The 72,089-nt window shown below is 38.5% G+C and overlaps 2 protein-coding genes across 2 annotated transcripts; one reads left to right on the top strand and one right to left on the bottom strand.

Moving 5' to 3' along the window:
* Window positions 1-38,997: 38,997 nt before the first annotated feature.
* On the top strand, window positions 38,998-64,179 carry SLC6A14 (solute carrier family 6 member 14). The gene is made up of 14 exons (XM_072817862.1): window positions 38,998-39,422; window positions 40,446-40,611; window positions 43,834-43,965; window positions 45,487-45,648; window positions 46,756-46,894; window positions 48,025-48,157; window positions 50,064-50,204; window positions 55,318-55,546; window positions 57,177-57,302; window positions 58,454-58,572; window positions 59,285-59,384; window positions 59,633-59,742; window positions 61,921-62,088; window positions 63,484-64,179. The coding sequence occupies exons 1-14, from the start codon at window positions 39,375-39,377 to the stop codon at window positions 63,628-63,630; spliced, it is 1,920 nt and encodes a 639-aa protein (XP_072673963.1). The 5' UTR covers window positions 38,998-39,374; the 3' UTR covers window positions 63,631-64,179.
* A 2,298-nt stretch (window positions 64,180-66,477) lies between these two features.
* Window positions 66,478-68,079, bottom strand: CT83 (cancer/testis antigen 83). The gene is made up of 2 exons (XM_072817864.1): window positions 67,862-68,079; window positions 66,478-66,803 (listed from the first exon to the last, which is right to left on the bottom strand). Exons 1-2 carry the CDS (start codon window positions 67,928-67,930, stop codon window positions 66,525-66,527), a joined length of 348 nt encoding a protein of 115 aa, XP_072673965.1. The 5' UTR covers window positions 67,931-68,079; the 3' UTR covers window positions 66,478-66,524.
* Between the last annotated feature and the right edge of the window lie 4,010 nt (window positions 68,080-72,089).

The raw sequence follows: 72,089 nt of genomic DNA, 5'->3' as shown, positions 1-72,089 counted from the left end.
ATTTTTTTCCTCCCCCCTGATAATTCATGTACATCTGAGCAGGTCAGTGGGCCTGGTGAAACATGCCCACCAAGGAGCTTATTTGAAAGGAACTCTGGGATAGGGTGGACCTTATTTATTTTATTTTCTAAACCACTTTATTGATGCAAGACTGATACCGAAAAAGTTGTAGATACTTAATGGATACGACTTGATGAGTATATATACACTAGTCAGACTCTCACCACAGTCCATGACATAAAGATGCCTCCAAATGCACTTAACAGGAAAAGAAACATGAGACACACTTGCTTGGTTAAAAGACCAGTGGGCCAGAGGTGGAGAGGAGAGAGTTTTCCAAACTCAGTATGTGCCCTGTACTGAGGTGGTTTTCTGGCCCAGCCCCTCTGGACTCCTGTCTGGGACTTGGCCTGAGAGGCAGCAATGGCATTGTTGTAAAATCTAAGAGGGCTGTTTTCATCCCAGGCTCTTAGGCCAATGAAAATGCTCCGAGTCAGCTGGTACAAGTGGCTCCTGAAGAGATGGACGACCAGGCCTTCGGCTTCAGCAACAGGAGCTGTGCCCTAGTTGTGGATATCAGTACCTTGTAAAGTGGCCCATGGCAGGCTCTGTGCAGATCTGGATAAAAACTGGAACTGGAAGTGGTGCCTCTATCAGCCATCATATCGGTGACCCCTTTGCTGAACATTGGCAGCATAGCTGTGGCTTTTGAGTGTTGGTGGTAATGGGGTACCTGGTCAAGAAGAGTTACTGCAAGTAAGGAGAAAGAAGGGAAGGGGAATTGTGAATGCCACAGGCTAACTGAAGAACATATGGGAAATACTCTCTGTGGAGTCCCAGATATGTTTGGAAGCTGTCAGAAGGGGATTGGGGGTTGCCATTTCTACAGAATGGGCAGAAGCAGAACCATGCTTTGTGACTATTATTTTAGTGCCATCATTGCCCCTAAGAGTAACTTGAAGAACGCAGGGGTCAGGAACAATGATATGGGTGATGATAATATAGGAGGGGCTATAGTTTTCTTTTTTTTTTTTTTTAAAGAAATTTAATTTTTTTTTTATGATAGTCACACAGAGAGAGAGAGAGAGAGAGGCAGAGACACAGGCAGAGGGAGAAGCAGGCTCCATGCACCGGGAGCCCGACGTGGGATTCGATCCCGGGTCTCCAGGATCGCGCCCTGGGTCAAAGGCAGGCGCCAAACCGCTGCGCCACCCAGGGATCCCGCTATAGTTTTCTAAATGCATCAACAAAATAGAAAGAACTGCCATACGTGCAAATGTTCACCATGCATTTAGCTCCCAGGTCCCAAATGAAGTAGATAAGTGTACCCAATGTAATATTAAAGATTGCGTAAACACAGTGTTACAGGAACTTGGGTAGCCACATGGGAATGTTTAATCATGTATATAATTCCTCTGATAATTGTCTTGAGAAACAGTTTATAAGACACATAAGAATATCAGTTTCATTTTAAGAACGTGGTTTAGGGGGCGCCTGGGTGGCTCAGAGGTTGAGTGTCTGACTTTGGCTTGGGTTGTGATCCCGGGGTCCTGGGATTGAGTCCCACATCAGGCTCCCCACAGGAAGCCTGCTTCTCCCTCTGCCTGTGTCTCTGCCTCCTCTGTGGGTCTCTCATGAATAAATAAACAGAATCTTAACAAAGAAGACCATGATTAGGTTTGGCCCCAGATGGTATTACCCTCTTGTTTAGCCACCTTTTGAATATATTTTGGGCTTCGATAAGGCACAATCAATAGCTAATAACTTTTGCTGTTGCCCAAACTTAATTCTGCCCTTGAAGAATTAATAAATTAGAAATATACATCATAAGCTCTGAGGGCCTTTCTCGAAAAGGGGGCTCTAGGGAAGTAATTTGGAAAGTATAATTACTATATAAGAACATCTTCTTGGGATGCCTGCGTGGCTCAGTGGTTGAGCATCTGCCTTCGGCTCGGGTGGTGATCCCGAGGTTCTGGGATTGACTTCTGCATCAGGCTCCCTGCATGAAGCCTGCTTCTCCCTCTGCCTATGTCTCTGTCTCTCTGTGTTTCTCATGAATAGATAGATAAAATCTTTTTTTAAAAAAATCTTTTTATTTGTTGTTAAAAGGAACTTAGGCCAATTGCTTTGTTATAGCTCATTTTTTTTTGCTCATACTTTTTTCAAAGATAACATCTGTTTATTAATTTGCTTACTAAATATCTATTGAGTATTTACTTTGTGTCAACTAGTAATCAAATAGTCTGACAGATAAATTTAAAATTGCAACTGTAATAACCCCTGGAGAAAGAGCTCCATAAACACTTTAAGCACATATTCTTACCTGGGAGGTCAAGAAGGTCTACCTAAGGAAAGTCATATTTTTTAATTTATTTATTCATGAGAGACACAGGGAGAGAGAGAGGGCGGGGGAGCCTGATGTGGGACTCAATCCCGAGAATCCAGGACCACGCCCTGGGCAGAAGGCAGGCACTAAACTGCTGAGCCATCCAGGGATCCCCCAGGGAAGTCATATTTGAACCAAGAATTGAGAGATGAATATAATTTAACTAGGTGACGGAGGATGACACTGAGTGAGCAGAGGGAAGAGCATATGCAAAGGCCCTCTGGTGAGAGGGAGCATAGTGTATTTGAGAATCTGAAAGAAAGTCAATATGGCAGAAAGCACATTCATGTTTTCATTATCTGAAGTCATTCTTTCTCATAAGGTAGGATAGGATAATAGGAAATTTTAGAACTCACAGAAAAGCTTTTAGTTTAGGAACCAGAATTCATTGTGATCTTTTCTCCAACCCCACATTCACTACTTCCTACCTACTGAATAAATTAAATTGGCATATTTCCTATTCTCATCATGGTCTACAATCACTTTAATCCTATTTACCCAGTCTGTCATTCTGATTGGTTTTATTCTATCTCTCTCCTCAGCTGGACCCCATGGGGAACCATTTCAACAGTACTTTGCTAATCCCTATAATTTTTTTATTTTTTTATCCTCTTGGGTTTGTGCTCTCACTCAAGAATTCCAAGTTTAGGGGCACCTGGATGGCTCAGTTGTTTAAGCATCTGCCTTTGGCTCAGGTCATGATCCCAGGGTCCTGGGACCCAGCCCCAGGTTGGACTCCCTGCTTAACTGGGAGTTTGCCTCTCCCTCTGCCCCTCCCCCCTACCATACTCTTGCTCTCTGTCTCTCTTTCTCTAATAAATAAATTATTTAAAAAAAGAATTCCAAGTTTATTGAAATAAAGGCCATGCTAATGTGGTTTAATGAAAATTCATGCTGCCCTCAGCTAAGTCCTTAATTCCATTGTCTGTTCTTTAAATAACATTTTATTAGTAACCTAATCTTTTTTTAAATAAGTTCTCTGCTCCTTTTTCCCCCTCCTTCCCTCTTTTTCTTTCTTCTCCTCCTCCTTCTTCTTCTTATTTGATTTTAATAATGTGTGGATTGATGGCACTAATAGTATCCCATAATCCATGAAAGCTTTCTTTACCATTTGTTATTCCTTCTTTTTGCTACTCTGAGTAGACCTATCTTCTAGTTCACAAATTCTTTCTTCTGCTTGGTTGAATCAGTTTAAGTTTTTTGTTAAGATTTCATTTATTTATTTGCAAGACAGAGAGCATGAGAGAGACAAGCAGGAGGAGGGGTAGAGGGACAGGGAGAAGCAGACTCCTCCCTAAGCAGGGAGCCTGATGTGGGGCTTTATCTCTAGACCCTGGAATCATGGCCTGAATGGAAGGCAGATGCTTAACCAACTGAACCACCCAGGCACCAACTCTGTTTAAGTTTTATTGAATTTTTCACTTTGATCATTGTAGTCTTCAACTCCAGGATATAGGTTTATTTATTTTTTTTAATGGTTTCTATTTCTTTTTTTTTTGAACTCGATTTGTTCATGCATTGTTTTCTTAATTTTATTTAGTTGTTTGTGTTTTTGTAGTTCACTGAATTTCTTTAAGATTTTTCTGAATTTAAAAAAAAAAAAAAAGATTTTTCTGAATTTTTTTGTAAGACAGTTTATAGATTTCCATTTCTTTAGGGTCAGTCATTAGAAGTGTATTACTGTGTGTGTGTGTGTGTGTGTGTGTGGTATCACGTTTCCTGGATTATGGTCTTTGTGGACTTAATTTGGTGTCTGTGAATTGGAGGATGTAAGCACCTCTTCCCATCTTTACAGACTGGCTTTGGCAAGCAAAGGTTTTTACCATTTAGCCAGTCCAATGATTCTGGGTGGGTAGTCTGGTGGTGTCCATAAGTAGGCTTATTCTTGAAGTCCTTGGGCAGCCTGGTGCTGGGCCAGGTTTCTGAGACACCCCCCCGCCCCGCCATCCCTGGAGCCTGGGTTCATGGGTATTGAGAGGATGAGACCATTAAGATTCACCTAGGGCTGCAGGGTCTGACCAGTGCTGGGATGTACTGGGAGCCAGGGTTTACTGGAGCCTGCCAGGAGTTGCTGGAGGTGATGAGAGTTGGCTGATGTTGGTGTAGGCCAAAAGTATTTGCTCACAGGAGCCCACTGAGAGCATGGTGCCACACATGTCAGCCTGCACGGGGTGGGTTAGAACCCTGAGGCCACCAGAGGTGCCTGGGGCTGTGGGAGCCAGCAGGTGCTGGAGTGGATTAAAGGCCTGGGCACATGGGAGCTTTCTAGGAGCCTGGAGCTGAGGAAGCTGCTTGGAGCTGCAGAGGCCAACTGGGTCCCCTGAGTTGCTTGGGACTGTTGGTGCTGGCTGACAGCCAGGTGTGCTGGAGCCTGAGTACAGGGGACCTCTGAGAGCCTGGAGCTGTTGAAACCACCTTGAGCCATGGGAGTTGCCTGGGGCCCCTGGAGCTGGAGGCACCCAGGGATCTGGAATTATGGGAGCCTGCCAAGAATCTGGGACCACAGGAACTGCCTAGGGCCATGGGAACCAACTGGAGCCTTTGGAGCTAAAAGACACTGGGTTGAGACAGGGGCTTGTGTTCCCAGGAGGAGCCATCCTAGAGCTCTGACATACAAAGTGCCTGGAGGAGCCAACCAGCCATGAGAGGTGCCTGGAAACTGGAAGGGTGGAGATAGGAGCCTGGGTTCCCAGGAATCTCTCGGGAGCTTTCTGTAGAAGCTGCCTGAGGCCATGGTAGGTTCCTGGGGCCACTGGAGTAGGCAGGCACCAGGGTGAGCTTGCTGGGGTCCTGGTATCAAATGAGCTGCCCACAGCCTCTAGAGTCCACAAGCACCAGAGTAAGATGGGGACCTGAATTCCTGGGATCCTGCAGGGATCCATGCTGTGTAAGTCTCCTGGGGCCATGGGAAGTACCTGGGGCCACCAGAGCAGGTAGGCACAGAGTGAACCAGGGTCTGGGTTCACAGGAACCCACAAGAAACTTGGTTCCAAGGACATCATTTGGGGTTGCAGGAGCCACCTGGGGGTGTTGGACCCTGCAGGTGACAGTGTGAGGAGGGCCCTTAGTAGGATCCTGCAAGGAGTCATCTAGAGCTTTGGGAGTCAGTATGGTGCTGGGTAAGTTGACTCTAGGGTCTACAGTGACATCAGGCACTTGCTTTATTCCCCTCCAATGGAGAAGGTAGCTCCCATGCTGGGCTGCCCAGATGTGAGGGAGGGGTACTGGTGCCATGGGTTCCTGGGAGCCTTCTGGGAGTTTGTTGTCACAGGAGCCACCCAGGGCTGCTGGAGTCATCAGATGCCAGGATAAGACAGAGGCCTATGTTCCTGGGAGCCTGCAGGGAGCTCTACTGTGGCAGCTGCTTGGAGCCATGGGAGGTGCTTGGGGCTGCTGGAGCCGGCAGGTATCAGGGTGAGCGGGTTTTTTCATTCGTGTGAACCTGCTGTGAACCTGGTGTCATGGGAGCTGCCTGGGGCAGCTGGAGCTGGCAGGCGCCTGAGTAAAACTTCCTATGCTGACATTTTGCTGATGTCACTCCACCACAGCATTGTTTCTAATGGTGCAGCATCTAAGATCGTGCAGCTAATAAGGGGCAGAGTCAGGATTGGAACCCAGACATTTTGCCACTGATGGAATGTGCTCTTTTCATTAAACGTTCACTTCTCTGTTCTGCAGATTCAAAGACATGCCTTGGAAACTTCCATGACCAGATGAAAGAAAAGATTCAGGGCATTCCAGTAACAGAGGGGAAGGCTAGGGTGTCTATGAAGGCTGATTTTGAATGTTGCATACCCCTCAACTACTTCTAGTCTTAATTCTATTCCCACCCATTCTAATGAAGCAACTTTGTCAGTGACTTCCTAATTTCAAATTCAACAGGCTAATCTAGTTATAAGTGTCTTTGCAGCATTTTAGATCATGAACCCTCTCCCGTGGCTTTCATATCATCACACTCTTCCAGTTATAGCTCTTTATTTGATGGTATCTATTGTGAGCTCTGAAGAGGGCATTCCTGAGGACTTCGTCTCTGTTCCTTTCCTCTTCTTTCCATACACTTTCACAATCAACCAACATCACTACTTGAGTGATTCTGGCATCCAGGTCTCTATGCTGGATCTCTCTTAAACCCTAGCTCCAAGTCTTTCATTATCTAGTAGATGTTCCTACCTAGATATACCACAGACAGCACAAACACAAACAAGTAAAAACAAGGCAAAACAAACTTGTTTTTCTTTCCTTCTTTTATCTGAAAGGAACCTTTCCTTCTATGGGCTTCCATCTTTTGATCCATAATCATCCTTAAATTTTCTTTCCCTCTTTTGTTGCCTGTCCTGTATGGCTAAAATAATTCTGGCATTTAAAATATTACTGCCTTCTATTAGAACACAAGTCTGAGCAGGGCAGGGCATACCTGTCTTTTTCTCTAATCTATTCCTAGAGATTAACAGATTAAGGTTTGATAAATACATGTTGATTCCCTGGATAAATGGATGTATTCATCCATCTAAACTATTCATCCATTTCTCTTTATTAATTTGTTTTTAAAGATTTATTTATTTATTTTAGAGAGAGAGAGAGAGCATACGTGAGCAGGGGGAGAGTCAGAGGGAGAGAGAGAATTTCAAGAGGACTTCCCACAGAGCATAGAGCCCAAGGTGAATCCTGATCCCATGATCCTGAGACCATGACCTGAGCTGAAATCAAGACCCAGCTGCTTAGCGGACTGTGCCACTCAGGTGTGCTCATCCATCTCTCTTTAAACAGATGAATAACTGTGGGACCCAGGAAATCTAACAAAAATCCCCTACCCCTGGACAAGCAGAGCAGGACTAACTCCATTTTGTGCTACACCCGCCATCTCATGTAAAACCCCCCACACGACCTGCCTTTTGTTTAAGGCACTCTCTCACTCTAGTTTAGCTATTAAGCACACCCTTATCAGAAACTAGCACACATAGGAATGCGGGACCTCTGACCTTTAACCACCAAGGAATGAAAACCCCTCTTTTGCCCACCAAACCTGCGTGCCAATTCTAACCAGAATAATAGGCTAGTTCAAATGGTCACTATAGGGTTAATCGTAATTCAATTGGCCACCTGCGTGTGGACTGACATGACTGTGCAACTTTCTACATATGTTACAATCTCATTGGCCACAGACCCCTATAACACTACTATGCTTCTTAGTCTCGGGGTCCAAGTCCCTGTTCCTCTGCATCGGGTATACTTGGAGCCAAGCTCGAGCTTGTGATTAAACCCTCATGTGATTACATCGGTGTCGGCTCCTTGGTGGTTTCTCGGATTTGCAATCTTGGGCACAACATAACCGCTGACCAAATGGCTGAAGAAATGTATCTGCCCCCTCTTCCTTTCCCAAAGCCACCACATCAGCTCCTCCTCACATTGCTTGTTGCCTGGATCTTTGGGCCTACCTTCTATGTCATCTCCCCACCTCTAGGCTTCCTCTCCAGAGGACACAGATGTGAGATGAATGTTCTTAATGCACAGCTCTGATTTTTTCCCCTCTTGTTCAAAACCTTTCTTGTATCTGTATCCTCACATAAGTAAACAAAAACTCCTTAGTATGTGTTCCAATACATTCACAGTTTGTCTATTTTTACATCATCTAGGATCTCAGCTCCTGGTTCTCACATTCGACTTCATATAAGAACTGTCTGGGGGAGCTGATAATAATACTGATGCTTGGGGGCACATTGCAAACCAATTAAATCAGGATCTCGGGGTTGGCACTGGCATACGTATGTGTAAAAGTTCCCCAGGTGATTCTAATGTGCAACTGGGATTGAAAGCCTCGCTAAGCTAATTGCACTTTTTTGTTTTGTTTTGTTTTCTAAATTTGAGTCACATATCTTGTTTCTCATACTAACCTTTTCCTAAAAGGTATATTTAACATATGCTTAATGAAATTTTAAGTATCAGTTTTATGCATTTTGAAAATTCTAGACATCCCAATAGCTACTACCCAAAATAAAAACGCTTTTATCATCCTACAAAGTTCTTTTGTGCCCTTTTCTAATTAATTTTTCTCCCTCCAGAAACCACATTTTGATTTCTAACTACAGTTTTGCTTGTTCTTGGATTTAATATAATTACAACCATACGGTATGTACTACGATTTATCTGGTTTCTTTCTTTTCAAAATTGTCTGTTAGATTTATGTATGTTATTTTATATGTAGTGATTGGTTCTTTTATTGCTGAGTAGTATTCCATTGTATACCACAGTTTATTCATTCCTTGATTAATGGACATTGGATTGCTTTGATATATTTACCATTTGAATCCCTTCCAGTCATTCAAGGCCCAGTTCAGATTCTAACTTTGTCATGAAAAATTCCCTCATTCTTTCATTACAAGTGATCTCTATTTTCACTGCACTGCCATAGCATTTTGTGCTGCCTTAAACAGTGCAGAATACATGAGTCAGAGCTGGGGTTAAAACATGTCTGTATCACAAACTAGTTGATCTTGGGTAACTCAGCATATTTGTTTTCTATTGCTGTAGTAACGAATTGCCACTGCTTTTTTAGAAAATGATTTTGTTTATTTATTCATGAGAGACAGAGAGAGAAGCTGAGACGAAGGCAGAGGGAGAAGCAGGCTCCCTGTGGGGAGCCTGATGCGGGACTTGATCCTGGGATCATGACCTGAGCCAAAGGCAGATGCTCAACCACTGAGCCACCCAGGTGCCCCTGCCACTAATTTGATGGCTCAACATAAATTTATTCTTTTATAGTTCTGGAAGGCAGAAGTCTGTGGCATGAGGGTCACTGGGCTAAGATCAAGGTGCTGGTGGTGCTTTGTTCCTTTCTATAGATGCTGGGGAAGAATCTGTTCCCTTGCCTTTCCAGTTTCTAGAGGATGCCCATAGTCCTTGGCTTGGGCCCCCCTTCCTCCATCTCCAAAACCAGCAATGGCAAGTTGAGTCCTTTTCCTGTTATACTGCTTTGACCTTTTTATTCTACCTCTCTCTTCTACTTTCAAGGACCCTCTTAATTACACAGAGATAGTCCAGGATAATATATATAATCCAGTTAGCACCCACAATTCCTTCTGTCCTCCTTAAGACTTCTTTGCCATGTAACATAACATATTCACAGGAACCAGGGATTAGGTTGTGGACATCTTTGGGAGGGAGGCATTATTTTGCCCACCACACTTCATTAACTCCTGTGTTTCAGTTTCTTCACATATAAAATGAGAAGTGATGTACCTCGGTGGTTCAGTCAGTTAAGCGTCCAGCTCTTGATTTTGGCTCAGGTCATGACTTCAGGGTCTGGGGATTGAATCCTGCCTGTGGCTCTGTGCAGAGCTCGGAGAATGCTTGTCCCTCTCCCTCTGCTCCTCCCTGCACTCTCTCTCTCTCTCTCAAATAAATAAAATCTTAAGAAAAAAAGAAAATGAGAATAATTCTACCTATTTCATAGGATTGGATTAAGGATTAAGCTAAATGAGCTCATATATCTAAATTACCTAGCATAGTTTCTAGAAAAACTAGACAGTATCATTCATTCAACAAATACCGATCTTCTACTTGGTGCTAGGCACCATTGTTGGTGCTGGCCATATAGTGAAAAATTGAAACAGACCAAGTATCTACTTGATGTTGTTAGCATTCTAATTGGAGGGTACAAGGAAGAAACAATTAAACAAGCAAAAGGATAGAATTTCATAAGATCATAAGTATTGTGGATCATAAGTACTCTGTGAAGCAGAGTACAGAGACAATGAGTGAAGGATATTATTTTCTATCATGTGGTTATAGATAGCCTTTCTGGAGGGTGCTAGTTGAGCGAAGTCCTGAAGGAGGTAAGGGAGTGAGCCACAGAAATATCCAAGGATGAATATGACAGGCAGAAGAAACAGCAAGTACAAAGACCCAGAAATGGAGTGGACCATCCCAGTGGGCTGGACTGTGGTAAGGTAGGAAAGGAGATCAAAATGATAATATAAACTTTGATGATTTTTAAATTTTCTGCTCTTTTTCAGCTCTTTGTAGGAGGCATGAGTCTTGCACCATCCTACATGCCTCTCAACTTTGCGTGATGGCCAACACATGGTAGCTGCTCAAGGCAACTTTGTTATGTTAACTGATCTTTGTAATACTTACGATCTATGTGATATTTAAATAAATCACTTGATGCCCATATCCCTTTATTAACCTAAATCATCTTTAGTCATCCATTATAAAATGAAAACGTTCTTCCACCCTACTCTATCATCGCTGTTTTCCATTTTGGTGAAAGGTTTTGCATAGGAAAAACTAACTCGTCCATCCTTTTCTAAATGGCGAGAGATCATCTCAGGATGATTGAGTACATTTAAATTTCTTGCCAAAGAGCAGCTTTGGGCAATGTTATTTGCTTAACCTTTCTACAGAGGCTCTGGTGAGAAGAGAATATCAATCAGTTTTTTTCTATCCTCAGAGTTACATGTGTCAGACCTTTACATTATCTCACTAGTTATCTTGTTCTCTGAGGTGGCCCAGTAAGCCAGGAGGATTTCAGAAATCCAGACAGGTTTGGAAGTGCAAGAAATTTTAAATTCACACCAACCTTGTTAGAGTTTTGCTGTAGCTAGAGTTGCTAGGTGAAATACAAGATACCCAGTTAAACTTGAATTTTATATAAACAAAGAATAATTTTTAGTATAAGTATATACCAAACTTGAACATATTTATTTTAGTTTATTTTTTAAAAGATTTTATTTATTTATTCATGAGAGACACACAGAGAGAGGCAGAGACATAGGCAGAGGGAGAGGCAGGCTCCCCGCAGGGAGCCTGATGCAGCACTCAATCCCAGGACTCCAGGATCATGACCTGAGCCAAAGGCAGGCACCCCATATTGAACATATTTATACAAAGAAAAATCTATCTAGGGATCCCTGGGTGGCGCAGCGGTTTGGTGCCTGCCTTTGGCCCAGGGCGTGATCCTGGAGACCCGGGATCGAATCCCACGTCGGGCTCCCAGTGTATGGAGCCTGCTTCTCCCTCTGCCTGTGTCTCTGCCTCTCTCTCTCTCTCTGTGTGACTATCATAAATAAAAAAAAATTTAGAAAAATCTATCTAGAATTTTATCTGAATATATCTGAAATGATCTATTTAGCAGAAATTCTAACTTAACTGGGCGTTCTGCATTTTTATGTGCTGAAACTGGCAACCCTATCTGTAACCTGAAGTCCTAAGAAGCCTCCTTAATTTATCTGTTACTACTTCAGTTCCCATCTTGAAAGAGTTGCCAACATTCGCTGTTTCCATTCCTTCTAGTCCCATCCTCTTTGAAACCAATTCTCACCAGGCTTTTGTTGTCACCATGAACTGAAATTATTCTTGTCAATATTCCCAGTAACCTGCACAGTCTAAATCCAATTATCATTTCTCAGCCTTCATCTCACTTGATCATCAGCAGCATTTGCTCAGTTGATTACTCCCTCCTCTTTGGAACACTACATTACCTTGGCTTCTAGGATGCCACTCTTTTCTCCTATTTCATTTTCTTTATTGGTGTTTCCCCATCTACCTTACCTCTCAGCACTGAAGGGACATGATACCTCTCAATGGCTTGGTCCTCCTCTTCTGCCTCCTCTGTTCTCCCTTTCCTGAGGATCTCATCACATGTTTTTTTTTTTTTTTCATCACATGTTATAGCTTGGAATCTCATTCATCTGTTGACAGCTCCTGGATTCATCACTATGCCAGACTTTTCCACATAACTCCAACCTCAACTATCCAGTGGCCAACTCAAGGAGTCCAACTTACATGTACAACAGACATCGCAAAAGTCAATGCATCAAAGACTCCCCTGGCTCAGCTCCTCCTACAGTTTCTCAATGAATAGCAGCTTTATCTTTCTAGTTATTGAGCTCTGACCCATTCCTTTCACTCACATTTCATATCTAATCTATTGGAAATCATATAGACTCTTTTCTTTAAAATATATCCAGAATCTGACCACCTCTCATTGCCTTCACTGCCACCTCCTCCCTCTTCCCTGCTCTACCATCCCTTGGCTGAATTATTATAATAAGACTATTCTTACATATTTTTTAATTGGAGTTCAATTTGCCAACATATAGCATAACACCCAGTGCTCATCCCATCAAGTGCCCCCCTCAGTGCCTGTCACCCAGTCACCCCCACCCCCCCACCTCCCTTTCCATAACCCCTTGTTCGTTTCCCAGAGTTAGGAGTCTCTCATGTTCTGTCTCCCTTTCTGATATTTCCCACTCATTTTTATAGGACTATTCTTAACTGATCTCTTCCACTATAGTCTGTTATGCATACAGCTTCCAGAGTGATCTTTTTAAAACATTAAGTCAGGCCACACCACTTCTCGTAACCCTCTAGTAGCTTCCCATCCCACTTGAGGTAAAAGACAAAACCTTTACGGTGTTTTACACTGCCTTACAAGCTTTGCCCCACTTCTGACTTCATTCCTTTTTTTATTGCATCTCGTCTATCCCTTCCTTGCACACTTTGCCTGGCCATGCTGGTCTCTATGCTGCTCTCTGAAGGCTGCTGGAACTGTTCTGTTTTGGGACTATGAGTTAGGTGCCTGTTACAATGGTTTAGAGAAAAGTTCCATAAGGACAATCTGGAACAATTCCAAGGTACTGAGGGTGTCAGGAGTAAGTGTAGGGGGCTATGCATGCATTGACTCAGTGGTAGACCCCATGGTACCTAATACTCAAATCAAACATTCTGTAATTGTGTGACAAGAGCTCTTTTTCTCCCCAGGAACATATTGCTAACAAAAAAGAGACAACTTGCTTCAAAGTAGAGCAGGAAAGCATAGAGGATCCCTAATGGAACTCTGGATGTGCGTTTGTGTGCGTAGATGTTGCCTTAGTTCTCCTGTCAAAATAGCTACTTTAAGTCCCTACTGCCCAGAAAGGAGTGAATCAGCCTCTCTTTGGCCTTGATTAACTTTGGATTCATACTCAGGCCTCTCCTTATCTCTCCATGATACTAAAGCACCACAGAGACACTCCAAAGTTCCTAGGGAAGCAGGACCACCTTCAGAGAATACTAAGGACATTTTCCATAAAAACGGTTTTGCCAGCCCCTTGTCTAAAAATGGCTCTTCAAGAAAGTGGCTGCACAGATGCGTTCTATTTTGAGTTTTGACAAGGCCTTGACACTGTTTTGTTGCATTCAAGCCATATTAAGATGGAAGCCAGTTGTTACAATGCATAGAACTGGTGCTCTCAGTTATTTACAAATTTCCCTGCCTATTTCTATAAAGCAAATATTGGGGGTTTATTCTCTGCCAACAGCAATATACTAAAGGTAGAAATATATAAATTGGGATTCCTACTGACTGCCAAAGAAGGGGCCTTGAGAATCCAATGCTTTGTTTGGGGCTATAGTGTGCCTGTTTCTTCCTTCCTGCGGGATGCAGCATAAAATCCTCAATGCATTTGAGGTATTACAGAAGGAAGACATAGAGATGCTTGTGCATTGGCCAGGATTTCAGCAGGAAATGGGACATACACTCAACTTGGATTTGTAATAAAATTTATTTTTAAAAAATATTTTATTTATGTATTCATAAGAGAGAGAGAGAGAGAGAATGGCAGAGGGAGAAGCAGGCTCCATGCAGGGAGCCCAACATGGGACTCGATCCTGGGTCTCCAGGATCAGGCCCTGGGCTAAAGGTGGCACTAAACCCCTGAGCCACCTGGGTTACCCTGGAATGAAGAGACTATTCAGAGAGGTGTGAGCAAGTTTAAGGGAAACCAAGGAGAAATGATGAGATACTTAGAGACTAGCAGCAGGGGGAAGCTCTCATCCTTAGGCCAAGGAGAGCTGGATCTGTGGATGGGGATGGGGAGTGATACATAACAGCTAGGGCTACAAATATGAACGTGGCCACCGCTGGTGCGACCCCAAGAGGCAGAGAAGGGATTTTAATGGGTTTGGGAAGGTGGAGCTGAAGGAGCATAATCAACACATTTGTAAATTGCTTCTTTGGTTTTTCCTACCCCAGGCAGCCTTGCAATGAGAAGTATGTATGAGTTAACATTGTAGCCAGGCTTAATTGGTGATGTGAAAGTTCACCAAATGTCTTTCTTACAGTTCTGAACGCAGGAGTCTTTAAGTCCAAGCTACTTTGCTGCTGAGTATGAGTAAATTTTGTCTCTTTGGTTAGGTTTCCCAGAAAGCACGTCCACTGTGTGCTTGTACCCCAAAGCCGGACTATCCAAGTCAAGTCAGGCGTGTGTGTGTGTGTGTGTGTGTGTGTGTGTGTGTGTGTGTGTTTATTGAGATATAAAACCCTCAGATTTTTATGGATCTCACAACAGCTCTTCTTTTCCCTTCAACAGAAAGTAGTTAAGCCTTACACCTGTCAGAATGGCTAAAATTAACCTCTCAGAGTGCAGGGTGTGGGGCAAGGATATGGAGGAGGGGGAGTCCTTGTGCACTGTTGATGGGAGTGCAGACTGGTGCAACCACTCTGGAGCTCCCGCAGAAAGTTAAAAAGGGAATGCTGTATGGTCCAGAAGTTGCACTGCTGGGTACTTACCCAAAGAGTGCAAAAATACGAATTCAGGGGGATACATGCACCCCAATGTTTATGACAGCATTGTCTACAGTGGTCAGATTGAAGAGGCAGCCCAGGTGTCCACAGAATGATGAAGGGATGGAGAAGACATGGTGTATATATTCAGTGAAATATCGCTTGGCCATGGAAAGGAATGAGATCTTGCCATTTGCTGAGACTTGTATGGAGCTGGGGAGTTTTTTGCTGGGTGAAGTGGGTCAGTCAGAGGGAGACAGGGGCCATGTGATTTCATTCATGTGTGGAACTTAGAACAGGAGAGCAGGGGAAAGAAAAGAGACAGGGAGGCAGGCCAATAAATAGACTCTTGACTGTAGAGAGCAGACTCACCATTGCAAGAGGAAGGGTGGGTGAGGGGATGGGTGGGATAGGTGGTGGGGATTAGGGAGGGCACCTGCTCTGATGAACACTGGGTGTTGTATGGATGTATTGAATCACTATATTGTATGCCTGAAACTCGTATTACACTATATGCTAACTGACCGGAATTTAAATAAAAACTAAAAAAAAAAAAAAAAAAAAAAGAACTGTGCAAACAGCAGTAAATTGGTTGGATGACCTTGAAACAAATCATCTTCCCTCTCTGTAACTAGATTTCGTCCACTGGTCTTCAAGTTCTCTTAGAACTTAGTTCTAAGAATGTTTTCTAACCTTTTTGACTTTGAGAAGAGTAATTTCCAGCATCAATGGTACTTCTGCAGTTTTCCTATATCCTGGACTGCTCTTTTCTCTGTAGCAAAAATAAGTAAAAAGGATGGGGGAAGATGTTTATAACATCTTTTTCCTTTCCTTCAATCATCAATCTAACATTTTGATAAGTCAGCATTTATTAAGAAATTTAAAAATTATAAATATACAAATGTTGGTGCTATACAAGATTAGTGAATTAGCAGAAGGCCAACTTTATTGTGCGTTTTTTTTTTTTTCCTTAAACTGGCTGCCTATTTTACAGGAGTATTGATTTGGATTTTTTGATAGAGGTGGGAATGGTTTCATCCTATAGGACTGGATGTCATGAATATTACTTGAAAATAGGTTTTACTTGTGCTTTTATAAGATTACTGTTCTTCTGTAAATTGGATTTACATAATGATCTTTATTGAAAGGTACACTGAAACATGAGCACTGAGTTTAAATAGTTGAAAAAGACTGCCACATAAATAAGATTTACACTAATTCTTATAGCACCAAAGGACAAAACCAGGACCAGGAATGGAAGCACAAACAGCTGAGTACACTGGACATTGTCCTATAGACTTACGGTTGCTATTAAGGGTAAAGTATCTCTGGCATAAGCGCCAGTACGTTTAAATAACCAACAAATGCATTATACCCCAAGCACTTTCTGCTCATTTTATGCCACCACCCTCAGATCAAAAGGTGTAGACTGAGAGTGTGACTCAATTGTTTCATAACTAAGAAATATCTACTCTGATCCTAATTAGTCATCTCTAAAGTAGGACTTTAGCTTGGCTTTTTAACCTTGCATGACAAGATACGAAGTCATATGGAGAAGGTATTTACAGGGACATATTGGTGACCATGCAAATAAATGATGTCATTAATAATATAGATCCTTTTTACTCTGGCAGTTTTCAAGGATGAGAAGTTCTATTTGTTTATGTGTATTAAAGTTAAATAGAAGATCTTGATGTAGGAAAAGCCTTTTTTTTTTTTTTTTTGAGCCTCCTCAAAAAACAGACAAACAAAAAAACAAAAACAAAAACTAGAAAATCCGGTCTCTATTCTTTCTTTTTCTTTCTTTCTTTCTTCTTTTTTTAACAGCCTCTTAACTACAGAGAAACTAAAGGAACTGTCATTCACTGAATGTCAGCTCTATAAAAATGCAGTAGTATGAGCTGCTCATTTTATCCTCTTAACAAGCCTCTAATGTTAATATATTCTTATTTTATTGGTGAAGAAAATCAGGGTTACAGTAAGGACTAGTTTGCCTAAGATTACATAGCTGTTAATTGGAATATGAATCCAGTGTTTCTAATTTCATTTGCCTTGCTCTTGTGATGATCAATTTCGGTTTTCCTGAAACTACATTTGATTGTTTCATAAAGTATTTTCCCAGGTTATTTTTAATTGTAGCACTGCAGAATTTAGATTTTTCACTTCTGAAATCCTATGTCCGTTGAGTAGATATCAATCTTCAGCCAGAGCCAGTAGGAGCAAACTCAAGATAATATTGGGGAGCTTCTGCTACCCAGGAAACCTTTGGAAAGCAACCAGGAAATCTGAATTCTGATTCTCGGCAGTTGATACTGCTGAGCTCAAGTGAACTCAACTACTGCTGAGTTCAAGTGAAACCAAAAAGACAATGTTACTTAGTACGTTGGGAAACAGATACAAATTAAATATGTATGCACAAGGTTGTTCAGTGCAAGGCTGTTTATGATGGCAAAATTTTGAAAACAACTCACATGACAGTGCATCAATATGGGAATGAATTCACTCATTAAAATTGATAAAATTGACCCATATTTATTGACGTGGTTAGATATTCACAACATGTTACATTTCATATAATGGAAAATCCTACCATACTATCAAATAAAATGCAGTGCTATATTAAAAAAGATAATATATCACAAATAGGTTAGGTTTTGTCTCAGAAATGTGAGTGTAATTCACATTAATAGACTCAAGGAGAAATTCATATTTCATTTCACTAGATGCAGGAAAATACATTTGATAGAATCCATTCAAAATAAAAAAAAAATAAAACTTGGGGCACCTGGGTGGCTCAGTCAGTGAAACAGTTGCCTTCAGCTCAGGTCATGATCCTGGGGTTCAGCCCCTATGTGAGGCTCCCTCCTCAGCAGGGAGTCTGCTTCTCTCTTTCTCTCCCTCTGCCCCTCCCCCTGCTTGTGCTCTCTCTCTTTCAAATAAATAAATAAATAAATAAATAAATAAATAAATAATCCTTTAAAAAACACTTGTAGCAAACTAGGAAGAGAGGAGAACTTGTTTACTCTGATAAGAAGTATATATCAAAAGCTTACAGGAAACATGTCTAAGGATAAAATGTGAAACACTCGCCCCCTCAATACACACCAAGATTGGGGATGAGACAAAAATACCCATTTATTATTGCACCAGAGATCTTAGCCAGTGCAAGAGGACAAGGAAAAAACTGAGGATTAGAAAGGACAAAACTGACAACAAAACAATAGTAGAGGCTTTATTTTTTATAAAGATTTTATTTATTTATTCACGACAGACACAGAGAGAGAGGCAGAGACATAGGCAGAGGGAGAAGCAGGTCCCCTGCGGGGAACCTGATGTGGGACTTGATCCCAGGACCCCGGCATCACTACCTGAGCCAAAGGCAGAGACCCTCTACCACTGAGCCACTCAGGTGCCCCCAAAATATCAGTTTTTATAATTGATCTCTGTAAGTTCCACAGTAGTCTCAAGTATAACTGCAGCAGGCATTTTTGTGGAAATTGATATGCTTATTTAATTTATTTATTTTTAAATATTTTATTTGTTTATTTATTTGAGAAAGAGGGAGAGAGAATAAGCAGGGGGAAGGACAGAGGGAGAAGCAGACTTCTTGCTGAGCTGGGAACCTGACACAGAGCACTCAAACTCAGGACCCTGAGATCATAACCTGAGTCAAAGGCAGTTTCTTAACCCACTGAGGCCCCTAGGCATCCTGACATGCTTATTTTAAAGTTATTATGGAAATGGCAAGGGTCAAGAAAAATCAAGAGAATAAGAGTAAAGATAGGACATCCATGCCTGATAATAAGACTTACAATAAAGTTACAATGATAAATATAGCATGATATTGGCACAAAATGAGAGAAAGAGAACAATGCGGCAGAACAGAGAGTTCAGAAATCAACCTACACATATGTGATTATTTGGTTTCCCTGTAGTGAGCCATGGAAAGATTACTTTTTCAATAAATTGTCCTGGATTCATGGTCTATTGGGTAGCAAGTAGAAAAAAAGGAAATTTCCCCTCCATATTACACCACACACCCATCAATTACAGATGGACTACAGATCTAAATGTGACTGTAGATCTAAATGTGAAAGCATTATCATTATGAAGCTTCCAGAAAAACATGCAGGAGGATATCTTACTGACTTTGGGAAGGATTTTGTAAATAGAACACAAAAACACGATTATTACAAGACAATGTTGTAAAATTGGATATTAAGGTAAGAACTCATATTATTCAAAGCATCATTAAGAGAGTGGAAAAAACAAGCTGCGGATCAGGAGAAGATGTTTACAATACACATAATTAACCAAGTCGGTGTAACCAGAATGTCTAAAGAATTCCCACTCATCAATAAAGATAGGTAACCCAATAGGCCAAAAGGGTTAAACAGATTGAGATATAAAGGCATATCCACTTGAGTGGCTGAGATGAAAAAGGTAGATAATAACAAGTTTTGGCAAGGATGTCAAGCAACCGTGGTGCCTATGAGCTGCTGGTGGGATTGCAAACTTACACAAGCACTTTTTGGAAAATGATATGACATGCTGTACTAAAGCTATCATAGCCTATAATTCAGCAATTCTGCTTTTAATTAGGTACAAGAAAAACGTGAACCTAAATATACCAACGACATGTACAAGAATATTCTTAGCAGTGGTCCTCATTATCGCCAAGAATTGGAAACATCCCAATGTTCATCAAGTATAGAATGAATAAATACCTTGTTGTACGTTCACACAATGGACTTCTGTACACTAATAAGGGGGAGTGATTACTGCCATATGCAACCACTTGTATGAATCCTATAAATATAATGAGACACAAAGGAAGCTAGATACACAAACAAATGCATAGCTACAATTCCATTTATACAAAGTTCAGAAACATACAAGTGGTCGGACGGTGGAAAGAAGTCAGGACAGTGTTTTCCTTTTGGCTTGGACAGTGTGGCTGGAAGGAAGCACAAAGCAAAGGGAAGCCAGTAATATCTTATTTCTTGACCCAAGGGATGATTACATGGGGCATGTTCACTTTGTGAAAAATTGTCCAACTATATACTTAGAATTTGCTCATTTCTTCATAAATATGTTGTGCATATATACAGTACTTCTTTTATAGGGACATAGATATGTATATACCTCTTCACATGTAAGATATTAGGTAAGGAAAAACATTTGTTAATATATCGAGTGATCCTTTGTTTAAAATACACATCTCCATAGGAAAATGTTTGAAATTATTTATGTGCCAAGACACTACATTTTTGGTGGGTGGGATCATGGATAATTTGGATTTTATGCTTTGGACTTGTATTTCTTGGATGTGGGAGTAATGTGGAAAGAAACATATGGGCATTGTGAAGGCTTAGTCCAAATCTGGAGTAAACCAAAGAGATCTATACTATGCCTTGAAGTTGAACAGATTTAAGTCAGGCTGACAGGAGAGGCAAATGCTGGAGAACTATCTCAGATTCTCCTTAATTGTATCATTACATCAGTCAGCAAGAGCTGCTGGATTTCAAGGTGTGCACAGGAGCCCACGGTCGATGGCTCAGTGTAGATATACTCTGCCAGTACAGCACTTTCTTGAAGCACTCATGTACTTGGCTGAGTTAATATTGATGCTGAAACATAAGGATGATGTAGGGAGGCTAGGACAGAACTGGAATATTTTTCCCATTTTTCTCATGCCCCTCAAGGGATCTTACTTAGACTTGGTGCCATGAAGAAAGAGAACTTTTGACTACTCAATCTCTATGCATATGGGACTCAATGTCCTTCTTTATTTACCTTTTGGCTGTATAACTGCCCACTCTGTAGTTGAACTTTCAATATTAAATTCGTTGGGATTTAGGGGGGAGGTACACGAACTTGGACTTCCAGGTTTTCAGTTCAGTTGGTGGGTTTTTCTTAGTGATACAGAAAAGGTCAAAGTTTGAGCCTCATCATTGTATGTTTTGTCACAAGCCAATTCAATCACACATGAACCAAACAGGTCTAACATGATTTTATTGGCCAAAATCCAGCCAGCCTCTGCTTCCCTGTCTCTTACTTTATAAGTTTTGAATAATCCTTGTAGTGGTTCCAGAGTGGCTGGAACTTTCTCGTTCCGGGTGCATGGGTGCATATGAATTTCAGGTCCTGTGGGCAGCTACAGTGGTTCCTAGCCTAGTTTTTTATAACCATGCATGGATTTAAAATTCAGGAACTCGCTTTCCTGTTCCAAGTAAGAAAGCTAAATTCCATTTAGATGGGAAGATTATTATTAGAAAGATTGTTCAGGTGAGTTTTTATGGATTAGCTCGTAAAATAGATATAGTACCACTTTTTTTTTTTGATGTTTCCCAAATCAAAACATCAAGGTGGAAAAAAACTAGCCAGACAACTTTCCAAGAGGTTTTCTTTGTTGTTTTCATAAAGGGAGTTACCTTTTTGAGGTGCTTTTCTTTTTTTGCCCTGATGAGCACTTTATTTACATTCTATGTTTGAATCATCACAACAACCCAGCAAAACAAGTACTATGGTATTGTCCCCATTTCACAAATGAGGAAACAGAGATAGAATGTTTAAGAAACGTGTCCAAAGTCACTCAGCCAGTAAGTGGCAGGACTGGAATTCACATAAAAATCCGTTTTATTACACACACTAAATTTTTAACCGTGACAATGTATTTCCCATAAATATATGCTATCGCATTGTGCAAATAATACCTTACTTGATTCTTCTTTAGAACGATCCGGTAGAGGAGAGGCTAATATTGCATATATACTGCTTCTGCCCAACTCAAAGATTTTCCTCCCAAAAGCCATTTCTCTCTTCTTTACCCCAGCCTCAAGCTTCAAGTGGAAACTAGAATGGCAACCTCACTACAAAGAAGTTATGAACCCTTTGCTGAGAGCAGTAGTTCTCAACTGTGGGACATTTTGCCCATGACTGTCCACCCCCGGGCACATTTGCCAGTGCCTAAAGACATTTTGGATGGTCACGAGGTGGGTGGGGGCTTGCTTCTGGCATCTGCTAAGTAGAGGCGAGGGATGCTGCTGAACATCCTATGATGAACAGGAATCCCTCCCAGCAAAAGAGAATCATGTGGCCCCAAATGTCAACAGTGTTACTGTTGAGAAACTGGCTTGGAGAGATAATCACAAATCGCCTTACAAGGGCTTGTTGCATGAGCTTATCTGGGACGATACCGGTTCTGTGACTCGGCTGCTATCTTGTAAATTCCAAGAGCTTGAATGTACTTGAAGATGGCTCCTGTGGACAAAAAGAATGGTCTCAAAAGACTGTTTCCCAAACGATTTATAGGACTCTCATGCAAGTGGTTAATAATTTATTCAAATAAACAAGAAGCAAACCCTTGAAAAGCAAGCCACTCCTAATTTTAAGGGAAGAGGAGGGAGGGAGATGCTCTGAGAGCAGTTGATTCATACATTAGATTAGTGGTGACCTCATTTTTAGTAACTTAATCCTTGACATACAGAGAGTCAAATTCTATCCGCAGATATTTATGTGGAACTCTTAGACGTCAGCAAGGGTTACTTTAAGGGTGTCTGAGGATAAAGATCCTCTCCTAGTAGTGTAAAATAAGGAAGTGAACATTTACATACAGATAGATTAATAGATAACATTAAAATTGGAGCCACTGGCTTTAAGTCATTTCATCTTACAGTGACTTTAATGTCATGCCCCTGACCTGGTTGTGCTGTGCTGTGAGGTGGCTGTATTTAGAATGCTAGCATGCTCTGCCATCGCTTATCGATTCATCCTCAGAATATTCCTATGGTAGTAATGGTTCATGGTAGAAGGTTTTTGCTACCAAATGCAGAAGGTTTTGTTACCAAATGCAGTATCGATATTCGGGGGAGGAGGAAGGTTATTGAGCGTTTCAACGGACCCTCTCAGAATTTTGCGTGGTGAAGTGGAGAGAGCTCCAGCCATGGTGTCAGACAGACCTGGGTCTCATCTGTGACTCTGCCATTTCCTAGTGGTCGGAGGAGAGTTAGCTTCTCTAAGCCTCAGTTTTCTTATCAGCAAAACTGAGTGTCACTTAAGAGCCTCGTGACGATTAAACGAGATTATGCATGGGTGACGAGAAGCACACACTCCCTGGCACATGTTATTACTCAAAAAAATGTTAGTCTTCTCCCATATAACTTTTACAGTAACTGACTAAAGTGAATAGAACTTAACACACAAAATATTAGGTAAAATTGTAAAATGTAAATTTTACATTTATTTGGTGGACTTCTTGGCCATCTGAAATCACAGTGGCAGCTGGTAAAGATTTTCACGTGGACATTGCTCGTTCCTGCAATTTTTACTACATTCTGGTGAGAGTTCAGAGATACGTGGAGTTTACAGACAAATGTCATTAAGGAATATAAGATACCGAAACCACTAATTGGACTTCATGGCCATATCAAAAAGTCCTAAAGATCCATGGAGATCGACAGAGACTTTTTCTGTTTCTGGGTAATAAATTGCAGTAAACGTGGGATGCAAATAAATAAGTAAAATCCTTGCATATCTGGGCCTGGCTATACTACATAAACTATAAACTATATAAAGTATAAACTATACTGAAAATACTGGCCCAAAGTTTTCGAGTACCAAGAATTATCAAGGTTCTCTGATATACTTTCTGGGAGTAATGTGAATTGGCACAATTTTTTTTTTTAATTTTTATTTATTTATGATAGTCACAGAGAGAGAGAGAGAGAGAGAGAGAGAGAGAGAGAGAGAGGCAGAGACATAGGCAGAGGGAGAAGCAGGCTCCATGCACCGAGAGCCCGATGTGGGATTCGATCCCGGGTCTCCAGGATCGCGCCCTGGGCCAAAGGCAGGCGCTAAACCGCTGCGCCACCCAGGGATCCCTGAATTGGCACAATTTTAGATGATAATTTGGAAATATGTCTTAAAGCTTAAAACAATCATTCCTTCTGATTTCTATTCACACTTCTAGGAATCTATCCTGAGGAAATAATCATTAACAATTTATAGATACAGGTGCTTATCTAAATATCATTTATAGCAGTGAAAACTTGAAAAATTATAAGTCACCAAGAATAGGTCAAATAAATTGCCATACCCAGGTGACAGGATGCCATGGAGCAATTTTAAGAGATGTTAACATAAAAAATTCTCAAAATATATTACGTGCAAAAAATGGGATTAAAACCTTTTTTATAACATCAAAATGATTTTATTTTGTTTATACATAAATATATACATTCACCTATATATATATATAAAGCAAATGAGAGAGCAATAGTGGTTGTAACTGGATGGAGATATTATGGATAATTTTTGCTTTACTTTATACTTCTGTCGTGATTTTTTAAACAAAAAATATTACTTTTATAATCAATAGGTAAAATAAATACTATATTCTATACAATTTTGAAGTACTTAAAGAAGGTATAGTTTTACCTCAGCCCTGAGGGGTTGGCCTATTGGTCTGTCAGGGAAGAAGAGGGCCAAATGTGTGAGCTGTCCAGCCTTGGAGAAAAATCTAGAGCAACAGCCTCTTTAAGGGCCTAATTAACAAGTAAGCTGTGTCTCGCTAATTTAAATAATAAGCCTGTGTACATACGATTTACCTAATCTATGTATAGTTTATACTCTGAAATTGACATGCTCTGTAAGTAGTTTTGCGCTTCAACTGGCTGACTGAGCATGTGTGAGCAGTAGACATGGTGCAGAGGATGAAGCCAAAGGAGAAGGAAAGAGAAAAGACTGTGGGCCATAGGGCATGGAGTTCAGAAGAGAACCACCCTCCCTGCTGCTACCCAGGCATTACCTTTGATGATGTCAGCAGAAAGTTAGCCAGCAGGGAACTGCCTATTTGAGGTTAGTAGCCTTATTTCCTAATACTCATAATTACTACGAAGTTGACAGGAAGTATAGTAAACATTGTCAAAACCTCTATTTCCTTTGTTTTTAAAAACTCTTAGGCCAACTTTAAGAAAAAGAAGCTGAAGTATGGAGGTTCAGACTAGAATTCAAAGAGACTCCCAGGCTTAGAGCTACATATACCACTCTCTCTCCTCCCTGTTACATCAGAAAGCAGAGAACCATCTGAATTGAATTGTGGTTTTTGTTTTAACAAAATTTCTGGTGTTATTTGCATGGATGGTTACACTGGGGCAAGAAGATGAGGGGAAGGGAGGAGTTTGCAGGATTGCTCTGGGAATGGATTTAGGGTACCCATGCATAGTCCCTAAATACCTACTGGTATGTTCCTAAGTTGCATTGAATTTATTGTTACTTCTGTTTCTCTGTCCCTTTTCATCTTTTGGCCTCTGCATTAGGTACGAGAAGATAAAATCAAAGATAGAGTATGAAATAAACTCAGAGTGTAGTTTTTCTTTGATTATAAAAAATACACATGATAATTTGGAATATAAATTATTAATAATCTCACTGCCTAGAGAAATCTCCCTCTAATATTTTAGTATAATTTTTTCCAGACTTTTCCCAATCTATTTGTGTATATGTTTACATTTTATATGTCATTATTTTATAACAGAAATTTTCTTGGTTGAATAATATACAACTTACTTTAACATTCACAAATGTTGAGTTATTCAGAGTGTTATTAGTTTTTCTCAATTATGCTAAATTTTTTATTTACATCTTCGTTTCCTTAGGCTCCACTGCTAGAATTAAGAAATACCAGGTCAGAGGATATGAACATTCTTCAAATTATTGATATATGCTGCCACATTGCTTTTCAGAAGTTTACACAAGTGTACAGTCCTATCAATTATGCAAGTGAATGTGAATCTGGATTTGCAAACCACAAGCAATAGCACAAATGTTATCATAAACTCTACTCTGATGGCAGCCAAAGAGAGAAAAATGAACACTACTTCGGTCATCCTTCAGCCTTTTTTCCTGGGCTGGGACTGCTGGTTTGCTCTTACTTGCTTTGAAGTAGCCTTGGTTAGAATAAGAAGAGAGCGGGATGATGAAGCCTAGATACAAGATTAGTCTTGAAGTAATTCTAAAGGCACTTGGGAAAATGCTCAAGTGGTTCTGTTCTTGATGATAACTCTGAAGGCTCTCTCTTACCTACCAGATAGAATCCAGATTCAAGGACCTCTATGCTCAGGTTCAGCAAGCAACAAATACTTATTGGGTCCGTTGTGCTCCAGGCCTCCTTCAGAGCACTGGGGATGCACCGCAAAATAAAGACAAGGTCCCTCCATGAATTTCACAGTCTGAATTGAGCCAACTATTTCTTCTACTCTCCCTCCCCAACACAAAATCTGTTTTTTTCCCAACACAAAATCTATTGCTCTAGTCATACTTGTATCTGAGCTGCTGTATACTCATCCTTGCCTGATTATAGTTATCTTGCCCCATAAGCACTAGTCCTTACAATCAAGGCTTATCCTAAGTCCCCTGTGAAACTCTCCCCAGCTATTCCTCTCATTCGAGCACTTGAATCTGTATTCACAATTGATTCTTCATTGTCTTCCTTGACTCCTTAATTCCCTCCCTGAGGACTGCACTGCGAGCTCAGCGTAGCTTCCCCACCGCACCTAGTGTGGTGTATGCACCAAATAACCCCTTCTTTACCAGAACTTTGGGTTCTCGTCAAGGGGATGCAATTCGGAATAAGGCTGCTCTGCCTTGGATCCACCCTGCCCCAGGAGATTTCATTACAGAGGTCCTAAGGATCTCCATGTCAGTCTAGCTGCAAATATAAAGCAGAGTCCCTGAGGACAGTGTTAGTGTGGGGCTCCAGCATGTGGCATGGGCCTGCGAATTGGGGAACCAGAGTTTGTTCCTTTGAAAACACATCTTGAGGGAGTCATATACTTCTTGTGTTTTAGATTCTTTTGTAAAATGGAGACAGTGATATATCTGTTACCCATTTTATCGTCTTGTTAGAAGAATATACAAGAAGTTGGATGTAAAAAGTTGTATGTGTGAAGTGTTAATGGTTCTCTTTTTCCTTAGATTTTTTTTTTTAAAGATTTTATTTGTTTATTCATGATAGTCACAGAGAGAGAGAGAGAGAAGCAGAGCGAGAAGCAGGCTCCATGCACCGGGAGCCTGACGTGGGATTCGATCCCGGGTCTCCAGGATCGCGCCCTGGGCCAAAGGCAGGCGCCAAACCGCTGCGCCACCCAGGGATCCCTTTCCTTAGATGTTTTTATTGAGATGTAATTGACATATAACGTTATATTTGTTTCACGTGTGCAACATACTGATTTAATATTTGTAGATATTGTGACATGCTTACCACAATAGGTCCTCTTTCTTCTTAAAGAGGAAGAGGAGGCATGGTCCAATGACAAGTTAGGGTGGAGAGGACTCCAAGGTAACTGCTGGCCAGAAAGTGCAGGTTTGGCCAAAAGAGACACTGGCCTGTCGTTTTTTCCTTTTAACTTCTGCTTATCTAGTGAACCACCTGATCTGTCCCTTCTGATGCTTGGAGCAGCAGGAGAAAATAATAGAAGAGAGAAGGCAGGGCAAAGAGAGGAGATGTCAGTGGAACAGCCTGAACTCCCAGTTTGGCATAGAAAGTGGGTATGTTTTTCCCTTTGGTCAAGTGGATGCCACCAGAAACAGCCAGGGTTGAGTCATCTCACCAGGATACTACCCAGGAGGGCTGCCAGTTGGTGAGGGTTTTCCCAGTAGTCAGAGGCTCCGAAGTGAACTACAGATGTTGGTTTGGGAGAGGTGGCAACTGGATGTCAAAGTATAGTGGGAGGGAGGAGCCACACATCCATACATTTCCAGAAGACCTCAGAGGCACCTGTGATTTGGTTCCCTGTCTTGCAGAGGGCATTGATGGCCAGGCATTCATAGTCAAGGAAGCAGTGACAGTGACAGCTGAATGCAGGTTATACCAGGAGCTCTTCCTATCTCCAATGCTGCAGAGGAGAAAAGGACTCTGGAAAGAAAGGGGAGGAATAAGAGCCAGTTGTATTTCTTTACTATTCCAAGTCCCTTTAGCTGAAGTCTGTCTGTTACTGAGAGGAGAAAGAAGGTGAAGAGGAAATTGGCAGTGAACTGGAATTTTTAGATGGATTGGACTAGGTTGGATTTTTTAATACCTTAAAGTGACCAGAAAGCAATGTTAAATGCCTTAGGTAGGGGATCTTTTCCTCGTGTGTCCTTCACTTTTTTTTTTAGGTATAATTAGCATATACCATATTAGTTTCAGACATAGAGTATGATTTGATATTTGTATATATTCCCAAATGATGAGTCTGGTTAATATCTGTCAACATACATAGTTTAAAAAGTTTTTTTCTTATGTCAAGAACTTTTAAGCTTGATTCCCTTAGCAACTTTTGAATATGCAATACGGTATTTTTAAAAAAGATTTTATTTATTTATTCATGAGAGACACAGAGAGGCAGAGACATAGGCAGAGGGAGAAGCAGGCGGGGAGCCTGATGTGGGACTCGATCCCAAGACTCCTGGATCATGACCTGAGTCAAAGGCAGATGCTTAAACAACTGAGCCACCCAGGTGCCCTGCAATACGGTATTATTAACTATAGTCACCATGCTATAGATTACATCCCCATGAATTATTAATTGTATAACTGGACATTTGTATCTTTTGATCCCCTTCACCCTTTTTGCCTGTCCTCTTCATGCCCCACTTCTAGTAGCCATCAATCTGTTCTCTGCATCTATGAGCTTTTCAGATTCCACATATAAGTGAGTTCATGATGTCATACAGTATTTGTTTTTCTCTGATTTATTTCACTTAGCAGAATGTCTTCAAAACCCACCCTTTGTAGCAAATGCATGATTTTATTCTTTTCATGGCTGAATATCCCATTGCATATATACACACCACATTTCCTTTTTTAAAAAAAGATTTATTTATTTTAGAGAGAGAGTGTGTGTGTGCATGCAGGGGAAGAGGTAGAGGGAGAGGGAAAGAGAATCTCAAGCAGACTCCATGCTGAGTATGAAGCCCAACTCAGGGCTCCATCTCATAACCCTGAGATCATGACCTGAGCCGAAACAAAGAGTCAGAAGCTTAACTGACTGGGTCACCCAGGTGCTCCAATACTACATTTTCCTTTATCCATTTATCCATCAATAGACAGTAACGTGGTTTCCAAATCTTGGCTATTGTAAATAATGCCACAATGAACATAGGGGTACAGATACCTTTTTTGAGCTAGTGTTCTCCATCTCTTTGGATAAATACCCAGGAGTGGAATTGCTCAATCATGTGGTAGTTCTGTTTTTATTTTTATTTTTTAGTGAACTCCATACTGTTTTCCAAAGTGGCATCAGTTTACTTTTCCACCAATAGCACACGGAGTTCCCTTTGCTCCACATCCTCACCAACACTTACTGCTTGTCTTTTTGTCATTCTAACAGGTGTGAGGTGATATCTCGTTGTGGTTTTGATTTGCATTTCCTGATTAGTGATGCTGAGCATTTAATCATGCCTCTGTTGGCGACCTGAGGTCTTCCGTGGAAAAATGTCTATTTAGATATTCTGCCCATTTTAAAATTGGATTGTTGGTTGGTTGGTTGGTTGGTTGGTTATTCAGTTGTATCAGTTCTTTATATATTTTGGATATACCTCTTAACTGATGTACGATTTGCAATTATCTTCTCCCAGTCGGTAGGTTGCCTTTTTGTTGTTGATGGTTTCCTTTGCTATACAGAAGCTTTCCTTTTGCTGTTTGATGTGGTCTCATTTGTTTATTTTTGCTTTTTGACATCATTTGATGTCTAAAATATCATCACTAAGATTGACATCAAGGAGCTTACCATTTATATTTTCTTACCAGAATTTTCTGGTTTCAAGTCTTACATTCAAGCCTTTAATCTATTTTGAGTTAATTTTTGTGTATGATGTAAGAAAGTTGTCCAGTCTCATTCTTTTGCATGTGATTGTCCAGTTTTCTCAACACCATTTACTAAAGGAGCCGTCTTTTCCCCATTGTATATTCTTGCCTCCTTTGTCATAAATCAATTGACCATTTATGCATGTGTTTATTTCTGGATTCTTTATTCTGTTCCATTGATCTATGCATCTATTTTTATACCAATACCACACTATTTTGATTACTAGAGCTTCATAATATGATTTGAAATCAGGGATTGTGTTGCCTCCAGCTTTGTTTTTTATTATCTGGATTACTTCAGTAGTTCAGGGTCCTTTGCAGTTCCTTGTGAATTTTAGGATTGTTTGTTCTGTTTATGTAAAAAAAAAAATGCCATTGGAATTTTGATAGGGTTTGCACTGAATCTGTAGATTGCTTTGGGTAGCATGGACATTTTAATAATATTCACTCTTTCAATCCATCAACATGAAATATCTCTCTCCATTTGTATGTGTCTTCTTCAATTTCTTATATCAGCATCTTATAGCCTTCAGTGTACAGAATTCTTATATCCTTGAATAAATTTATGCCTAGGTATTTTATTCTTTTTGATGCAATAGTAGCTGGGAACTTTTTCTTGATTTCTCTTTCTGATAGTTTGTTGTGAATATATAGAAACACAACAGATTTTTGTATATTAATTTTTATCCTGAAACTTTACTGAATTATTTGTTTTTAGTCCCAACAATTCTGGGTGTGTGTGCGGGTCTTTGGTGTTTTCTTAAATATATAATATCATGTCATCTGTAAATAGTGAAAGCTTTACTCCTGAGGTACTTTTAAGGTTCAGAAAATGGAGATTCAACACACTATGGCTAAAGGCAGTAATTAAAAAAAAGTTACATGTGTTCACAACACTGTTCGATAAACTAGATATCAATAGGATTTTATTTTCTATTTCTTAAAGGACATGTCAGTCGGAATAGGTAATAGGATTTAGTACCTATCTCAGGAAATGTTAGTTTTTTTCTAGCCCCACAGATTTTTTTTTTTTTGGCATCATGAGGTTATGCAACAGCAACATGAGTGTTTTCTGTTAACTATTTAGAAAAATAAGACTAATACACATTGCACCTATTCCACCTGGTATACCGCATTGGAATGAGCAATTCAAATTGGTAAAATGACTTAACAGAAAGGTATTACATAAAAGATTGTGTTTTCATTTTTCCTGTACTTTTCAATAATATTTCCCAGTGAGTCTTAATCATATAGCTCCCTTCATTTCTAGACACAAAAGATCTAAACAAATGAGTCAGTCTGTAACCCACTGAGGCATTAGTTAGTGTTGTGTAATTATGAAACAGATGTATCACCACTCCTAAGCCTGAAAACAACAGCATCCCAATAACACAGGGTCATGGGCAGCCTGAAATCCTGACCACCAGGGACTGGTTGCTGCACCCCACTGATGTTAATAACTATAAGAAAACTGATTATGGTGCTGGACTCCATTTTCTTTATAAGCCCTTCCTTCCATGGGTATTGGCAGAGGTCTTGGTCCTTGTTTCATAAACTGATATCTGATTGTAGGAAGCCCATGGAACTGATCCAATCGGCTTATACATTGAATCACCCCTCCTCTTTTCAGCAGTCTCCCAAAAAGGATCCCCAGCTTGGAGAAGTGAGATACTTGGCAGGCAGGTGTTAAGGTGTTGTCTGTTTAGGCTGATGATAAATACTGATTAACCTTTGTTTGTGTTTTAGAAAGAGACCAACTGAGAGGGGAGGTATCAGAAGATGGAGATCGCCAAGAATGGGAATATAATTTGTATGAAGGATTGGGTTAGGCACCATAGGAGGTAAAGGAAGGAGTAAGAGAAGTAAATAGCAAAAGAGTGGAACGTTAGAAAGAGGGAAAGAAGTTATAGAATAATCCAGAGGGGCACCTGGGTGGTGCAGGTGGTTAAATGTCTGCCTTCAGCTCAGGTCATGATCCCAGGGTCCTGGGATCAAGTGCTGCATGGGGCTTCCTAATCAGCCTGAAGTCTGCCTCTCCCTCCCGCCTTGTCCCTTCCCCTGCTTGTGCTCTCTGTCTCTCTCTGTCAAATAAACAAAATCTCTTTAAAAAAAAAAAAAAGGAATAATCTAGAAAGGCTGAACTGAGAAGGAGAAGCCCCACAGTACTATCACCAGGGAAAGCTCAGATTTTATTAACGGAACAGGGTTTGTATATCAGCCCCTGCATTTTCCAGCCCTATGACCCTGGACAAGTTATTTTGCCCATCTATACCTGTTTATTCATCTATTAAAAATGGGGATAATAATTGTACGTATTTGGTAGAGTTGTAAGGGTTGAAAAGAACGTATATAAAGTACGTGACATATAGCAGCTACTCAACAAAGGGTAGCTGATATTATTACCGTTGTGATGGTTATTGTTCTTTCTCTTAGAGGCAGTAGCATTGTTGTTGATAGTGATGGTATTGTTTGATGGTAATAAACCATAAATCAATCACCATGACACTCATTAATAAAAGAAAGTGCATAGATGAAGGTCTTGGTTAGCCCTCCAGATGTGAGTTTTTAGCAACAGAAGCTAGAACATTACTGTGTTGGTGAAAGGAGAAAAAGAACTGCATTATATTACTCACATATTAGACATTCTACTACACGTTACTTTTACACTAAAGGACATCAGCCAAGCAAGAAAAAAATAAATGCCGTATTTTAGACACATAAATGGCATTGTGCATAGTACTTCATTTTCTTTCTTTCTTTTTTTTTTAAAGATTTTATTTATTTATTCATGACAGACGCACAGAGAGAGAGAGAGAGGCAGAGAGAGAAGCAGGCTCAGGCAGGGAGCCTGATGTGGGACTCGATCCCGGGTCTCCAGGATCATGCCCTGGGCCAAAGGCAGGCGCTAAACTGCTGAGCCACCCGGGGATCCCAGTACTTCATTTTCAAATTCTTTAGAAGGTGTAGCAACTCCCATGTGATCTTTATTAATTAGAATAAGATATTGAAAATTCTTGCACATGGGGCACTTTGGGTGGTTTAGTGGTTGAGCATCTGCCTTTGGCTAAGGTTGTGATCCTGGGGTCCTGGGATTGAGTCCTGCCTCAGGGAGCCTGCTTCTCCCTCTGCCTATGTCTCTGCCTCTCTGTGTGTATCTCTCATGAATAAATAAATAAAATCTTAAAAAAAATAAAATTCTTGCACATGAACATAGTACTAACATAACTATTTTTTAGTTGATTTTATCTTCTCAAAGGATTTTTGTGCATAGATTCCAGTTAGGCCCCATAATGAAATGATTTTTTTAAATACTTGCTTTTATTTAAGAAGCTAACAAAAGCAATCCTCCTGTGACTCCTATAAAGTGAGTGATTTCCTTAGGTGGGAAAGCAAAAGATTGGACACCTGGATCTCTAAAGGGCCTGAGTGTCTGAAAGCTAGTTCTGATATAGTTCTGATACAGTTTATTATTACAAATACAGACTGAGAGTAAGCATGCCTCACAGCAATGCTTTTCAAAGGATAAATACCAGTGTATCAAGAGTGAAGCCTAAATATTTCTCTCCTTTAGTGCATCATTACAATAGTATCAGATAAGTAGGTCAGATTAAAATGTTTATTCATTGTTGCTAACAATTTAAAGAGTACCTCTAGTGGCTACACAGTGTTTCAGGGTAGTAGAAAGGATGAATACTGATGTACTGAAGAAAGATCTTCTCTGTCCTGGGAGAGAAAATTCTTAATCTGTTTATTCCCATGCACAAAATAAAGATTTTTAAAAATTCACATTAGCTCTATTGAGTGGTTTGATTCAGATATCTCTTATATTAAGGATTGGTTTGGTTAGGAGGTGCCTGAATGGCTCAATTGGTTAAGCATCTGCCTTCGGCTCAGGTCATGAGGGGCTTGAGGTCCTGGCCTCAAGCCCCACATCGGGCCTTGCATAGAGCCTCGCACTGGGCTCCCTGCTCAGCAGGGAATCTGCTTCTCCCTCTCTCTCTGCTTCTCCCTTTGCCCCTCCATCTGCCCATGCTTGCTCATGCACTCTCAATCTCTCTCTCTCTCTCTCTCTCTCTCTCTCTCTCTCTCAAATAAATAAATAAAAATCTTTAAAAAAAAGTTTGGTTTGGTTAAAGGTATTTTAAAAAGAAAGCTGCAAGGTGTGGGATTTGGTCTCACAGGCTCCAAGTCCTATGTGTGTTATAGAAAGAGCATTGCATGTCATACTTTGTTTCTAAGCTCTGGTTACTGAAATCCAGCCCTCACCCTGAACACTGAACACTGAACACTGCTGATTGGCCTCACTATGAATCAGCTGAATCCAAATCTCTCAATGGTGACCCTTGCAAATTGACAGTGTTAGACTCAGCTGGGAGGGTGTCACAAATGTCTCATGTTGTGACTTTTCCTTCAAGGAGGCAATATGGAAAAGCTTATTCAATCTTCCTAAAGATGAGATTAAAAAGAGTGTCATTTCTGTGGACTGTTCTACTGGCTATGGAAGGTCAAATGATGCCTAATTGTTCCATATCATCATTCCTGCTAATGAAGTGTCAAGTCATGTACGGCAGTAATCCCACAGATAAAGCATTTCCTAACATCTTGTGCTCATGTTCTTGTAGTAAGGGGGTTTGGGAACATAGCCTGGAGAGTCAGACAATCTGGGTTGAAATATCAGACCCGTTACTTACTAGCTGTGTAACTTTGGGCAAGTCATTTAATGTCTCTGGGCCTCTGTTTCTCCATTTGTAAAATGGCTGTTCCTACCTCAAAGTGGTTCTATGAGAATTAAATGAGATCAGAAATGTGGCTCACTTAACACAGCACCTGGCTCAGTAAGTTTTTCTCCTCTTTGCCCATCAAGTGCTTACTTCCTTCCGTCTTGCTTCTCTTCCTTCCACGAGCCCATTCTATTCCAAGTGGCCTTTAAAATCGATATGGTAGTGCTAGAGGGAGTGTAATTGGAGAATCACTTTGGAATAGTGTTTGGCAACATCGGCTAAAGCTAAACATGGTATACCTTGTGATCCAGAACATCCAGAACATCCACACTAGGTCTATGCCTAACAAAAGCACACACAGAAGACCTGTTACAGGAGAGCTCATAGCCATGATCTTCAAGACAGCCCCGATCTGGAAATAGCCCAAGTGTCCATCAGTAAAACAGATCAATAAATGATGGTATAGTCATACATTGGGATACCATGTAGTATGACAATAGATGAACTACAGGTGCATGTTACAATACGGTTGGATCTCCAGTACATAATGCCGAGCCCAAAGAAGTCAGACATAAAAGTGTATGTGCAATAATATCCATTTATATGAAGTTCAAAACCTGCCCAAACTACTTTATGGTGTTAAAAAAAATCCAAGATAGTGATTAACCTTGAGGAGATTAAGAAGGGTTCTTCTGAGGTCCTGGTACTATTGTTTCTTGAACTTGAAACTAGATGCTTGGGAGTGCTATATTTGTGAAAATTTATCAAGCTGTACACCTCTGATTTGTACACTTAAGAAAAGCTGTCTGGTATGCTATAGTGAATGTAAAAATTAGGAAATTTGAGGCACCTGGGTAGCTTAGTCAGTTGGGCAACTGACTTGTGATTTCAGCTCAGGTCTTGATCTCAGGGCTTTGAGTTCAAGCCCTGAGTTGGGCTCCTTGCTGGGTGTGGAGCTTACTTTAAAAAATTATGAAACTTGACAGATTAACTTTTCCTGTTTAGAAACCATCCATATGAAATTATTCACCAAGGGCTATCATTTTCTTTCAAGTTTCTCTGGCATGGCACCCTCTAGTATTCTGTAAGAAAGGAGTTTGCATTTTCTGTGTCCCTTCAGTAGGTGTCCCAGCTAGAGAATCATCACCTCCTTGGCTGGCAGCAAGAACATCTATGCAATTTGTCTTTCATAAGTAAGTCTTGCTTCCTGGAATTGAAAGACACTTTTTAAAAAAAGGAATAATTTATTACTTGTTTATTAATTTGTTTTGATTATGGGTGGAGTCTGATTTTTTCATCAAGTGTTTAATGTCTGAAACTATAGACTTTAAATGTTTTTTTAAAGATTTATTTATTTATTTTAGAGAGAGAGCCAAAGTGTGGTGGGGAGGGGCAGAGAGAGAGGGAGAGAGAGTCTTAAGTCAACTCTGTGCAGAGCCCAACGTGGGGCTGGCTCAATGTCACTACCCTGAGGTCATGACCTGAGCTGAAACCAAGAGTTAGATGCTTAACCACTTGTGCCACCCAGGCACCCTTGAAACTATAGACTTTCAAGGGATAATTCACGTATGCACATTGACTATGATAGGATTTTAAATATATATATATATATATATGTATGTATATATATTTAAAATATATCTATTTCTTTTTCATATATATTTCTTTTTCATGTATATATATATTTATTTATTTTTCCTGCTGATAGACTAGTAGGGTTTCTTTTCTTAAGGTTTTCAGCTGGTGAAGTTTATTGGGGTTCTTCCAGAAGAGGGCTACAGAACGGTGTTGTTGCTCAAAAAGACACTGGGTTTGTGAAATTGTTCAAAGGCCTTCTGAGTAGTGCAAAACTTTCACATACAAATAGTGAAAAATTTCATATCTAGGCTAGAAGAAAGCTTTAGGTAATGAGTCTCCTTTATCTTTAGTGACCAGAAACAATATCAAAGGGACTTCCATGAATAATGACATAAACTGAATCTCAGTACTACAGGCAAAGAACGTGGGCTATAACTATTGGATCGGTCTTTAACTTTTTTCCTGGCCAAATTACAGTTACGATCTTTAGTTGCTGGTGATTTACTAAATAAATCTTTAAATTGCTGTCAATGCTTCTTTCTTTCTTTCTTTCTTTCTTTCTTTCTTTCTTTCTTTCTTTCTTTCTTCTTCTTTCTTCTTTCTTTTTTTTTAAAGCTAAGCAGATTCCTGGCTGTGGTGTGGGTGTCCTGGAAGAGATGACCCATAGTTAAAAGTCCAGCATTGCACAACTTGGTGCATGGAGATAGTTAATTATAATTTTCAGGTGTTTTGTACAACTGAAGTAAAGTGTACTATGTGTCATTCCCAAGTTAACAATCACTTTACTATTGCCTACAAGACCGTGGCTTAGGCCTGGATTTCAAAGCACATAAATGGCCACACTTTCTCTCCTCAACTTTATTTTTTATTATCCTGTCAGTTAGCAGACTCTTGTCATAGTCTCCCACACCATGCTCATTCATACCCTTTTGGCTGAGTTTATGTAGTTCCTTCTCTCTTACGCCCACTCAACTTCCATACTTCTTTCGAGTCTCAAATAAATGAAAAAAAAATCCACAAACACCATTTGTTTGTGAGATAATAAATCAGAACCCAAACAGAAGGAAATGCAGTCCTGGTATTTTATGATCTCTTGGGGTTGGATGGTAGACCAGGTGTCCTTTCCCTTTTCTGACCATGGAGTTATTAAGTGGCTTCTCTGATTCAAAATTTCTTTTTTTTTTTTTTTTTGTTTTTTGTTTTTGTTTTTTTTTTTGATTCAAAATTTCTAATCAGCATTTACTGAGTGCCTGTCCATGTCAGGTTTTGTGCTAGGTGTTGGGAACACGGGAATGATTAACATGCAGAGAGCTGGCAGTCTAGAGGACTGTAAGCAAATAATTTCACATGACGTAACATGAGTATGGGGCAGAATAGGACTACGGAGGAGAGGCAGCTAAGCCTAGTGTGCAGTCATTGAGGTGCAACCATTGTGGAAAGATCTGGAGGATGTGACAGCTCAGTAGAGTCTTAAAGCAGGAGTAGTAGCTAGCCAAATGAGGAGGGTGGGAATTTCCAGAAGAAGAAATAGCATGAGCAGAGGCACAGAGGTGGGAACCAGCGTGGATGTGCCTGTGTGGGGGAGGACATGCAAGTTTACGAGTCTGAGGCAGAGAATGGGAAAAGATGCAAGACAACGGGGAAAATATCCCTCAAACAGACAAATAAACCAACAATGTTTTCTCTCGAATACCTTCTATTTTAAGTGTTATGCCTCTGATGCTCTAAGTTGTTAGACACTTCTCTACTGTGTAACAGGCAGGGAGAACTGCAACTTGTGTTCTCTGCATTCCCTTCTACCCCTGCCTTGACATTCCCATAATCTATGTATTCCTAAGAGTCCTATTCTCTTCCTAGTCCCAAAGTCCCCATCTGTTTTCCGTGCCCTCTTTAATTTCTGTGAGATGTTGATAGTTGGGCAAATGCGATTAGATTTGCTTTTCAGCTCGTCCTTTTGAACAGAGGGTTATATGTCCCTTTTCCTCTCCTCTCTTCTATGTCTGAGACAGGCTAATAATTCCTTCATTTTAGCCACCCCCCACCCCCCGTAGTGTGCATATAATACTAAGAGGTGCACACGCACACCAGCCTGTGCTATGTTCAAGATGAAGATGAAATTCATTAATGCTTTCTCATGACTACATACCTACCTTCCCACTTCCCTCTGGAGATTTCCTCTGCTTTGCCTGCCCAGACTCCTAGGGGGTCTATTTGTGTTGCAAATGGGAAATGCCCATCGGGTGGATGGAGAGCAAAGGAGCTGCACCTAGGGTATAGAATTTGACTCTGCTGGCTCCCCTGTGTGCACCCATTCGGACTGTGTTTCAGAGAACTGCCACCATGTTTGACCCGAGTCAGATGATCCGTTGAGCTTTTGGATGAAAAGGTGCTACACTGGTAAACAGCATTACGGTCATTCTTTCCTCCCTGGCCAAGCTGGGATGCTTCCTCATAGTTTACTTTCTAGGCCTTACTCTTGCAAAGCGGAGTCCTTTGTTAGGGTTAGAATTTCCCACAAATCCGCTCGATCATTTGTTTTTGTTTGCCCTCTTTGAAATGAGGCACAAAGCAATCCCTGTAAAGGGCAACGCTGTCCCGAAGGCTGAGGAAGGTCCCCGAGACAGTGGCTCCAAGTCGCTCTTTTCAGGCAGAGCCAGCTGAGTAACCTTATCGCAGGTAGCTGCTTTGCCAGGTGCCCGGTTCAGGCGCTTTCCCGCCGGGAGCGGCGCTAGCCCCGGGGCACCGGGCTCTGACAAGTGAGGGGCAAAACTTGGCGAAACCCCGGGGCCCGGGACCACGGGGTCTGTTCAGAAGAAACTTGGGGAACGGGGCGGGCCCCACAGACCGTGCCCTTCACCCCCCCGCCCCCCGCGCCGGTGGAGATCAGCACTTGGCGTCAGGACAGAGACCAGAGTAAGAGAGGACGTCAGGGGGAAGCCGGGAAGCCGGACCGAGGCGAGGTTGCGAAGGCACCTCCAGGCTCTGAGTCAGGGCTGTCCGTCCCTTCGCTCGGGCTGCTCGGCTCGCGCCAGCCCAGCCCTCGGCCGGGGCCGGGACCGGGGATTGCTACATGCCAGCTTCCCCGGGGAAAACCAGAGCCTCACTTTGGTCCCTTCCGGTAATTGACACGACAGGGCGCCCTGAAGGGGGAGGGGAGAGCTCCCTCCATAAATGGTCCCACCCCTGGGCAAGGTGGCTCACTCAGGCAGGTAGCAACGGGGGAGTGTGCACCTGCCGCCGGGCGAGCTCGGCCAGACTGCGAGACGAGGCGGAGCGAACTGAGGGAGTGAGTCAACCATGGACAAGTTGAAGTGCCCGAGCTTCTTCAAGTGCAGAGGGAAGGAGGTAGGGGTCTGGAAACGGTGGGAGGCGTGGCGGCTGGGGGGGGGGGCTGGCAAGGGTAAACTTCGGGTGAGGCAGTCTCAGGCTTTGCCTTCTGCTGGCTGCTCCTTGTTCTCCACATTCCTCTTCAACTACCTTTAAGTGTGCCTGACATGTCCTCAAGAGTAGAGGAAAAAGAGAACAGCTCTTCTTGGGTAGCCAGAAGACTTAGGGTCACCTCAACCTCTGCCTTGGGTATGCCCACAAAATCCTGGGGCTTTTTTTGTCCCTGACCAGACTGTGTCCATATGGAGGGAAATGAAAAAATGCAGTGTCCTGATCTGACCTGGAACCCTCCATAGCCCAGAGCAGCTAACAGGTTGGGAGAGAACCCCTTCCCTCTGAGGTGCAGAAAGAGCTGCTCCACCTGGTGGGACAGGAGAATTTGTCTAGGAGTATTATTCTGTGGCTTCCAGCGAAGCCCCGATTTTATTCTCCAGGATAGGGAGTGAAGTCAAACTTCCCTTAACTCCGAACATCCCAAACTATCAGCGGATAGCAAAAGGAGTCTGTAAATTCTTTGTTTTAGTAGAAGCTATGTTGTATCCTTCTTTTCAAAGATCTCCTGCAATCTCAAGAACGTTGATTTCATTCCAGTCTTCTTTAAGACTTGTATTTGAAGCCTTACTTGTCTGCCCTCATTTCCCTTTCATGCTGGGTACCACATGTAAATTTTCTAGCAAAATTTGGATGATCTCACCCAAAGAAGTAGCAAACATATCCATCTAAAGAGGTGTTTGGGTGTTTTCCCCTCATTTTAAGGAGTAAATGTTGTAAAGTAGAAGCAGCCACTAGCAGAAATCTCCTCAACCTTTGGAAAGCCTTTCCCTTGGCTATAGCTTTCAGGGTTCATTCCCTCCCCCCACCTCTCTCTCTGTCACACACACACACACACACACACACACACACACACGCATGCATGTGAAATATGCTTCTGTGGATTTTTAATAGTAGAAAGACAAACTCTTGATATTTTCTCTTCTCCAGAAAGTGACAGCTTCATCTGAGAATTTCCATGTTGGTGAAAATGATGAGAATCAGGACCGTGGTAACTGGTCCAAAAAATCGGATTATCTTCTATCTATGGTTGGATATGCAGTGGGATTGGGGAATGTGTGGAGATTCCCCTATTTGACCTACAACAATGGTGGAGGTATTGCCCTCTCCCCCTCAACTTCTTTCCTCTTTCAGTTTAAATGGTGTGCTCTATGGCCTCTGAGCCTATTTTAAGAACTAAGCAGAGGTATATGCCAGTTTGGGTTAGTAGGAGAATGGGAAGCAAGCATATTGCATCCATCATTAGACTATGAGTTGCTAGCTCAAGTTAAGAAGCTGGGCTCACAAAATCCTCAGGTATAAACTTGATAAAAGTTGTCGTTTTAGCACTTCTGAGTTTCTGATTTAAGATGCAATATAATCTTCCACTTGCTCTTTTTATGCATGTTGCCATGATAATCTGTTCAAACTCAAGTTATGTTGGGCCTCATTTAAGACTGAATCAAAGCAAAAGGCAGGGGATTCTCATTCTAATATGAAGCTCAAATACATTGCTTAAGTAGCATAAGGCATTACATTGTGGAAATGCAAGTTTGGAAGGAGTTGGTTAAAAAGTAAAGGTCTAGTATTTTAAGCTGCAATATTCAGTTACACGTATTCCTAATTGAATTGACCATACGGAGGATCCTTCTAGAATGCAATAGACTTTAGTTCAAGACTAGGTGTTTAATTTCTGCAAAATGATACTGTTTATGCCTCAGAGATCATTAAGGAAGACTCATTAGAACAAGGAGAAAAAAATTAACTCTGAGGTGACATACAAAAGGAAACAAAATGAATTGCACAATTCCCTAGTAGTGTTGAAACAACTTTTCACTTACACCATATTTTATTTACTTGTAATTACAGGTTCTATTAGAAGTGTAGAGGTGACATGCCCTTAGATTTCATAATTGGGAACCAGTGAAACTGTGCCACTATAATTATTTTTCTTGGTATAATAGGATTTTGTGTGGTGATGTTTCAATCTTATAGTCCTTGTTAATTGGTTGCATTAGAACATTCATATTGGCCTTTAGAGTCTTGAGAAGCTCTGTTTATCAAACACTTTAAGTGTTAGTGCCAATAATTCCCCTCTCTGGAGCCTATATCGTTTAGTCATGGATTTGGTCTAAGTTTGAACTGGAAAATGAGTTAGGAATTACAGTCCTTTGGGTGTCTCATTCCTGAGGTCTAGTGTAGCGAAGAGCATTCAGACTCCTTTCCAGCGTCTTGTGTTCAGGTTCAGAAAAACCACAGTTTCAGAGATTCCCTGTGACTTGCCATCATATAGTGGCCCAGGGGTGGCCATAAATTTCCAGGAACTATATTAAACTAGGTTTAATAGAGAATTTTAAACGTACCCCCACACACACACTAAATGCTATTATTCTTTATATGCTACCATCTCTCTCACGATTTCCTCTAAAAATTAATATATCACATTAGCTCTCAGCTTTTAAAGATCGTATCATTTAGGTAATGAATAGCCTAGACTCTTTTGATTGTTTTTTTTCCTCTGTCCAAGTGTAGGAGAAGAACATGAAATTCAGATTTGTCAAGTGTTAATAGATCAGATTTTTAAATATGGTCAGGTTTGGAAAACTGTTGCTAAAATTTGGAATCATTTTTATCTAGGATTCTTTTTACTAGTTTATGAAGAAGTATCATATAACCATAGGGTCTGAGATAGCAGTATCAACAATTTGTGACCAGTGTATTATATTAGCAATTTACCAATTATAATTGTTATCAATAAAAAATAATATAATAGGTAAAAAGCTAAGTATACCACTAAGGAAAATCATATTAAAAAAAAAACCCAACCCACCCTATTTGTAATGGGCTAGTAAGATTTACCTTGTTGTATTTAGACAGAGAGAGTCTATATTACTTTTCTTCATATTTATCATGGTAAGACTAAAACTTCAATTAGTCATAGTAATGATGGTATGTACATTGCAACATCTATAAAAACATATTGTCTCTATGTTCTAGTACCTAGTGACGTGTACATAACAAGTATTTTATTGTGTCATTATTTTTAATGGAATATATTTTGAGGGTTGGGAAAAATGTAATTCCCAGGTATGATGTTACAATATCATAGTATGGAAAATACGTGAGAAAAATAGTGCAGCGTGGGCCAGTGAAATGTACAGAATCCAAAAGCCCATTTTTTATCCATTGATCCCCACGTTTTCCTGTTAAACTTTGTTAAGACTGCTACGTACTTGATCAATAAGTTTAATATTCTAAAAAAAAAAAGTTTAATATTCTGTTGTGCTTCTACCTACAACCCGGCAAAAGTTCGAATGAGCAATTATGTCCCAAAAGTGGGCAGAAAAAAGTGAAATAATGAAGGTCAAAAAATTTAAAAAGGGATCTGGATAATCTAAAATGCAGGAGAATTAGTCCTACCTTATAAAATAGAGAGTTAACTTTTTTTTGATAGGGTGTGTGTGTGTGCACGTGCAGGCACAAGCCGTGGGGGGAGGGGCAGAGGGAGAGGGAGAGAGAAAATCTCAAGCCCGCTCTGTGCCAGCAGTGGAGCCATAGCAGTTCCCATGACCCTGAGATTATGACCTGAGCCAAAATCGAGAGTCAGACACTGAACCCACTGAGCCACCCAGGCATCCCGGAAAGTTAACTTTGAATGTATCTCAAAACTTCAGAATCTCTTAACAAAACCAAAAAATTTCTTACAGACATTGAGGAAAGACCCTTATGACTATTTGGAGAATAGTCCACTCAGCTGCAATAGCTTCCACTCTGAACCACATTTAGCATTTGCACTGGAAGTCTTACAAAAAATATACTGCTTATTTGGAAAGGAGAAAGGAGGGAAACTAACTTTGGACATAGACTGCATGCCTGCCATTTTGCCGAGGGTTTTCACATAGGCTCTATAACTGAACCCTTAGCACAGACTGATGAGTTGGTATCACTCTCTCCATTTATGAGGAACCCAAGGTCTGGAGGTTAGGTAGATTGCCCCAGGTCACGTAACTAGCAAATGGTGGAGTCAGGATATAAATCTAGGTGTATCTGGCTCCAAAGCCTGTGATCATTCACGTCCTCGGGATGGCTCTTTTATAAGCTATTGTTTTTAATAATCATAGCAACCTCTTTAGGTAATACTAGAATCCCATTTCACAGACGAGGAAGCCAAGGTTTAGAGAATCAACTACTTTCTCACAGAAAGTAATAAATCTGGGGCCTGAACCCAGTGCTCTGACTCCACTCTATCAGAAGGCTTTCACAATGTTACACTGGTTATTGAAGGGCCATCTGAGGTTTGGGACATAATAGTGCTTTGTTTCTATTTTGCATTTTCTAGGTGCCTTCTTGATACCTTATGCGATCATGCTGGCCCTGGCTGGTTTGCCTCTGTTCTTCCTAGAGTGTTCACTGGGACAATTTGCTAGCTTAAGTCCAGTTTCAATTTGGAGGATTCTTCCATTGTTTCAAGGTTGGTATTAAAATGTATTTCTTTCAGTGCCTATTGGTCTGTGTATAGAGCTGTTCCCACTATGTAGCAGGAAAGTGTTTCATATTTGGACATGATAAAGGCAAAGAAGCATACATTGTTTCTCTGAATTTTTGCTACTGTAAAATTGAAAGACCAAATGTTAATTTGTATTTCTGTTTCTCTGGGGCTGAAGATCTGGATGGGGTTCCAGAGGATACTAGAGGGGGTTGTCAGGATGTCATTATTTTCCTACATTCACCTTTTAAAATCCCTTGGCGCATAGTTATAGTCCTGTTGTGCATTACCTGCATGGCTCTGGCTTTTTTTCTACTTCATATTCAGTCTTTTGTCTTCTTGCCTTTGCATATCTTTTACAATGCCTCATTCAGCAAAGTTGAAGGGCAGGTCACTTTGTTTTCTTGGGTACGACTAATAGAATAGGACATTGGCAAAGCTTTTCAAAGTGCCTTGATTATTATTAAACATCAAACAGACTTCCTGTCTGAAGGTAAGATATCATTTTGCTATGTGCTAGCTGCTGCAAACTATTTGTAAAAGCCTCAATGCAGCATCAAAAATAAATTTGTAGTGAGTTGAATAGAACATTGTGCGGGAATATTAAGGAAGCCACCTCAAAAGCCAGTCTTGAGCATACAAGTTGTATTCGGTATGCTAAACTACATTTTGATATTACAAGTTCAAGAAACTTTGGCAGTTTAAATTCAGATTGTTACTGAACTATTGAATTTTCTTTACATGCACTTGTAGAAATCCTGTATGTTAATTCAGAGCCTTTATCTGCTACTTGTCAAAATATTGGCTTATAGATGAAGGTGGAAGTACTGGTCAGTGGGTCAATAGGATACGAGTTTTGAATAGTGTTTGTTTGTTTTCAAGAACAGGACTCACTCTGACAAGGACTTTCAGACATAATAAGAGAGGAATGGCCATGGGTGATTCCTTATGTGAATTTGACAGATCAATACAGGTCCTCTGCCCTTGATCTTAGTAACATTTTCTTTTTTTTTTTTTTTTTTTAAAGATTTTATTTATTCATGATAGCCACAGAGAGAGAGAGAGAGAGGCAGAGACACAGGCAGAGGGAGAAGCAGGCTCCATGCACCGGGAGCCCGACGTGGGATTCGATCCCGGGTCTCCAGGATCGCGCCCTGGGCCAAAGGCAGGCGCCAAACCGCTGCGCCACCCAGGGATCCCAGTAACATTTTCTAATTAACTAAAAGGAAATGGTTTCAGAAAGCCAGTCACCAAAATAATTTTAAATTTGAAAAAAAAAGCTGTTTAGACAGTAGTACTTGCTCATCTCTCCCAACTGCAAAACAAAACAAAACAAAACAAAACAAAAAACCCCAAAAAACCAAGAAAAGATAGACAGTGTTGTTTGAAACTGCCTTCTCGTTTTAAAATAGATTCTGTGGAAATTGAGATGCAGCTTTTTTTTTATGAATTAGGAAAAGAAATTGCACTTTTTTGTTTTTGATTTCAACTGTTCTCTTTTTTCAGGTGTGGGAATTACGATGGTCCTGATATCCATTTTTGTGACGATCTATTACAATGTCATAATTGCCTACAGTCTTTATTACATGTTTGCTTCTTTCCAAAGTGAACTACCGTGGAAAAATTGTTCATCTTGGGCAGATCAGAACTGTAGCAGGTCACCTATAGGTAACTGTGCTTATTTTCTTAAAAGATACTGTGAACAGAGTTCATCCTTTCTCATAAGCTTAAAAAGTTACACGATTTTCTCACCAATATAGGGGCAATTTAAAGTAAACCAAGAGTGGGATGCCCATCTGGCTCAGTCAGTAGAGCATGCTACTCTTGATCTATCTCAGGGTTGTGAGTTCGAGCCCCACGTCGGGTGTTAAGAGATTATTCAAAAATAAAATCTTATAGTGAGCCACAGGTTATTGATGAAAGCAGGATAAAGCATGGATAACTTTGAAAAGTGATTAGTGCAATATGTTAATTTCTGAGGGCTGCCAGTAAAGCCGAACCATCCTTAGGAGTAGCCAAGAGAGAAGGAAGAAAGTGGGAAAGTGGTAGAGACCATCACTATCCATGACAGGACTGACAGGACTATGGTATTTCAGGAGCCAGTGAAAGTCATCCACATCATAAGTGGATGGTCTTTGGGATCATGTCAAATTGATATTGTAGACCATTATTGCGGGGATTGCTTATGTATATTGGAGAATAAAGTAATAAAGCTTTAATCCTTCTTAGCAACTTAAAGGTGCCATTTGTCTATATAGGTTAAATCAATCCACATACCAAAAATTTTTTAGAGCACTAAATCACAATCGAAATTATTGTTACTTTATAGTGGTTATTACTATACATGTAATCCCAGTTTAAAAGGGATGATGTTCACTCACCCTTAGTTTACTAGTAGAGAGGATTTAAGATGCTGAATGTGCATGGCTTGTTCCACTTGTAAGACTTCTCCTCTGCCCTCACCAAGTAACAATCTAAATGGTTTAATTATTTTACCATGAAAACTTTTTCAGGAGGGGGTGCCTGGGTGATGCAGTTGGTTGAGCAGCCGGCTCTTGATTTCAGCTCAGGTCATGATCTTAGGGTCCTAGGTCTCCACATTCAGTGGGGAGTCTGCTTCAGGATTCTCTCTTTCCTTTCGCCTCTCCGTTTATGTGCTCTATGTCTAAAATGAGTAAATGAATCTTTAAAAAAAACACCTTTTTTCAGGAAAATACTCTTCTAAAACTAAGTACGTTTCTATGTGTGTATTCTTTTTTTAAATATAATTTTTAGTTACTCATTGTAATGTCAGTACAAATACGGGGGAGATCATCCGAGTCAATAGAAGCTGGGTATACAACAACAGTTTAACCTGCATCAATGGAAGTGAAGCTTATCAGCCAGGGCAACTTCCCAGTGAACAATATTGGAAGTAAGTATGCTAGATAATCTATTTAAACAGATGTTATATAAGTTTTTGGAACTAACAATAAAATATTGATCAGCTCGTTCCTTGCCTCGTAAGTAGAAAAAAAGGGGAATCAGAGCCAGTTATACTTCTCATGACTCAAATTCTTACCTACCCTATGTGAGTGGTAGTAACCTGCAGGATTAGCTCATAGTCAACAAATTGCCATTTATAAATTGTTTTTTAAATGAGCACAATACTGTTGGTGATGATTTGTTCAGTGCTTGTCATGTATAATTTAGGGCATTTCTTTGAAGAAAAAGAATCTCAAATTTTAGACTATACTCAGCAAATTCTAATAGTAAACTGTTGGGTTGTGAGCAATATTTGGTGCTATTTAAGGCTACCATTCTTCATTATCCATTTTGCTTATGATTATCATTATTTGGTAAAAAATAGATATTTGGGGTTATATTTACTTGTATTACCTTTAATTGATCACACTTTACTTTCCTTACTTATACCTACATTTTACCCTTACCAAACTGCCTTGACTCTTGCTGTAATGAGCTCGTCCGCATCTACGTGTTAATGCTCTGTGTGACCCTTTAAAAATTTGGAACTTAAAATGTTCCCAAACATCAAACTAAGAATAAAAACCCTAGATCCATGCAGGTCCTAAATAGAAATCATTGATTTTTATAGAAAGCCTTTGAAAAAGGTCTAAAAATTGGGACCATTTAGGTTTGATGCTAACTACAAGTATGATGAATAATTTAATTTTAGATGTGTTCTTCATCATTTTACCTTGAGAAAAAAAACTGTAACAAATAAAAGAAATAATCTGATGTAAGGTTAATTTTTTTTGTTTTACCTAAAGAAGCTTTGAAATACTAGGGGGCAAATCATAGCTGAAAAAATTAGTAGATCTTTTATTCTAGGGTTTGGAACTTTGGACTGGCTACAGTTAACCCTAAAGTTCAGAGCCTAGCTTTTCATTGAACTATTTTTGCCCTCTGTACTATAGCTCATATGACATTGATGCATTAATATGATGGAATACTCACGAACATCTCCCTGGCTGTAGATATTACAAAATTCAATGTGTTAAGACAAGTGATTCTGTGTTCATAAAAAGACTTGTATGTTTTCAGTAAAGTGGCGCTCCAGCGGTCAAGTGGAATGGATGAGACTGGAGTAATTGTGTGGTATTTAGCACTTTGTCTTCTTCTGGCTTGGCTCATAGTTGGAGCAGCGCTATTTAAAGGAATCAAGTCTTCTGGCAAGGTAATTTGGAAAACACATTAGATAGTGATGTAGCTCTTTTCCAATTTCATTGCAGTTCAATGTCAAGCATAATCAAATGCATGTTTTTTCTATAATAGCAATATTCAAATGTGTGAAAAGCTTTCTAAGTAGGCAGCCTGACTGTAGGAAAATACATAAGATTGCTGCTATTGGTACAAATAAAACAAAACAAGCAAAAACTAGTACTAGGGTTGTGCAATTACAGCTGACCCTTGAACAATGTGGGGGTGAGAGGCGCCAACTCCCTCCTTGCAGTTGAAAATCCAGCTATATAACTTGATTCCCTCACAACTACTAACAGCATGCTGTTCACCAGAAGCTTTACTGATCATGTAAAGTCAATTAACACCTATTTTAGTATGTTATATGTACTATATGCTGTATTCTTATAATAAAGTAAGCTGGAGAAAAGAAAATGTTATTAAGAAAATCATAGGAGAACACATTTATAGTACTTGAATTTATTGAAAAAAATCCTCATCTAAGTGGACCCATGCAGTTCAAACCTGTGTTGTTCAAGGATCAACTGTACTCAAACTGGACCCTGCTAGCTTATATAGCATTCTGAAGCTTGAGTGTGTGTTTAAAATTGTCTGTCCTATTATATAAAGAAGCATCTTGAATGGAATTGTATATTGGAATGTTTGGTTTAGGAACTCTAGATCCTAGTTATATAGAGACAGTGTCAGGATTCCTTTTGTGGGAGAGGGAAAAAAATCAAATATGCAGTCGTTTTCTTAAAGCTTGCTAAAATTGACTCAGAACCCTCTTTTTAAGTGAAGAGTCCTCTTCTGAAAAACACTGTATTTTCTCCCTTTATTGTTTTATTTTTTAAACTTTCCCAAGAACGTCATGGCATTTCAGGGAACAATGTGGAATTTTCTTTGTGAACGTTGTACAGTACTCAGAAAAGTGAATGTTTATGTATGACTACTAGACTGAAACCTCCTTATAGACAGAAGACAGGGGTAACTGTGGATACTATCTTTGTATTCCTGGTATATCTAGCACATTGTTAATGCTAAACTATAATGAGACCCTCTGTTAGATCACAAAAATACTGTGGATATTGCAAAGTCCGTGAAAACTTTCCAAAATAATGTTTCAATTGCACATTTTTGAAACCCGTAGTTCCTTTTTGACATCAATATTGAAATAATCCATTAAAGGCCATTTGTCTAGGCAATTAATTTTTATTGGTCTCTGGATGACTTTAAATTGTCTCCTTGGGCATATTATCAAACATAGGACATCTATGGATCAAAGAAATCATCCACATTAATGAAAAGCCAGCCTCAAAAGCAATCTGCTCATCTGTAACTATGTGTTACCCAGGATACAAGCCGTGCACATGTATGTGTGCTATCAAACTCACTTAATGGTAGCTCTAAGAATAATAATATCAAGTGTTGGGTATTCACTTTAATCAGCTTTCATGAGATTTGGATGTCTACTAGGAGATTATTTTCCTTCTCCTTGGGGACAATATATACTATTTCAGTTATAAAATCATTCCCTTCCCACCTCAATGCAGTAATTCACTAAGAAGTGATATCTGTCCCCTCAGACATTTATAAAGACATATTTAGGAAGGTACTCTACCTTGATTCCAAGTTACCACTGCTGATGTATTGTGTATTTACAATGTGTACCCAGGAAATAGTGCTTCATACATCAGAGTGTTTTGAAAATGGATCATCTCAGAGTGGGAGAAGAAAGATAAAATTATGCCAATTTTGGTATTGGTATCACCAGATTTATTAAAAATGTATGAAATCGTTAATACTTTTACTAATGTCAACTGCCTAACAATTTTGTTCATATGCAATTATGTAACATGACTTAAAAATTTAACTTATCAACCTCTGGTTGTTTTTCTTGTTAGGTGGTATATTTTACAGCTATTTTCCCCTATGTTGTCCTACTCATCCTGCTAATCCGAGGTGCAACTCTGGAGGGTGCATCAAAAGGCATTTCATACTATATTGGAGCACAGTCAAATTTTACAAAACTTAGGGAAGCAGAGGTAAGACTTCATTTGGATTTTAGATTATCTGAGGAGGTAAACCATAAAAGCAAACACTGAAAATCTTTGGTTGCAGGTAAGAGTATCATAATGTAGTGGCTTGTAAAAGAATATGCTGTTAAATTTGTGTTTCTGTTCACTGGGAAGTCTAATGTAGCCATTTAACATGACACTAGTGCTTTCCTATTGGAAGTGAGATGGTCATTTTAGCAGAAAAATTTTAAGTCATCTTATTCATACAACTGATTCTATTTGACCAAAAGGATTTGGGGCCTATGAATCTGAAAAAGAACTTGTCATGTTTGGATACCTACCTGCAAGTTGATGAGTAGGACAGTAAGATTTCTTGGATAAACTCATAGATTTCAAGATTATAGGTGAAAATCTAATGATCTAATACACATTTTAATTGCTTCAAAAGTTAATATTCCCAAATTAAGATCAAAGTGTACCTAATGGATTATGAAGTTAAACCACAAATTTGAAATGAATGAAGCATTCCATTAACAACACTGTTACTTGTAAACATAAATGTGTGCCATGAATATGAATTGGGTAACCTTCTTTTAACTTCAGTCTATCGCTAGATGATGGCTGTGTGTATCATGGATACATAATATCTTTTGCATTTTTGATTGCAGAGAGCATTAACAGTAAGTGTACTGTATATAGGATGCTTCTATTCACATAGCTTATGAATGGTTTCACTTTTTCAGTAAACACATCACATTTTTGGCACGCATTAAGCTTCTGGCCAGCTAAAACCCCAAGTCTTATGTTGAAGTCAAGAAACACTATGTTACTATCATCTTCCATACTAGCAGTGCTATCCAAAATAGTTATTAGTTTGTTTGCTGTGGTGTTCTTTGAGGAACTCATGCTAATTTCCAGCAATTTGTTATTTTCTAAATACTTACAATATGGATATATTTTTTTAAAGATTTTATTTATTTATTTAGAGAGTGCAAGCAGGGGGAGGGGCAGAGGGAGAGGGAGAGGGAGAATCTCAAACAGACTCTACACTGAGTGTGGAGCCTGATGGAGGCTCGCTATCACGACCCTGAGATCATGACACAAGCTAAAATCAAGAGTTGGATGCTTAACCCACTGAGCCATCCAGGCACCCCACAATCTGCACATTTAATTATTTGTTGTAGAATTTCTCTGGTAAGCAAGTCAAATTTATCAGTTTTTTTGTCATGGATATCCATCCTTTACCTTTTCTGAAAATTGAGATGTCAGTGTTTGGCCTTTAGTTTCCTGTACCCAAATAATTTTCACTCAGGAATTAACTACAACAGCCTTAAATTATTTCAGAACTATGAACTTTTATTATTTTAGTCTTGGAGATTAATATACTTTGATGTGTCCACAGGCCATTTGCTTATTTCTTCATTTATGTTGGGCCTCACATCTTTTAACCTTGTTTGTTAATATCTTCCCAACTCGAAGACCATTTTCGATGATGAATCAAAAACAAATAAAATGGAAGTTGGGATTCATCATCTTCTCTCTGTCAGGTTGTTAAGCAAGATGAAATATTAATTAATGCACTTTCAAAATGGTAAATTGTTAAATTAATATGAGCACACAATGATTTCAATTATTGCTGTCATGTTATACTATACTATTAGAGATGCAACATTTTCTCTAAGAAGTAGATCCTCCATTTTCTTGAAGCTTCATAACTTTGAGCACAGTTGAAAAGCCCCTTTGATATTCTTTGACTTTTACAAGCTTGAGATCACCTGAGCTTTACAGTTCCTGAAAAATTTTATATGATTATTTTATATTGGTCTGTTTCAATGTCTCTATTATCTTTAAAATATCAGACCTAAACCTAAAGCTCTTTATGAAACATACAATTTAATCCTTCCTCCTCTTCAATGTGGTAGAAACAGTACTCCCACCCTTCTTTGGGTTTGTTGGTAATGAGAATTTTTTCTTAATTTTTTTTATCTCTCACAATCCATATCCTGAGTATGGGATCATAAATATATATTTTTTCCTTTTCTTTGGATATCCGAACTTTGTTGCAATCTGTAGGAGAGCAGAGGACCATACAAATTTATAGCTAGAAGAGTCTTCCAGTCTTCAGTGATTATCGTACTAACTCCTTCATTTTACAATGGTGAAACTGAAACCCAGAAAGATTCATATTTAGTTAAGTTTACACAGCCAGTTTGTGCATCTTGAATGAAGATTTCTTAATCCCTAAATTAATAATTTTGTATATAGCTATGAGATTGATAGATATGGATATTATAACTACATTTGGAATTTTGCTTCACTTTACTTGCAACCTAGATACACATCATAGTATGCAGTAGCATTTTTATAGAAACCAGACCTGCCACACCAATTTCCAGCTCCCCCTAATTCACATATGCATACAAAAATGTATCAAGTAAAAGCAGCTGAGAGATCAACATAAGCATGTTGTTCATCTCTTAATATGTACAGCTGCCTAAAAAATAAGAGCATTTTATTTCTAATGATTTTGTTACAATAAGTGAAATAACCGTTATCTATCTATGCTTATCTCATCCATCCATTTTGCTTTCTTTTGGCTGCCTCCCATTATAAAGCAATTATAATATAATAATAATCTAACATCAAGCTGTATTCTGAAGATCTAGCAAATTTTATTCCCTAACAACTTTTATTTCTATTGAAATTGGAAATAGATTACATATCTTTCAAGGGGAAAATTACAGTTTTTAATTTCCATAAGAGAAACTGAGTATCAATTTATGATTATTTTCCATAATAACAGCAATAGCTACCATTGAGCATCCTAATTGCTTTACATATGCTATCTTATTCAATTCTCACATCATTCCAAGTACACTTGTAATAATAATAGTTATCATCATCATCATCATTTTCTTCATCCTCTCCATTTTACAGATGAATAAACAGGCTTAAAAATGTTAAATAAATTGAAGGCAAGGAGCGTAAGAGGTATTGGATATAAACTTCATTTTCTTTGACTCCAGAGCTAGAGCTCTTTGTCACCATTTTATATTGCCTGCCTTTCACTGAGCAGTCCTGTTTTTAGATGGACTAAAAAAAAAAAAACACTTTTGCCCAAATCTTTGCCAGTCTTCTTCCTTGAAATCTACACAATTAGGTTACTTTGGGTAATGTTTTATCTACAGAATTTCACTGTTAACATGGATTTCCATAGATTAGATTAGTTTCTAAGATTATTTTCCTTTAGCAAATATATAGGAGAGGCAAATTATAAAAGGGACACTAGTAAAGGGGTAAGATTGGATGCAGTGAGTGGGAAGCTGCTTAAAGAGCGGAGGCCAGCTATGTGGGGCTCTAAACGAACAAACTAAGGGATGTCTAAATATATCATCATTCTTCAAAAATTGCCTACTACTATTCTTGTTAAGAATGGATATGTATCAATCCTCCCCAAATTGGTATGCAGAGTCAATAACATTTTAATCAGATTGACAGCAGTTTTTCTTAGATCTTGAGAACTGATTGTAAAATTTACGTGTAAGAGAAAAAGGCAAAAAAAGGTGTTTTTGAAGAAGGAAGACCTGTCCTACTAGATATGAAACAATATTATGATGCTATAGGAATTAAAATAAAGTGGTATTAGCATAGGTATAGACTTACGACCAGTGGAACAGAACAGTAGTCTCAGAAATAGATTCATGAACATTTGGAACTTGATATATGGCAGAGGTGGCAATGCAGATCGATGGGGGAAAGGATGGACTATCTAATTGATATAATTGACATCCAATTGATATAACTGATAATATAAATCATCTTTAGACAAATGATACTCTAGAAAAGAAAATGAATTGGGATTTCCAATTTAATATATACTGTATCAATTTTTAGGTTAATTGAAAACAATATGAGCAAAGCTTTAAATCCTTTTGAAGAAAATGTAGGACAGTATCTTTATGATCTTTGGCTAAGACTTCTCTTTAAGTAAGAGAAATCAAGGACAATACATGAAAGTGAAGATGGACACCTTTAGTTACATTAAAACAACAATAAAACCTTTGGCTCATCAAAGGTCACGATGTTAAGAGGTGAAAAGAGTTAACCACAAATTGGGAGGAAAATTATCATATATAATAGACAAAAGATTAGAATCCAAATTACATAAGAATTGCTAGAGATCAAAGAAGACAAATAACCCAAACAATAAATTGGCAAAAGGCACGAATAAGAATTTCACAGGGAAAAAAACCCTATGGAATATAAGCACATAAAAACAAACTAAACCTTATAAGTAATTAGGGTAATGAAAACTCTCATTCGACAGCCACCAGATATGACCATATTAAAAATTCTGACCAATATTGGCAAGCATGTGAAGGAATGGGAGCTCTCACACCTAGCTGGTGAGAGTAGGTGGTAAAATAATATGGCAATATTTAGTAAAAGAGAAGACGCATCATATACCTCTTTAACATTGCAGTTCCTCAACTAGGTATGAGGAGACATGCACAGGAATACTTACAGCTACATCATTTTTAATAGCAGAATATTGAACAGCCTGAATGTCCCTCAGCAGGATAAAGGATGACCTGTGGTATACATAGTGGGGCAAACGGCAGTGAAAAAAATGTTCAAAACTACAGATATTTAACTAAACCATATGAATTTGCCCATATTTTTTCATTTTCAACATAAAGTTGAAATATAATGTTCAAATTGATCGTGGATAAATCTCATACAATACTGAATGAAAAAAGGCATGTTGAATAGGTTTATATCCATTAAGAAAACTTTTCTATAAACCCAATAACATGAAAAGCTAAATACCATACTGTTTGGGTTTACATATTTTTATGGTAAAAATATAAAGAAAAACAAGGAAATGAGAAACACATAAGTCAGGATAGCAATTACCACTGGAGGTTGAAGGGTGATATGATGACAAAGGGGCATTGGGCGGCTTCCAAAGACTGACAACATTTCATTTTTTAAGCTGAGTAGTGGGTTTGGTGTTTATTTCATTATTATTCATATTAATTCATTAGTATATATGAAGTATTTTATAGAAGTAAAAAATTTAAAGTGTGTCTTTTTAAACATGGAATTATCAAAAAAATTGAATTATCTTCTCTTATAGGTTTGGAAGGATGCTGCCACTCAAATATTTTACTCCCTTTCAGTGGCTTGGGGTGGCTTAGTTGCTCTATCATCTTACAATAAGTTCAATAACAACTGCTTCTCAGATGCTATTGTAGTTTGTTTGACAAACTGCCTCACTAGTGTGTTTGCTGGATTTGCTATTTTTTCTATACTGGGACACATGGCTCATATATCTGGAAAAGAAGTCTCTCAAGTCGTAAAATCAGGTATGTGATGCTCTACGTTAACAACTTTGATTAATTCAGTGTAGCTCATTTAAGAAACACTAATACATTTTGTATCAATTTACTTAAAGCACTCAAGTAAAGTTTAGGGTGTTGCATTTTCTTTCTCATTTCATCTTATATAATTTGATTGCTTTAATCATGTAATAATTCTTAGATTGTCTGAGAAAACAGGACTATATTAGGGAACAATTGTTTAAGAAGATAATTGTCTGAATTTTGCATAGTCCTTCATATGAACTGCCTACTGTACATGAGTGCCTTTACACATATTATCTTCATTTATGTGTGTATATATACATATATACATGTGTGTATTCATATGAATGACTATATGAGTATATATGTGTGTGGGTGTGGCTGTGTATTCCTCCATGTACAAGTGCAATATTGGGTCTGAATTTTTAAAACACATCAGTATCATATCGATAGAAACCCAAGTAACTTTGAGTATCCAGCTATGTCCAGCTTTAAAGGAATCTGTTTAATGAACTTCCTAACTTTCTTTAGCTAAGGATGCTTAGTTATCTGACTAAGAATCTTAGGAAAAGAATTCCAGGATTCTTAGTGGTAGGAATTCCTCATTAAATTTTTATTTATGGGGATGCCTGGGTGGCTCAGCAGTTTAGAGCCTGCCTTCGGCCCGGGGTGTGATCCTGGAGTCCTGGGATCGAGTCCCGCATTGGGCTCTGTGCATGGAGCCTGCTTCTCTCTCTGCCTGTGTCTCTGCCTCTCTCTGTGTGTCTCTCATGAATAAATAATTTAAAAACATTAATTTTTTTTATGGCCAGTATCATTTGATGGAGAAGCCAATGCAGGAGAATAGAATGTTAGGACTAGAAGAGACCTCATAGATAATTTAGCTTCTCATTTCCAGAGAAGTGGACTGATGCACAGAAATTTTATGTCTTACAGTAGATAGATAAAATCATTAGGAAGTGACAGAGCCTAGGTTAGAAGCTAATTCTGCTGAATCCTAGGTCAGTCTTCTAGGACTCGGGAGAAACCTAAAATACTTAAGGCAACTAAGTATCATATGATATAATTGAAAAAATTTAAAGCACCTCTAACAATAATATACATCAAACAGAAAATAAGATTCAATTTTTAGTTTTGTTATATACAAGTTTGCAAGTGTCCATATTCTAGTTAAAATGGCAGTACACATTCTGGGTGAACATTTGGAGAGACGGCTAAAGACTACAACAGTCATTCCATAAGCATATCTTTCTTAATAGTGTAATTCTTTTTGAATTTCTAGGCTAGTATAATTTACGTTTCTGGAGTTTAAGACAATTCTTTATGAATCTTAAAAAAATGAAAGAGTTAAACAAAATCATTGAAATAGTTAAGATCTCCTATGTGAGTAATTTACAAAATTCATCTCATAGCTTAATTCACGTCACATGCACACATGCACACATTATCATTTTGTTGAATAACCAAGTCGAATATTTTTAAGAGTACAAGTGAAAGAGTTGCTTGAGAATGTGCATTATGGATGGCATTGCTAAATTGAAATGAGTTTTTTCTAGTATCTTATTTTGGAAATGTTCAAATATGTGAACTTTTTTGCAACTGATTTAAATTAAATATCATACATTTTTCTTAGGTTTTGATTTGGCATTCATTGCTTATCCAGAAGCGCTAGCCCAACTCCCAGGTGGGCCATTTTGGTCCATATTATTTTTCTTCATGCTTTTGACTTTGGGTCTCGACTCTCAGTTTGCATCCATTGGTAAGTAATACTCTGAGTGTTATATTTTATATTTTGTTATATTTTACTCATGTTTCCTCTACTTAAAAACATGTTGCCATTAGGTTTGCCCTTAGAATCTGAACATTCTTTTTAACTTAATTTTAAATACAGAAAAATACAAAGCACTCATGTAGTAGATACCCAAAAGGAACAGACATGAATGTTTCATATTTGCTTCAGAAATGAAATTGAAGTCCCCTGTTTCTCTCCCTAATACAATTCACATTTCTTCCTTCCCAGAAGCAACTGTCACCATGGATTATGTGTGTTATTCAGTCCATTCTTGATACATTATATACATGTCCATAAATAACACATGAATTTTGTCACATCAATGTGAAGTTTCATAACATACATATCATTCTGACAGTTGTTTTTCACATGTATTGTGAATCTGTGTTGATATATACTCCTATATATCTACCGAATTCACAATCTGTTGCTGATGGGCATTTGGATTATTTACAATTTTGAAAAATTACACATGCTACTCAATGATTATTCTTGCATGTGGCTCTATGTATACGTAGGGATTTCCCCTGGGGTACACACCTAGAAATTCGGAAACTTTTTCATCATATCACTCTTACATAAATACACTTTTATAATTGACTATATACAGTATAACGTCTGGCCTCCTCTAGTTGACTTTCAAAGCCCTTGAAAATTTTAAACCTGTATCTTCATCCTTTCACCCATACATCCTTCTACTTTCAGTCAGTACTGTGATATCATGAACACATTTCTTTCTAGAAGGCCTTTCTGTCTCCATGCCATTTATTCAAATGTTCATTTTATTTAAAAGTTCTAGAATTCTTCCTTCCCTATAACCCTCTTTCAAACTACGTCAGCCTTCAGGGATCTGTTACCTTGTAGTTACTACCAATGAAAAACCTTGTAAAACAGACTAAAAATAACAAATAAAGAGAGCTGCATTTGGTTTTTATCAGAACCAACAGGTGGTAACTGCCAAAAGAAAGGATCCTATGGGTTTTTTAAAAAAGCAAGGAGTAGGACCCAGAGTATATTTTCAGCATATATTTGTAAATTTGATTAGAAGCTGAATTCTTTGATTAAAATTATTGGCAAATGAGTTTACATATAACATTGCCATTTTTTCCCTTCTGAAGAAACGATTACAACAACGATTCAAGATTTATTTCCCAAAGTGATGAAGAAAATGAGGGTTCCTATAACTTTGGGGTGCTGCTTGGTTTTGTTTCTCCTTGGTCTTGTCTGTGTGACTCAGGTATAGTACAGTTTTTTTTTTTAAGATTTTATTTATTTATTCATGAGAGACACACAGAGAGAGGCAGAGTTATAGGGAGAGGGAGAAGCAGGCTCCCTGCAGGGAGCCCGATGTGGGACTCGCTCCCAGGACCACGGGATCATGACCTGAGCCAAAGGCAGGCACACAACCCCTGAGCCACTCAGGTGCCCCTTATAGTATTTTTTTCATAGACAAATCATTAGTTGGAATGTACCTTATAATCTAAATAAGCAAACAAAGGTTTAAGAGGATGTTTAGTGACAGATCCAAGTCTGACTCGTATCAAGGTTTTCTGGGTTTTAGCCCAAATTTTTTCCCATTATAGCACAGTTTTGAAATTTAATAATATTTTGAAGAGGGGAGGTGATCCAATAATGGAAAATTTACCCAAGTACAAGAAAGTTATAGACTTTGAACATATGCTATATTTTTGGCAGCTACTACAGAGCACACAGACACTGCATATAATTTTGATAATCAAGTATTCTAAATGCTTATTTTTTACAGTGACTCAGTATAGGATGGAAGGTGCATCCTTTTTGAGATATTTAAAGCCACATTTGTGTTTACATTTGGAAACATTCCTTGATCATATCTTAGCATAGGTGAAACCAGGAAGCATATATTTAGACTTCATCAATCATAAAAATAAATTAAAATATACTTAGATGTAATTTTTTTTTTTTTGTAGGCTGGAATTTACTGGGTTCATTTGATTGACCACTTCTGTGCTGGATGGGGTATTTTGATTGCGGCTATACTGGAAATCATAGGAATCATCTGGATTTATGGTAAATAGTAACTACAGAATTATCTACATATTTTATTAACTAATTTAGTGTGATTCCTTTTCATTATGTTTACGAAAATAGTAAAGTATAATATTACTGGGAAAATTGATTATGAATATTATGTAGTTAAAGGTGTATACTTCATTGATATAGTATAGGAAAATTTTTAGACAGTCAGGCAATTTGGGGCCACAATGATTAATGGAGGAAAATGTAAGCAAGGACTGAATGCACTCTTTTTTTCTAAGGTGGGAACAGATTCATTGAAGATATAGAAATGATGATTGGAGCAAAAAGGTGGATATTCTGGCTATGGTGGAGAGCTTGCTGGTTTGTTATTACTCCTCTTCTTCTGATTGTAAGTATTAATATGCTATGAATTTGAAATCTATCTATATATAAAACGTTTCTAAGATAAACTTGAATAATTCATGTTAGAGACAATAAGGCAAACTGTCATAAATTAATGACTTTCAACTTTTGCTTTATGATTGCCAAGTTGCCTAAATTAAAAATACCTTTGCAGTATTGTTTTTGAGGCTATAGGTTTAAACATTTACCATTTGAGAAAATGAACAGGCTCTTATAGACTTAAAGGTCCTATGTACTTAAAAATTATCAATAGAATAAATAAAATAAATCATTCATTTGCTGGTTCCCTAAAAATTATGCTGAACAACCTACACTGTCCCTAACCTCTCTGCTAAGACCCAGACTCTGCCTGCAAGGAATATGATCTCAATACACTAATTGCTAAGAAACAACACTCAGATTTTAGTGCACATTTTTCTTTATGGGAAGTATTTACTATCCAAAATTACTAAAAGAAAGTCACCACTGTCAACAGAGGCAACAGTTTATGTTAAATTCAACAATTGGTGCTATTTAGGAACTGAGGGAAAGCAAAAGGTATCTTACCCGAGAGACATGACATATAGACATACCTTTAAATATCAGTTCAGGACAGTAAGTGACAAAATAAACACTTAATAGGATGGAGAATTACTGTAATGGTGGAGGTGGGGGCAGCGGCAAAGCTTCATAGAGGATGTTTGGTCCTCATTGCCTCCTTGTCTCAAAGTCTTTCCTAGGAAAGGGCATTAAATAATTTGATCCAGAATGTGCTTCACATCTGAAGTATTATGTTTGTTTTAGAGAATGTTAAGTTTTATTTTTTACATTTTATAAGGTCAATTTCAAGTAGGGAGCAGTTTGGGACTGACTGTACTGAATTAAAATATTTTGGATGCTCCATATTCTAGCAAAATGATTTTGACATTACTACTAAATATTTTCTTCTTGTGACAAGTCTCCATAATAAAATAAGCCCTTTATCAATTAAGAAGCTCTCACTATATTTTTTTTAGCCAGTGAGTTTTCATTGATTAATAGCTTTGACAACTGGATTTAATTTAAAATGCAAAAGTATTAAATATTTAATGATATACATTATCATCTATTTTGCAGTCAAATACTCTACCCCTGAGCTATACCCCCTAATCATCTATTTTGTATAAAGTGATATGAAGTCATGGATACTCCAGTATCCTCATCCACTCTCTTGTATTTATGTAAAAGATTATGATAATTGGGAAATACATTTAAATTACTGGGAACTAATGTATTAAATTGATGGAATTAAACTATTTAATTCTAAAATTAAACTTGAATATCAAATAGGTATTTACCAAATAGGTAATTCTTACATTCCATCTCCCTGAGTTTAGTAAAAGATAGCTAAGTAGTTTAGAGAAAGTACTAGGTGACTCTGGTTTTTGTTTTGTCTGCCTTACAAGTTTCTAAATAATTACTTTTAATGCAGCAACATATCTAATAGGTTTTTTAAAAAGTTTTTTTTAACTTGACCATTAGGTGTTTTCCTTGCGAAGATTCAGATTTCACTGTTTTACCCAAACACACATTGCGTTTGTTTTTCCTCTCTCAAAGAGAGGCTAGAAGTGAAGTGTACTTTATATATACCAGTAGTTTGTGAATGTGTGTGTTTTGGGTATGGAGTAAGGGGTGCTCTATGCCATGGGAAATAATAGAAGCAACTGCTAAGCAAGGTGCAAAGCATGTTCACTAAAAGGTACTTTACATTCTCCTTGAATTAAGTGCTATGCTGGTGAGCTGGATAGCATAGGATAAAAGCATACTATTGTAAGTTAAAGTTAAAAGGTCAGTAATGGACATTTTCAGATATTATTTTGTTTTCAATATGAAATATTTCATGGTAAAGTATTTTATTGAAAAACATGTTGGACCTGTATTTTATTTTTTATAACTATACGGAGGTGCTCATTTTGGAAGAATCTATTCAAAGCCAAATATGAGTTATTTAGATGAGTTCATTTAGTACTCTCTTCTGGCTAGTTACTGGATTATCTTAGTTGTTTGAATGTATTTTCATTTTAATTGCTTTTGATAGATGATTTCTAAGGAATGGGATCAAATTCCTAACAATTAGTGCAATTGAAATTGTTAGTGCAATAAAGTCTAATCTTTAGAACTGTCTTTTCATACTTGACTTTCACAGGCAATTTTGATCTGGTCATTGGTGAAATTTCATAGACCTGATTATGCCCAAATTCCATATCCTGACTGGGGAGTTGCTCTAGGCTGGTGTATGATTATTTTCTGCATTATTTGGATTCCAATTATGGCCATAGTAAAAATAATTCAAGCTGAAGGAAGTATCTTTCAAGTAAGCACATTTATATTACACTTTGTAGAAAGTACTTATGATGAAAATGGGGATTACTCAAATGGTGGTAATATGGGATTATGAACCTTTAGGTTACAATCTGATACAATCATCAGATATATGTGCATAACATAGCTTTATATCATATATATATATATATATTTGTGTGTCTTCTACTATAAGCTTCTTTAGGGAGTCTTCTGTTGCTTGCTGCTATATCCTCAGTTCCTATTAGAGTGCTCAGCACAAAGAAATTGTGATATTTATCCTTGTACTGAGTTGTCCCTGAAGATGACACCAAGCAAATGACCTTTTTGCTTAATATCTATAATCCTTACTTTATATTGTCTGGTTATAATACATGTGTTAATAGTGTGTTTAGGGTGGAAAAAGCCTGCTAAATTATTTCAAACCCAGTCTAGACCCTGAGTGATCCCTCTTGCACGGAGACATAGGGGGATGCAGTTGATTATGACATCTCATTAGGATAATGACTAGGACAAATCTCCAGTCAGATTTTAGGTGATTTCCCAAGCTCATTCCAATCAGTGGTTTGATCCTTGAGCTCCTTTTATTTGGTTCTTGGAACCTCCCAGGTACACTGATTTAAATCCTCACATAACCCTCACTCTAAGGGCAGGACCAAAATGTCGGAGAATTCAGTGAAAAACATGGAGTGATTCCATTGTTCAAACAGGCCCATATATTTTCTTTTCAAATCATTTACATACTCACTTATTTTGGTTTCGTAGTTAATATAATTCTATTAACAGTTAAATTTGAGTGTCATTTTTAATTTTTAATTAATTTTCTTTTTTTCTTTAAATTTTTTTTTTATTTACTTATGATAGTCACACAGAGAGAGAGAGAGAGAGAGAGAGAGGCAGAGACATAGGCAGAGGGAGAAGCAGGCTCCATGCACCGGGAGCCCGATGTGGGACTCGATCCCGGGTCTCCAGGATCGCGCCCTGGGCCAAAGGCAGGCGCTAAACCGCTGCGCCACCCAGGGATCCCCAATTTTTAATTAATTTTCTAAAAAGATTTTATTTTATTTATTTATTCATGAGACACATACAGAGAGGCAGGGACACAGGCAGAGGGAGAAGCAGGCTCCATGCAGGGAGCATGATGCGGGACTCAATTCCAGGACTCTAAGATCACGCCCTGGGCTGAAGGCAGACGATCAATCACTGAGCCACCTAGGCTTCCCAGTATCATTTTTTTAGTACACTGTACTAAGAATTTTTGATGACCACCTTTTACCTTTCTATGGTTCCCATTTCATTTTGGTTAGCAAAAAAACTTAATATTTTGCAATGAAAATATGGTTTGATATCTGCTTGTTTACAGATTGCAGCACATATGGTCTAAAACAAGTTTTTTTTTTCTTTTCAGCGCTTTGTAAGCTGCTGCAGACCAGCTTCTAACTGGGGTCCATACCTGGAACGACATCGTGGGGAGAGATATAAAGACATGGTAGACCCTAAAAAAGAGACTGACCATGAAATACCTACTGTTAGTGGCAGTAGAAAACCAGAATGAGATCTAATTTATAAAAATATGTGGTCATACAATGTGATTATTTTAGAACAGAGGAAAATTTTATTTATTTATATGCTGGCCGAGTAGAAAAACGTCTATACTATATTCATGATAGTATAAACTTTTTTCCCATTTAAGCAGGAATGTAATATAATGTGAATCTACTACTATTTAACAATGTGATTATTATATTTCTTTTTAGATTATCTATCTGTATAACACACAGCTGTCTCTATGTCATACACTTTTGTAAATATTATCATAATATTTTTCTAATACGCTGAAGACTTTATATTGAGCCAGTGATTTAGAAAACTGTTATATTTTCTATTATATAAGTTTTAAAATATTATTTGCTTTTATTTTCTTAGTTTACAATCTTTCTTTTCCATAAAGTTGAGGGAAGTAAATCAGTATATTTAAAAGAAAGTGTTAAAATTGAAGGTCTCGTTTAACTAGAAATGCCATACATATATGAAAAAATGGATTGTGTATATGAGCACTGTAGTTTAATACTTTTAATCCAAATATATATAAAATTTTCATGTATTTATGGGTCTCTTTTTCTATGTGAACTTACTGGTTATGTTCTTCACCTTTAAATAGTGAAATAAGGCAGAAAAATCAGGATTCTATGGCCAGTAAATGATAAATCTAGAAAATGGAATCCAGAAGCTTTGAATACTTACTCCATATAATATCTTCCTCAGGTTATAATGGGAAGAAAATATCTCCCACCTAATTTCTACTGTGTTTCACAAAATTAAGAGTTGTTCATTATATTCTCTGAAATCTAGGTTTATTTTCAAATAGAACACGGGACAAAATACTAATGAGGAAATGGCTTCAATCAAATCTAAGATTCTAGGATTGTAATATATACTTAATAGATCACGTAAAATTATTTTTGTCTTGAGTTAAGTTACTATTTACAGATGATAACCTATTTTCATACTTATAGAAGATAAACTTGTCAAGAATAAGGGAAGGCAAATTAGAAAGTCCTATGTCCCAGTTTCCTTACAAAGGATAATAAAAACATATCATTAATAGACTTATACATTGATTATTGACTACTAGTTTAAACATCACAGCCTGGGATGGTGAACATTGCCTAAATATGTAAGAAACTTCTCAGTTATTTTTAAGGTTCTTAACCTGGGCTTCAGAGAACATATGAAACTGACATTATACATATCATTCTGTGTGTATGTATACATACATTCTTCTAGGGAGAGAGTCTATAGGTTTCATAAGAATACTAAAGGGGATCTGTGACTCAAAAAAGCTTAAGAACCATATACACTACTACTTTTGGCTTTTTTGTTCTCAGCAAATGAGAAATAAAAGGAATCATTTTAATGCTTAATTTTAAATTAATACATTTAATTTTTAAAAAAGATTTTATTTATTCATGAGAGACACAGAGAGAAAGGCAGAGACATAGGCAGAGGGAGAAGCAGGCTCCATGCAGGGAGCCCAACACGGGACTCCATCCCGGAACTCCAGGATAACGCCCTGAGCCAAAGGCAGACGCTCAACGGCTAAGTCACCCAGGTTTTCCTAAATTAATACTTTTAAAATTCCTTTCCTCTTCCTTTTGATTGAAGATTAAAGGAGTAAGGGATTAAGGTATTTAATTTATACTGGTAATTTATTTTGGGGCATTACAGTAGGTATACAGATGGGGCTATAATTGAACAATCTCAGTGAACCATGTACATATATATAAAATGAACTTGTGATAGATATTTTGAGGATTTTCTTTGTGGATAAGTCAAATGCCATTAGTGAACTTCAACAGATTGTTAGTTCCTCAGTTACACTGGATTTTATAAAACATTTGAAATAGATGGCTGATTAGAATCAAGAAATACTTTTTCTTAATTTTAATCCATATTACATTAAATGCATTCTATCATTATATTTTGGTACTATGTAAGATGTCCATTTTTCACCAAATAAAAAAAAACCATGCCTTTTTCTATAGGTGATTTTTGCAATTCAGGGAAGATTTAGGCATATTTCTAATGAGATAATATCAAATTGATGGAGGACAGGGTGACAGGTAAGAAATCCCCTTCAAGAGCTGACTACAAAGAGGAAGAATTTATGTGACTATCTTCACAAGTGTCTACAGCAAGATCTTAACAATGCCTGGCATATTTTAGGGTGCTCAATGATAGCTCTTATTACACAGATTCAACAGTGTAAGAGAGTATTCTGTATAAAAGAAAAAGTTCTGGGCAGCCCGGGTGGCTCAGCGGTTTAGTGCCACCTTCATCCCAGGGCGTGATCCTGGAGACCCGGGATCGAGTCCCACATCGGGCTCCCTGCATGGAGCCTGCTTCTCCCTCTGCCTGTGGCTCTGCCTCTCTCTCTCTCCCTCTGTGTGTCTGTCATGAATAAATAAATAAAATCTTAAAAAAGAAAATATGCTTCAGATATTTTAAAAAAAAGTTCTATCAAATCTCATTTACTTTAACACAAAAAGACATTTGCAATATTGTACTGTACAGCAAAAAAGGTTTTCACATGTGAGTGAAATTGAAATAGCTACATCTCAACTATACTCTTTTAACTGTGCTTATTTTTTTTTAAAGCAAACCTTTGGAACTGTTTGTCTACTGTGCTTTCGTTCCTTCCCCAGTTAAACATATATAAACATATATGTTTATAAACTTGTCAAACTTGTATATATAAAAATATATAACTATATAAAACATACAATCAATTCTTTAAATGTCAGTAAAAGCAAATTGATAAATGTCTGGATTTCATACCTGACTTGGCATCCCCTCCCCTTTTAAACAATTCATTTGGTATAAACACATATAATCAAATGAATTCACTCAAAGTGCCTTTAATGATTGCCTCCACTGTCATTACATTCTCTAATCTCTGTCAGTAGATTTCCAGTTAACTAATGCACCATTTAAATCCTTGAAAACTAGAAAAAGTTCCAATTCAGCCAGCTTGTATTCCACGATCCTGAGGTTTACCAATATTTGCTTCTGCATGGCTATCGTGTGTGGGAAATTAATTAAGATTTCCCGAGAGAGGCTGTTGACTGAAAGACTCTTATCAGTATTGCTCTTAGTTGACCCAGTAGAAGAGGTTGGTCTTACTAGTGCAAGAGAAGTCGAATTTGATGACATTTCACCAACGCTGCTCTGTAAGTGAAGGAAATTATACATATGTAGTTTATTGAGTTTAAACATTTCCAAAAAGAAGCTGACCTTTGAATAAGGCAGGGGGCTGGTGGTTAAGGGCATTGATTCCCTGTGCAGTCAAAAACCCATGTGTAACTTTCTGATTCTCCCAAAATTTAACTACTAATAGCCTACTGTTGACCAGAAGCCTTGCAGATAGCATAGTCGATTAACATGTTTTGTATATGTATTACATAGCATATTTAAGAAAGAAATAAAATGGTATTAAGAAAATCATAAGGAAGAGAAAATACATTTGCAGTACTGGACTGTATAAAAAAATGAGAGTATAAGACCCACGGGGTTCAAACCTATGTTGTTCAAGGGTAGACCAAATAACATTAGACTTAGAAATTGAAAATCTGTTGAACAACAATGTTGACTCAGAAATATGCTCTTCCCAAACAAAGACTGAAAATATATATATATATATATGAGAGTAGCTATTTAATATCAAAATGTCACATCTTTGGCTTACATTTTTTGAACAGTCCAGTAGGTCTATACTTGGACCCTGATTCTTTCCTAAAAGGATCACTGAAGATCGAAAGTCACTTGCAACTTTCCACATCACCAGGAAACCCACATTTTGACCTGAATTATTTGTGAATGCCCAAATACCTCTTATAAAGATGGTTGGAACCAGGGTGAAAGCAGCAAACAAACGTAAGGAATAGCAGAAGCCAGAGAAGATAGAGAAGGTATAGATTCCTAAAATAGGAGGTGGTGGTGGAGGGTGGGCCCTTTCAGTTCTACTTTTCAAGTGGGTGCAAAGCTGACCATAACCTCCGCGACTTGGGGCTTTTTACGGGGGGGGGGCGGCACAGCTACTGAATCATTGGTCAATAAAAGGGAAGTTTGGGGGTAAACACCTGGGGCTGTTGCAAGAGAAGGAATGAAATGACCTCTCCTTACTCTTATTTTACTATTTTAGTATCTTTCTACTCTCTCAGACACCCCCCCCCCCCTTTCAGGTACCATCTAACTTCATCTAATTCCAATTTCTCTTATACGTTTACCTGAAAGCGGCTTTTCCAGAAGACAAACAGAAAAGCAAACAGAATGCCGCTCAGTAGAAGCAACAGCATGCTTGAGTTTCCTCCTCTGCGTCTTCTCTCTTCTTCGGCCCGAGGCACTCGGCGGGCAGCTGGGAACCAGGGGGACACTGGTCGCCGCAGCTCGGGAAGCCACAGGCCACGACGCGGCGCGTCCCGCACTGCCCGGTACAACTGGGAGACGCTGCAGAGTTCAGCTTTATATAGTGCAGAGGGCGCGTGACGTAACAACTGAGCACCTGCGTAAAGGCGCTGTGTCACAATCTGATGACGTGAACCCGGAACCAGGCGGCGTTACAGAGGCCTACCGTGTTGCGCTGTCCCGCCGTTAGCCAGGGTGGTGGGAGGCGCCGGGGCGGTGGGGGTTTCCTGGAAGCTGAAACACGGTGGAAATACAGACTCCAAATTCATTGGTTAAATACAAGATTTTAAAAGTGCGCATCCCTCCTTTTTTTCTCTTTTATGTTTGTCTTTGCCGCAAGCACTCCGTTATTCATTTCAAAAACAAGTTCAGAAACAAGATGGAAATGTGCTGTGAAAGATAGTTACCCACAAACCGTGTAAGTCTTTGCCAGAAACCTCCACAGTCCCATTGCTATTTTAGGATTCACTCCAACCCTGTTCACTTTGGGCTCGTTATGTACATTTGTGTCACTGTACAGTTTAAAAAGTGATTCCAAAGACATTCTTCCATATAATTCTCCCAATAATTTTGTGCTATACGTATTTTTAATCCTGTGCCCACTTTCGGAAATGAAGAAACGGAATCAGGTATTAAGTAAACTCATTTGAAACTAACAGCGCGAGCTGGACTCCAATCCACAAAGATGAATTCTGAGATAAACTCCGTCCTTCTCTTGCCCTCATCCCCATCCTCAGGACCTCTATCTGCACTTGCTGACTTGTGAGCATCAAGTATTTAATATTACCCACTCATGGAACTGAACAATATATTTGGGTTAATATTAATGAGAGGCAGCAGATACAGGAGTCATTGTACTCAACAGGAAATGTTCAAGAAATTCGGGTAGATGTACAAGGTGGCACTGAACTAAAAACTCAGGGTAATCTCAAGATGAGTGTCAAACTATAACCTCTTACTGCTTGGGGAAATAACTCACATCTTCATATAGATAGGAAGGAGAGGAATTATTTATAAGTTTTCACATCAAGCTTATTTCCCAGTTATGAGTTGAAAGCTTAAAGATTTATTTATTCAACAACTATTTATTAAACACTCGAAGGGTGGATACTGTGATGTATTCTGGGGATATGACTATGAGCAAAAATAGGTTTCTGTTCACCAGAGTGTGCACTGTGGGGTGGGAGACAGACATTAGTCAAATACCCAGAGAAATGAATGTAAAAGTGCTGAGATAAGTGGTAGCAACAGGTACATGGTGGCACAGGAGCTTCGAATACGATATGGGAAGTAAAGGAAAATAAAGCTCCTGGCTTTATGGCTTATTCAATTAGATGAGTGGGAAATAACCATGTATGGGACCACTAATCATGAATTTGGTGTTGGACATGTTGAGTTTGGAGTTTGAGGTGATACTGAGACATGAAGCAGTTGAGCTCAGGGAGATAATTGAGGACATAGAGTTGTGAGGCATCTGCATATAAATGATAATTGAAGCTCTAGATACAGAAGAAATTGCCTCATGTCAGTTTAGGAATACAAACAGAAAGAAGAGAGCATGGAAGTATTTCAGTATATAATGGCTGGGTAATAACACTTCCTTTGGTATATTATTGTGGTTATGTTAACATCTAACGTTTTTCATCCACTAAAATGGAGTGCAGCCCAGTAACATTATCTCTAACAAAAGCACTTTTTTAATATAAATTTATTTTTTATTGGAGTTCAATTTGCCAACATATAGCATAACACCCAGTGCTCATCCCATCAAGTGCCCCCTCAGTGCCCGTCACCCAGTCACCCAGTCACCCCCACCCCCTGCCCACCTCCCCTTCCCCCACCCCTAGTTCGTTTCCCAGACTTAGGAGTCTCTCATTAACAAAAGCACTTTGAATTTTGATCCTACTGGTATCCAAGGGAATGCTTCAAAGACCATAGAAAATATTCTCATCAGGGCGCCTGAGTAGTTCAGCAGTTGAGCGTCTGCCTTTGACTTACGTCGTGATCCTAGGGTCCTGGGATGGAGTCCCACATCAGGCTCCCCGGAGGGAGGCTGCTTCTCCCTCTGCCTGTGTCTCTGCCTCTCTCTCTCTGTCTCTCATGAATAAATAAATAAAATCTTTTTAAAAAGCTGCTTAAAAAAGAAAATATTTTCATCAAGCACATTAGAGTACTCTTGCTAACCACAGAGTTTTTCATTTATTTTTATTGTGGTATAATATACAAAATATAGATTTTAACATTTTAACCAATTTTAAGTGCACATGTCTGTGGATTTAAGTACATTCACATGGTTGTGCAACTCATCATCACCATCTCCGAAACTTTTTCATCTTCCCCAACTGAAAATCTATACTCATTAAACACTGAATTCCTATTCTTTCCTCCACTTAGCCCCTAGAAACTATCATTTTACTTTCTGTTTCTACATATTTAGGTAGAAGAGTTACCTCATAAGAGTAGAATGACACAATATTTGTCATGTTATGACTGGCTTGTTTCACTTAACACAATGTCTTCATGGTTCATCCATACTGTATCATGTGTGAGAATTTCTTTCCTTTTTAAGGCTGGTTGATATATTAAATATATATATATATATTATATATATATATACCACATTTTATTTACCCATTTATCCATCAATGGACATTATGTTGCTTCCACTTTTTGGTTATTGTAAATAATGCTGCTGTGAACATGAGTTGTTTATATCTTTTAGATATAACAGTCCTTTATAAAATATGTTTTTTTTTTTTGCAAATGTTTGCCCCCAGTCAGTGGCTTGTGTTTTTACTTCCTTGACAATGTCTTTCACAGAGCAGAAATGTTTAATTTTAAGGAAATCCAGCTTATCAATTCTTTCTTTCATGAGTAGGTCCTTTGGTGTTAGATCTAAAAAACTATCACCTTTCCAGGGTCATCTAGATCTCTTCAAATTAGCAACTCTTTTTTGTTTTTTTTTTCCCCCCTGTTGTCTTAATTTTCTCTATTTCCTTTATTTCTGCTCCAATGCATCTTATTTTCACCTTTCTGATAACATTGAATTAAATTTGTTATTTTTCTAGTTCTGTTATTGTTCCTAAAAATAGCTGAATGCATATCTCTCTCAAGTTAACGTGAAAACTGTCTTCAAGACATACCATACGTTAGGCCACAAAACAAATCTTAATAAATGTAAAAATATTGAATCATACAAAATATCTTTTCCAATCACAATGGACAAAACTGGAAATGAACACCAGAAGGAAAAACAGGGAAATTCACAAATATGTGGCAATTAACACACTATTAGACAACCAAGGGGTCAAAGAAGAAATTAGAAAGGAAATTAGAAACTATCTTAACACGAATGAAAATGAAAATACAATACACTAAAATTTATAGGATGCAGCAAAATCAGTGCTGAGCAGGAAATTGATAGGTTTAATGCTTTCTTTAAAAAAAGAAAAGATCTAAGTCAACAACTTAACTTTACACTCCCTTTTGATTACTATCTTCAGATAGTATAGATAAGAAAGATATTTCAATAGAAATATCTTTTTCCAACTTTTTATTGTCAATCTCTGCATGTTTTATCTAAAATTACTCTTTCAGAAAACATACACTTGAATTCGGTTTTTAATTCATTCTGCCAATATATGTCCTTTAATTGGAGTATTTAATCTGTTTGCATTTGAAGTAATTACTGGTGGGGAAGCATTTACTTTTACCACTTGATTGATTGATTGATTGATTGTTTTCTCTACCTCTTTTAGGTTTTTTGACCCTCATTTTCTCCACAACTGCTTACCTCCTTTATCTTTAGTTCAGTTTTTTATAGTGACACATTTTGATTATTTTCATGTATCCTTTTGTGTATATTCAATAGATATTTTATTGTGGTTACCATGGCACTTACATATAATATCCTAATGTTATGATTATCTGTCTTAAATTGATACCAAATCAACTTCAATTGCATACATAAACTTCATTCTTTTACAACTTTGCTTCCTGCTTCCACTTTACATTACTGATGTCACAAACTACATCTTTTATATATTGGAT

This window comes from Canis lupus, chromosome X (assembly GCF_048164855.1).
Source record: "Canis lupus baileyi chromosome X, mCanLup2.hap1, whole genome shotgun sequence".
Classification (NCBI taxonomy): Eukaryota; Metazoa; Chordata; class Mammalia; order Carnivora; family Canidae; genus Canis; species Canis lupus.
Note: the sequence above shows the minus strand (reverse complement) of the source record. Positions and strands in the feature narration are given on the sequence as shown.

Coding starts and splice junctions, on each gene's coding strand:
- SLC6A14 (XM_072817862.1), top strand. CDS start 39,375: ATGGACAAGTTGAAGTGCCCGAGCTTCTTCAAGTGCAGAGGGAAGGAG. Junction 57,303..58,453: donor CTCTCAGTTTGCATCCATTG/GTAAGTAATACT, acceptor TCCCTTCTGAAG/AAACGATTACAACAACGATT. Junction 62,089..63,483: donor CTGAAGGAAGTATCTTTCAA/GTAAGCACATTT, acceptor TTTTCTTTTCAG/CGCTTTGTAAGCTGCTGCAG.
- CT83 (XM_072817864.1), bottom strand. CDS start 67,930: ATGCTGTTGCTTCTACTGAGCGGCATTCTGTTTGCTTTTCTGTTTGTC. Junction 66,804..67,861: donor TCTGGAAAAGCCGCTTTCAG/GTAAACGTATAA, acceptor CTTCACTTACAG/AGCAGCGTTGGTGAAATGTC.